The following is a 72,089-nucleotide window of genomic DNA, read 5'->3' on the forward strand; positions in this document are numbered from 1 at the left end:
TCTATGCCGAGTAGGGATGTCTACCCTGTAACAGAGCATGGACCAGTGTAGGCTTTCTCTCAACTTATTTCTGTTATCTCTGCTCCAAAATTTGGCGACTCTTACTAGATTCCCTGATCAAACACCTCTTGTGATTCTGAATTTTGTAGTAACCTTCCTATGGTGCCCCTTCATCTTCCTTGCCTTCTTAGATATATATTTGGGAGTTCGTGTGATATAGAGCTGAGATAGAAAAAGACAGTTTTTCTTTAAAGACTGTTGTTTCAGGTTGAAGGAGGTAAAAATTTAATTCTAGGGGTCACTAATATTTTAGAAACCATAAGAGAAGAATATTTCTGAAGCTAAATAAATCCCAGAAAAATTTTGATAGTAGACTCAAGAAAGAGGGATATAATGAAAATTAAAGGAGGAAAAGATTTCCACAAGAAGTTTCATAACCCATGAGGGATTAATATAGGTATAATTTAGTAAATGTGGGAAATGTTTTAAGTTGTGTGTGTTCAGTCTCCACTTTCCCTTTTAGGAACAGGAACGACTTCTCCAGGAGGGATTCCAAAAGGAGAGCATGAAACTTCATGTTGAGATTCTATACCTCAAGAAGAAACAGGAAGAACCACTACCGTGTAATATTCTCTAAGGACCATAATTTCCTAACCAGTTTCTATCTGTTAAGAACGAGTGAATGAGCAACTTCAAGATGTCAAATAATTGCCACTAAACTTGATGTCATAAGATGCATTTTCATTGAGGCTTAAAGTTTGCAAAGATGAAATAAAATGTGAAGATAGTATTTAACCATAGAAGAATTTAATTTATGATTAAATATAGTATAAATGACTAGTATGATACCTCACTAGAACCTGTGTTTGAAATCATGCATATTGACTCTAGAGAGACTTTTAATTGTGTAATTGGGATACATTTACATCCACTTTGGAGATATCAGAGGTGTTCTATTCAGTGTAGACTGTTTCCCCACACATAAACCACCCCTCTAAATATCCTCAGCCCCATGGTCTTACTCAAGGATTTACTTTTGTACTGGGATGGAGTTGGAGTGTTGTGTACACAGGAAAAGTCTGATGAGAGTGTTCAAAGTCATGGAGCACAGTTAAGCATTACTCCTGCTAAGCAGTCAATAGTCACATGACAGCTTCCAATAAGAGAGACTTGGAACAGTTAACTTCAGGGTGCAGACAGTGTTCAGTTCTCCATTGGGTGGAGGCCGCATTGCTGTGGTCACTGATGGGATTCCTCAACGCTGGTAGGGGAATTACTAGCACCTGTGTGAAATGGATATATGAGTGGATGTTCAACGTCCTTTGTCTAGAGAATCCCTCTAGATAATTACTGCCCCATTTCTAGGCCATATAACGTCTATTTTACTCTTCTTTTTTTAGTTCCCCTCACCCACAGTTCCAAGAACAACTTCTACAATCACAAAAAGGAAACTTTAGCCCAAAATTCCTTTCTATTCCTTTGAGAATCATAACCATAATTCTTCAAAACTTTACCTGACTCCATTTTTCTTTCTTCCTGTTTGCTATGACATCACAGCCTGGGAGCCACTCAAGGCAAATGTCTAGTGTGGAAGGACAAGAAACAAGAAAAATAAAAATAATTCATTAATACAAAAAAATATTAATCTACCACAATTGTCTTAGGACATGTATCACTTAAGGTTCTCACTGCAACAAACAGTATCTTCTCAGTAACTTAAAAGGAAAATGATTTTTAAGCCTAGTTGGCACCAGACAGATTCTCCAAGATGTTAAGGGAATCAAACTCTACTGATCTTTCACCAAGAATAATACCAACCACATGGGAAGGCATCTCAAGAGAAAACAGCACATCCATTATCATCTGGTACAGTGATCTCCAGATCACATGTCAGATGCTCTATCAATGTCAGCTCTAAGTATTGGATGCTTCCATCTTTATATCTGAAGTAAATAAACCCCCCAAGAAAAGTTGCATTGAGGGTTGCTATGTCTCCATCTTGGGCTTCCCTAGTGACTCAGCTGGTAAAGAATTCAGCTGCAATGCAGGACACCTGGGTTCAATCCCTAGGTTGGGAAGGTCCCTTGGAGAAGGGAATGTCTGCCCACTCCAGTATTCTTGCCTGGAAAATCCTATACAGTCCTTGGGGTCAAGGATATGGCAACTCACTCCAGTATTCTTGCCTGAAAAATCCTATACAGTCCTTGGGGTCAAGGATATGGCAACTCACTCAGTATTCTTGCCTGGAAAATCCTAAGGACGGAGGAGCCTGGCAGTCTACAGTTCATGGGGTGACAAAGAGTTGGACATGACTGAGTGACTTCACTTCACTTCATGTCTCCATCTCAATCTCACAAAAGCGTATCTTCCTGGCAGAATACAAATCACATGCCTCCCCATTGGAGATCTGGAAATGAGAGTTGTCTATCTTCCACTTTGGAAATTACAGTCTCATAATGAGAGCCATTTCCACCCACATTAGTGTCAACTGATTCTTCTAGGTAGATTTCTGGAGATAAACCTTATGTTAGAAATAGTGATAATAACCCAATAGTATTGTCATGTACATCACATACAATGTGATTAAAAATTTTTTTTTCTTTACCATGATCTCAATATTCTTTTTAACTTTTCCTCTGTTGTTTTGTACATAATGCCTTATATTTCACATACAAATCCCACTTGGTTGTATTATATATATTATTCTTTGTAGACATTACTGTATTCAATTTGCTAATATTTTGTTGAGAAATTTTGCATCTTTATTCCTGAGAAATGTTTCTGTGATTTTCTTTTCTTGTAATGCCTTTGCATGGCTTGGTATTAGGGTAATGTTGATCTGACAGAATGAGCCAGGCATATTTCTCTGCTTCTATTTTCTGAAAGGGACTGTGTACAATTCACATGATTTCTTCTTTAAGTGTTGGGTAGAATTCACCATTGAACTCATCTGAGCATGGAGCTTTTTGCTTTGAGAGATTATTAAGTATTGATCTAAATTATTTGATAAATTTATGTCTAACTAGATTGTCTGTTTCTTCTTAAATGAGTTTTGTCAGAAAGTGTCTTTCAAGGAATTGGTCCATTTCATTTAGGGTATCAATTTTGTGGATGCAAAGTTGTTCATACTATTTCTTGATTATCCTTTTAATGTCCATGATATCTGTACATTGTCCATGCTTAATTTCTGGTAAGAGTAATTTACATCATCTCTCTTTTTTCCTTGTTAGCCTGGCCATAGGCTTAATGATTTTGACTTTTTTGTATTTGTTGATTTTTAATTGATCTCTTGTTTTTCATATTTAGGAATTTCTACTTTAATTTTAATTTTTACTTTTCTTCTGCTTTGAGTTGAAATTGCTTTTCTCTTTCTAGTTTCCTATTGTGGAAGGTTGGGCTTTTTATTTTAAATTTTTCTTCTTTTTTTATATGTGCACTCAATGTTATAAATGTATCTTTAAGCTCTGCTTTCACAAAATTCTACAAATTTAGGGAGGTAGTATTTTCATTTTTATTTACCTCAACTATTTTAAAATTTCTCTTGAGATCCCTCCTTTAACCAATGTGTTATTAAGAAGTGTGCTACTCAATCTCCACATATTCAGGAATTTTCCAGCTTTTTCTTACAGACTTCCAGTTTATTCAATTGTGATCTGACAGGAAACATTGTATTACTTCTATTCTTTTAATTTGTTGAGGTGTAGTTTATGACCGAGAATGTGATCTATCTTGTCCCGTCCCGTATGAGCTTGGAAAGAATGTATATTCTGCTGATGTAGGATAGAGTAGTCTATAAATGTAAACTGCTTACAGCTGATTTGAGATCTCTTAAGGTCTACATTGTGTGGCTTCCCAGGTGGCTCAGTGGTAAAGAATCCATGAGAGAATGCAGGAGCCACAGGAGATGCAGATTTGATCCTTAGGTTGGGAAGATAACCAAGAGAAGGAAATGGCAACACCCTCCAGTATTCTTGCCAGGATAATCCCATGGACAGGGGAACCTGGTGGGCTACAGTTCATGGGGTTGCAAAGAGTCTGATACTTCATTAATGATTTTCCACCTACTATACAGGTCCATTTCTAACAGAGAGGTGTTGAAACCTTCAAGCCGTCAATGGATTCCTCTGTTTCTCCTCCCTGTTGTGTCAGTTTATGGGACACATATTTTGGCACTCTGTGGTTAGGCGCAAACACACTGAGGGATGTTATATCTTCCGGGAAATTTAACCCTTTTACTCCTATGCAACTGCCCTCTCTATCCATGATCATTTTCTTGTTCTGAAGTCTACTCTGTCTGTCTTCCACAGTTTTCTTTTGTTTAGTGTTAGTATGGTATAAAAACTGGGGATCTGGCAAAGGGACTGAGAACACCCAGGGAATTTGACTTTGGAGGCCAGTGGTGAAACCATTTTTCCACAGATTGGGACTGAAACCCATGTGCTGGGACTTGAACCCAGCAAAACCCTGCTTGGGACTTGAATCCCCATGGCTGGGACTCAAACCCAGCCAAAACCCACAGTACCTGGTTTTAGGACCTGGTGAAGCTCAGGTTCTTGATGTCTCATCACACAAAGAATTCAGTGAGAGACAAAGTGATAAGTAAGAAGTGGATTTATTCAGATACAGAGAGAAACACACTCCACAGACAAGAGTGTGGGCCTTTGCAGAGGGTGAACGAGACCACAAAATGTTGCATGATTAGTTTTTATAGGCCGGGTAATTTAACATGCTAGTGAGTCTGAGGATTATTCGAACTATTTTTGGGAAGGGGAAGACATTTCCAGGATTTGCGCCACTGCCCATTCCTTGATCTTCTAACAGTGCCTTGGAACTGTCATGCCACTTCTGGATGTGTCATTTCACCAGTGATTGAGGATCAAGATCTAGTATTGTCTGCCATCGTGGTCCCATTTGATTCTAATCAGTTTATGTTGTGTCCTTGGGTGATGTCATTCTTTCAAAAGTTGTGCCCTGCCCCTTTCCCTCCTGTTACAGTGGGATTTGATTATAGCACTTACACAATACTGGGGAAACAGACTCTTGGAGGGCACAAACAAAACCTTGTGTGCACCATGACCCAGGAGAAAGGAGCACTGACCCCACAAGAGACTGACCCAGACTTGCCTGTAAGTGTCCAGGGGTCTTTGGCAGAAGAGTAGGTTGAGAGTGGCCTGTTGCAGAGTCATAGACACTGAATAAAAAGTGCCTGCAGGGGACCTTTTGAAGGAGGTCATCATTATCTTCATTACCCCCACCATAGTTTGGTCTCTGGTCAAATAAGAGGGAGGGAACCCATCAACAGAAAATTGGATTAAAGATTTACTGAGCATGACCCCACCCATCAAATCACTGCAGATGGTGACTACAGCCATGAAATTAAAAGACGCTTAATCCTTGGAAGAAAAGTTATGACCAACCTAGATAGCATATTCAAAAGCAGAGACATTACTTTGCTGACTAAGGTCTGTTTAGTCTAGGCTATGGTCTTTCTAGTAGTCATGTATGGATATGAGAGTTGGAATGTGAAAAAGGCTGAGCACTGAAGAATTGATGCTTTTGAACTGTGGTGTTGGAGAAGACTCTTGAGAGTCCCTTGGACTGCAAGGAGATCCAACCAGTCCATTCTGAAGGAGATCAGCCCTGGGATTTCTTTGGAAGGTATGATGCTAAAGCTGAAACTCCAGTACTTTGGGCACCTCATGTGAAGAGTTGACTCATTGGAAAAGACTCTGATGCTGGGAGGGACTAAGGGCAGGAGGAGAAGGGGACGACAGAGGATGAGATGGCTGGATGGCATCACTGACTCGATGGGCATGAGTCTGAGAGAACTCCGGGAGTTGGTGATGGACAGGGAGGCCTGGCGTGCTGCGATTCATGGGGTCACAGAGTCGGACACGACTGAGCGACTGAACTGAAATCAACTGAACTGAATGAGTGTGAGGAATGTTCTAACTATTTTTGGGAAAGGGGAAGAGATTTCCAGGATTTGGGCCACTGCCCATTCGTTGATCTTCTAACACTGCCTTTCAACTGTCATGGCACTTCTGGATGTGTCATTTCACTTGTGATTCAGGATATAGACCTAGTTTTGTCTGCCATTTGGTCCCATTTGATTCTAATCAGTTTATGTTTTGTTCTTGGGTGATGTCATTCTTTCAAAAGTTGTGTCCTGCCCCTTTCCCTCCTGTTACAGTGGGATTTGATTACAGCACTTACAGGACACTGGGGAAACAGACTCTTGGAGGGCACAAACAAAACCTTGTGTGCACCACAACGCAGGAGAAAGGAGCACTGAATCCACAAGAGACTGACCCAGACTTGCCTGTAAGTGTCCAGGAGTCTCTGGCAGAAGAGTAGGTTGAGAGTGGCCTGTTGCAGAGTCATGGACACTGAATACAACAGTGCCTGCAGGGGACCTTTTGAAGGAGGTCATCATTATCTTCATTACCCCCACAATAGTTTGGTCTCTGGTCAAACAAGAGGGAGGGAAAACAGCCCCACCCATCAACAGAAAATTGGATTAAAGATTTACTGAGCATATTCCTATCCATCAGAACAACACTCAGTTTCCCCTTCAGTCAGTCTCTCCCATTAAAAAGCTTCCATAAGCCTCTTATCCTTATCAGTCAGAGGGTAGACAGAAAGAAACCACAGTTACAGAAAACTAATCAAACTGACCACATGGATCACAGTCTTATCTTCCTCAATGAAACTATGAGACATACCATGTAGGGCCACCCAAAATGGATTGGTTGGGTCATAGAGGAGAGTTCTGACAAAATGCAGTCCCCTGGAGAGTTCAGTTCAGTTCAGTCACTCAGTCGTGTCCGACTCTGCAACCCCATGAATCGCAGCACGTGAGGCCTCCCTGTTCATAACCATCTTCCAGAGTTCACTCAGACTCACGTCCATAGAGTCAGTGATGCCATCCAGCCATCTCATCCTCTGTCGTCCCCTTCTCCTCCTGCCCCCAATCCCTCCCAGCATCAGAGTCTTTTCCAATGAGTCAACTCTTCACATGAGGTGGCCAAAGTACTGGAGTTTCAGCTTCAGCATCATTCCTTCCAAAGAAATCCCAGGGTTGATCTCCTTCAGAATGGACTGGTTGGATCTCCTTGCAGTCCAAGAGACTCTCAAGAGTCTTCTCCAACACCACAGCTCAAAAGCATCAATTCTTTGGCGCTCAGCCTTCTTCACAGTCCAACTCTCACATCCATACATGACCACTGGAAAAACCATAGCCTTGATTAGAGGGACCTTAGTCGGCAAAGTAATGTCTCTGCTTTTGAATATGCTACCTAGGTTGGTCATAAGATTTCTTCCAAGGAGTAAGCGTCTTTTAATTTCATGGCTGCAGTCACCATCTGCAGTGATTCCGGAGCCCCAGAAAATAAAGTCTGACACTGTTTCCACTGTTTCCCCATCTATTTCCCATGAAGTGATGGGACTGGATGCCATGATCTTCGTTTTCTGAATGTTGAGCTTTAAGCCCACTTTTTTGCTCTCCTCTTTCACTTTCATCAAGAGGCTTTTTAGCTCCTCTTCACTTTGTGCCATAAGGGTGGTGTCATCTGCATATCTGAGGTGATTGATATTTCTCCCGGCAAACTTGATTCCAGCTTGTGTTTCTTCCAGTCCAGCGTTTCTCATGATGTACTCTGCATATAACTTAAATAAGCAGGGTGACAATATACAGCCTTGACGTACTCCTTTTCCTATTTGGAACCATGTTGTTCCATGTCCAGTTCTAACCATTTCTTCCTGACCTGCATACAGGTTTCTCAAGAAGCAGGTCAGGTGTTCTGGTATTCCAGTCTCTTTCAGAATTCCCCACAGTTTATTGTGATTCGCACAGTCAAAGGCTTTGGCATAGTTAATAAAGCAGAAATAGATGTTTTTCTGAAACTCTCTTGCTTTTTCCATGATCCAGCGGATGTTGGCAATTTCATCTCTGGTTCCTCTGCCTTTTCAAAAACCAGCTTGAACATCAGGAAGTTCACGGTTCACGTATTGCTGAAGCCTGGCTTGGAGAATTTTGAGCATTACTTTACTAGCATGTGAGATGAGTGCAATTGTGTGGTAGTTTGAGCATTCTTTGGCATTGCCTTTCTTTGGGATTGGAATGAAAACTGACCCTTTCCAGTCATGTGGCCACTGCTGAGTTTTCCAAATTTGCTGGCATATTGAGTGCAGCACTTTCACAGCATCATCTTTCAGGATTTGAAACAGCTCAACTGGAATTCCATCACCTCCACTAGCTTTGTTCGTAGTGATGCTTTCTAAGACCCACTTGACTTCACATTCCAAGATGTCTGGCTCTATATTAATGATCATATCATCATGATTATCTGGGTCGTGAAGATCTTTTTTGTATAGGTCTTCCATGTATTCTTGCCACCTCTTCTTAATATCTTCTGCTTCTGTTAGGTCCATACCATTTCTGTCCTTTATCAAGCCCATCTTTGCATGAAATGTTCCCTTGGTATCTCTAATTTTCTTGAAGAGATCTCTAGTCTTTCCCATTCTGTTGTTTTCCTCTATTTCTTTGCATTGATGGCTGAGGAAGGCTTTCTTATCTCTTCTTGCTATTCTTTGGAACTCTGCATTCAGATGCTTAATGTGGTCCACTGGAAAAGGGAATGGCAAGCCACTTCAGTATTCTTGCCTTGAGAACCCAATGAACAGTATGAAAAGGCAAAATGATAGGATACCAAAAAAGGAACTCCCCAGGTCAGTAGGTGCCCAATATGCTACTGGAGATCAGTGGAGAAATAACTCCAGAAGGAAGGAAGGGATGGAGCCAAAACAAAAACAATACACAGTTGTGCATGTGACTGGTGATAGAAGCAAGATCCAATGCTGTAAAGAGCAATATTGCATAGGAACCTGGAATGTCAGGTCCATGAATCAAGGCAAATTGGAAGTGCTCAAACAAGAGATGACAAGAGTGAACATCGACTTTCTAGGAATCAATGAACTAAAATGGACTGGAATGGATGAATTTAACTCAGATGACCATTATATCTACTACTGTGGGCAGGAATCCCTCAGAAGAAATGGAGTAGCCAACATGGTCAACAAAAGAGTCTGAAATGCAGTACTTGGATGCAATCTCAAACATGACAGAATGATCTCTGTTCGTCTCCAAGGCAAACCATTCAATATCACAGTTATCCAAGTCTATGCCCCAACCAGTAATGCTGAAGAAGCTGAAGTTGAACGGTTTTATGAAGACCTACAAGACCTTTTAGAACTAACACCCAAAAAAGATGTCCTTTTCATTATAGGGGACTGGAATGCAAAAGTAGGAAGTCAAGAAACACCTGGAGAAACAGGCAAATTTGGCCTTGGAATGCGGAATGAAGCAGGGCAAAGACTAATAGAGTTTTGCCAAGAAAATGCACTGATCATAGCAAACACCCTCTTCCAACAACACAAGAGAAGTCTCTACACATGGACATCACCAGATGGTCAACACTGAAATCAGATTGATTATATTCTTTGCAGCCAAAGATGGAGAAGCTGTACACAGTCAACAAAAACAAGAGCAGGAGCTGACTGTGGCTCAGATCATGAACTCCTTATTACCAAATTCAGACTCAGATTGAAGAAAGTAGGGAAAACTGCTAGACCATTCAGGTATGACCTAAATCAAATCCCTTATGATTATACAGTGGAATTGAGAAGTATATTTAAGGGCCTATATCTGATAGATAGAGTTCCTGATGAACTATGGAATGAGGTTCGTGACATTGTACAGGAGACAGGGATCAAGACCATCCCCATGGAAGAGAAATGCAAAAAAGCAAAATGGCTCTCTGGGGAAGCCTTACAAATAGCTGTGAAAAGGAGAGAGGCAAAAAGCAAAGGAGAAAAGGAAAGATATAAGCATCTAAATGCAGAGTCCCCTGGAGAAGGGAGTGGCAAACCACTTCAGTATTCTTGCCTGAGAACCCCATCAACAGAATGAAAAGGAAAAAATATATGACATTGAAGGATGAATTCCCCAGGTCAGTAGGTACTCAATATGCTACTGGACAAGAGTGGAGAAATAGCTCCACAAAGAATGAAGAGATGGAGCCAAAGTGAAAACAACACCCAGTTGTGGATGTGACTGTTGATTGAAGTAAAGACCAATGCTGCAAAGAGCAATATAACATAGGAACCTGGAATGTTAGGTTAGGAATGAAGGCAAATTGGAAGTGATCAAACAGGAGATGGCAAGAGTGAACATCAACATTTTAGGATTCAGTGAACTAAAATGGACTGGAATGGGCAAATTTAATTCAGATATATCTACTACTATGGGCAAGAATCCCTTAGAAGAAATGGAGTAGCCATCATAGTCAACAAGAGTCTGAAATGCAGTACTTGAGTGCAATCTCAAAAACAACAGAAAGATCTCTGTTCATATCCAAGGGAAACCATTCAATACCACATTAATCCAAGTCTATGCCCCACCACTAGTGCCAAAAAAGGTGAAGTTGAATGGTTCTGTGAAGACCTACAAGGCCTTCTAGAACTAACACCCACAAAGATGTCCTTTTCATCATAGGGGAATAGAATGCAAAAGTAGGAAGTCAAGAGATACCTGGATAACAGGCAAATTTGGCCTTAGAGTACAAAATGAAGCAGGAGAAAGGCTAACAGAGTTTAGCCAAGAGAAGGGACTGGTCATAACTAACACCTTCTTCCAACAAAAGAGACGACTCTACATCATCAGATGGACAACACTGAAATCAGATTGATTATATTCTTTGCAGTCAAAGATGGAGAAGCTCTATACAGTCAGCAAAAACAAGACCGGGAGCTGACTGTGGCTCAGATCATGAACTCCTTATTGCCAAATTCAGACTTAAATAGAAGAGAATAGGGAAAACCAATAGACTATTCAGCTATGACCTAAATCAAATCCCTCACAATTATACAGTGGAAGTGACAAATAGATTCAAGGGACTATATCTGATAGACAAAGTGCCTGGAGAACTATGGACAGAGGTTCATGACATTGTACAGGAGGCAGTGATCAATACAATCCCCAAGAAAAAGAAATGCAAAAAGGCAAAATGGTTGTCAGAGGAAGTCTTATAAATAGCTGAGAAAAGACAACAAGTGAAAGGCAAATGAGAAAAGGACAGATATACCCATTTGAATGCAGAGTTCCAAGGAATAGCAAGGAGAAATAAGAAAGCCTTCCTTGGTGATCAATGCAAAGAAATAGAGGAAAACAAAAGAACGGGAAAGACTAGATATCTCTTCAAGAAAATCAGAGCTATTAAGGGAATATTTCAAGCAAAGATAGGCAGAATGAAGGACAGAAATTTTATGGACTTAACAGAAGCTGAAGATATTAAGAAAAGGTGATAAGAATACACAGAAGAACTATGCAGAGAAAGATCTTCACGACACAGATAACCATGATATTGCGATCACTCACCTACAGCAAGACATCCTGAAGCCTGAAGCCAAGTGGGCCTTAGGAAGCATCACTACAAACAAAGCTAGTGGAGGTGATGGAATTCCAGTAGAGCGAGTTGAAATCCTGAAAGTTGATGCTGTGAAATTGCTGCACTCAATATACCAGCAAATTTGGATAACTCAGCAGTGGCCACAGGACTGGAAAAGGTCAGTTTTCATTCCAGTCTCAAAGAAAAGCAATGCCAAAGAATGCTCAAACTACTGCACAATTGCACTCATCTCACACACTAGCAAAGTAATGCTCAAAATTCTCCAAGCCAGGCTTCAACCCTCCATGAACCATGAACTTCCAGATATTCAAGCTGGTTTTAGAAAAGTCAGAGGAACTGGAGATCAAATTGCCAATATCCATTGAATCATCAAAAAAGCAATAGAGTTCCAGAAAAACATCTACTTCTGCTTTATTGACTATGCTAAAGCTTTTGACTGTATGCATCACCACAAACTGTGGAAAATTCTTCAAGAGATGGGAATACCAGGCCACTTGACCTCCCTTTGAGAAATATGTTTGCAGGTCAGGAAGCAGCAGTTAGAACTGGACATGGAACAACAGACTTGTTCCAAATCTGGAAAGGAGTACATCAAGGCTGTATATTATAAGCCTGCTTCTTTACCTTGTATGCAGAGTACATCATGCAAAATGCTGTGCTGGACAAAACACAAGCTGGAATGAAGATTGCTGGGGGACAGATCAGTAACCTCAGATATGCAGATGACACCACCCTTATGACAGAAAGTGAAGAGGAATTAAAGAGCCTCTTGATGAAAGTGAAAGAAGATGGTCAAAAAGTTGGCTTAAAACTCAACATTCAGAAAACTAAGATCATGGCAGGCTGTCCAATCACTTCTGGCAAATAGATGGGGAAACAATGCAAACAGTGACAGACTTTATTTTTGGAGGGGCTCCAAAATCACTGCAGATGGTGATCGCGGCCATGAAATTAAAAGACGCTTGCTCTTTGGAAGAAAAGCTGTGATCAACATAGACAGCACGTTAAAAAGCAGAGATATTACTTTGCCAACAAAACTCCATCTAGTCAAAGCTAAGGCTTTTCCATTAGTCATGTATAGATGTGAGAGTTGGACTCTAAAGAAAGCTGAGTGCCAAAGAATTGATGTTTTTGAACTGTGGTGTTAGAGGAGACTCTTGAGAATCCGTTGGAATGCAAGATCAAACCAGTCAATCTGAAAGGAAATCAGTCCTGAATATTCATTGGAAGGACTGATGCTGAAGCTGAAACTCCGATAGTTTGGCCACCTGATGTAAAGAACTGACTCATTGGAAAAGACCCTGATGCTGTAAAGATAGAGGGCAGGAGGAGAAGGTTGAGATGGTTGGATGGCATCACCCACTCGATGGACATGAAATTGAGCAAGCTCCAAGAGTTGGTGATGGACAAGGAAGCCTGGCATGCTGCAGTCCATGGTGTTGCAAAGAGTCGGACATGACTGAGGGACTGAACTGAACTAAACTAATGTTATCTACCATCATCTATATATACCATATATGACATATACTATAATCTATATATACCCTATATGATATGCCATAATCTCCATCCCTTTAGTCTACCTTTGTCTTTATATTTAAAGTGGTTTTCTTGTACACAACACATAATTGAGTTTGTGTTTTTAATCCACTCTGACAGTCTCTTTCTTTTAATTGGTGTATTTAAACCATTGATATTGAAATTGATTACTGATATAGTGGGATTAATATCTACCTTACTTTATACTTTTCGCTATTCATTGCCCATATCTTTGTGACTATTTTATCTTTCACTCCTTTTCTAACTTTTGGTTTTAATTATGCATTTCATATGATCCCATTTTCTATCCTTGCTTAGCATAGCAATTATACCTCTTTAAAAAATTTTTTTAAATTGTTTGCCTTAGAGATTGCAATATACATTTCTAACCAATCCATGTTCAGGGTCAAATAACACTATACCACATCACCACTAGCACAAGCAACTTAAAAATAACAAAATATTTCTTATTCTTCTCTCTGGTCTTTTGTATCATTGCTATAATTCAATTCACTCATACATACTCTTCAATCTTCAAATACATTGGTGCTATTATTGTTTTAATAAATTGTTGTATGTTAGATCAACTTAGAACAAGAGAAATATATTTTTATTTTCTTGCCATTTATTCCTCCTTCAGTGCTCTTCCAGTCTTTATGTAAATCCAAATTTTTGATATATCATTTTCCTCCTCTGAAGATCTTTAAACACTTCTTACAAATCAGGGTTCCTGGTGACAGATTCCCTCAATTTTTGCTTGTATGAGGAAGTGCTTATTTCTCTTTCACTCAGAAGAATAATTTCAGTAGATACAGAATTCTAATTTGGTGTTGCTATTTCTTTCAAGATTTTAATTATTTCACTCTATTCTCTTCTTGCTTGTATGCTTTCAAAGGAGACGTCTGATAAAATTCTTACCCTAGTGCTTCTATGAGTAAAATAAAATCTCTTTGGCTTATTTCGAGAGTTTCTCTTTGCCTTTGACTTTCTGTAGTTGAATATGATGTGCTTTTCAATTTGAGAAGTTTCTATTGACACACCTCCAAATTCACTGAGTCCGTCCCAGTCATGTTCAGTCTACTGATGAACCCACCAAAGACATTCTTCATTCTGTCCGCATGGTTTTCGTTTCTTGTATCTCCTTACAAGTGTGGGAGTTTCCATTTCTCTCCCTACATTACTCACTTGTTCATTCACGTTTTCCTCTTTCTCCATTAGATTTCTTACCATATTAATCACAGTAATTTTAAATTTAGCTGTCTGATAATTTGCAAATTTCTCCCATGTCTGAGTCTGGTTCTGATACTTGACTTGATGCTTCAGACTGCTTTGTGCCTTTTAGCATATCTAGTAATTTTTTCTTGAAAGCGGGCATAGTTTAATATTTTGAAGGACCTGAGGTAAATATGTCTATAGTGTGAGGTTTTATGTTCACTGTCTACAGGTTAGACTGTGTTTACCACTTGTTTTGGCTGCTGTGTCAGGAAATAACATTTCCTTACTGTTAATATTTCTGTCTCTCTGCTATTTTTGCTTTCCCTAGAAGAGTGGTTCCCAAACTTTTTGGAACCAGGGACTGGTCTTACGGAAGACAATGGGAGTGGAGGTAGAGGATAGTTCAAGTGGTGATACTAGTGATGAGGAGTGGCAATGAAGCTTCCCTTTCTTGCTCTGCAGCTCACCTCCTGCTGTGCAGCCAAGTTCCTAACAGGCCATGGACTAGAACCAGTCGGCAGCAGGGGGTGAGGGGTGTTGGGGACCCCTGCCTGCCCTACAGAACTTTTCTACTACCATCTAAATCAGCATGTCTCCCCAAATATCATATGTTGAAAAACTTATGCCCAATGTGCTGGTTTTGGTGGTGGGGCCTTTAGGAAGCGATTAGTTCATGAGCGCAGAACAATCATGAATGAGTGTAATGCTTACATAAACTCATAACATGTACCATGCCCACACCATACCCTTGCTATGGTAGTTATATTTTTAGTCTTTTGAGGAACTTTCATACTGTTTTCCATAGTGGCTCCATCAATTTACATTCCCACCAATAGGTACATACAAATGCTACATTTTAAAAACCTTTTGCATTCACTTTAAAGGCATTGTTAATCTGTAGATAATTCTGGGTGACATATTTCAAACACTTTAATAAAGATGTTATTCCACTTTTTCTTAGCTTGTATAATTCTTAGCAATGTTTCTTTCCAAGCCTAGTTCTGTTCTTCTGGATGAAATGTTTCTTTTTTTACTGCTTGTCTTTAAGATTTTCTGTTCATAATTGGCTTTTATTACTAGTCTGTGGGGTGCAAGGCCATATTTATCTTATATTTGTTTTGTTTGGGGTTCTGTGAACCTTTGATTGGTCATTTGTCTCTTTTATTAATTTTGGGAAATTTTCTCTTCAAGTATTTTTCCTGCCTCTTTCTTTACTTCTTCTATTTTTATTTTTCAAGTTATGTGCACAAGAAACATTTTGTCATTGTCCTGAGGGATATCCTAAACCATTGAAGCCTCAGAATATTTTTCTCTCTTTATTTCTGTGTTTCCATGTGGTTAATGACTATTGATCTATCTCTGATTGTATGGTTCTTTCCGCCAATTTGTGCACATATTTTCTGTTAATTCCTTTAAAAGAATTCTTAGTCACTGATATTGTGCTCTACTTTTATAGGATTTCCACTTAACTCTATTAATCACATGCAGTCTTTAAAAGATTTTAATGTGTTCATGCGTGTTATTCACCTTTCCAGTAGATCTTTCAGCATAGTAATAGTGATTTCAAAGGCCCTGATTGGTCCACATTAGGTTTATTTCTGATATTGTTTCTGTTCTTTGTCTTCTCTCATTATGATGCATAGTTTTAACTTGGGTTTTCTTGTTTGTTTGTGTTTGTTTGTTTCTTGTTTTTGCTTGACTCCATTTTGATTGTATGCTTACGACTGTAAAAAGAAAAAATAGTGGATACTGAGATAATAAGATTCATATTTGAAAAATAGCACAACCTCTCTTTTGGTTAGGATGGTTGTGGGGCATTTATTCAGTGTAGTAATTCACCTGTGCTGAGTTTTCTTGTTGCTACACTACATCAAGTCCACCACAAGCTTCACATTCCTCCAGTGGAATTCTACTATTTGTGGTGGAAGACCTGAAGCACCAGAAGATGCTTTTAGTTTTCCTGTTCCATCCTCAACCTTTAGCAGACCCTGCATACTTGTCTTGTGGGCAGTCTCTGTGCTCTTGACCTGTTCCAATGGTAGACAGCTGTTTTTGTTTCTTGTTTTCATTTACTCACTGCAAGGCTTTGTTGAATGCCTGCATACTCTTAGGTTTTCCAGGTAAATCTGTTGCACCTCAAATCTTGAAAAGCTCAGTCAGTCTGCCCAACAAAGGTTATTGCATATCTCCTGCCCTGCATTTACTATTTCTTATGATACTTGATGGAGGCCAATGGAAGATTTTATATGAGTATGTGTGAATTTCTCTGATGTCAAGGTTTATTGGGGATTCTGGCCATTGTGCAATATGCAGGAAGTTTATTAAAATTTTTGTTATTCTAATATCTATAATCAGATAAAAGATAACTTGTTTATGTGGCTCATCTTCTCAAAAGGGATTGCGACTCTTTGAAATTTTATCTTCTTGCTTTGAGACCTCACTTGAGATGGGTTTTTAAAAGCATGATTTTATATATTATTTGGGCCTTTTTTTCTTTTCAGATTGAAGCAATGTTCTCCTGAGTCATTTTGGATTCTTAGTAGTTTGAAACATGGATCTCATTTCTCTTGATTAGTCACTCTAGCTTTACCAATTTCATAAACTACCAATTTTACAACCAGTTTGGTTGCTTTGACTCTGCTATTGTATACTGGTTTTCTACTTCATTAAGTCTGTTTTGCTTTTATTTTGGTTTCTTCTACTTTTTCCTCATTTGGATCACTTGAAGAGACTGATATTTAGTTTGTTTTCTACTTTAACTCTTTACTAGTTTATGGCTTGAGTATATGAATTTCACTGAAATTAGTGATTTAACTGCATTTGAAGTCTGAAATATAGTATTATCAGTATTGCTCATTTAAAAAATATTTTATATTTTTCAAACTAAAATTCTTTGTGACCTATATAGTATTTAGAATTATAATATAAAAATATAAGAATCTTCAGTTGTCTTTTTGTCACTGTTTTATAACATTGAAAAGTGAAAGTGTTAGTTGCTCCATTGTGTCCAGCTCTTTGCAAACTCATGTACTATATAGCCTACCAGCCTCCTCTGTCCAAGGAATTCTCCAGTCAATAATAGTGGAATGGGCAGCCATTCCCTTCCCCAGGGGATCTTCCTAGCCCAGGAACTGAACCTGGGTCTCCTGCATTTTAGGCAGATTCTTTACCATCTGAGCCACCAGGGAATATTTTTTTAACATAGTATTATGGTAAATTGGTATACTCTGCTTGACTAATTTGTTAACCTGAAAAAATACGTTTTCTACAGTGTTTGATCACAATTATCAACATATTAAATATCTATTTGTTCAATTTGCTAATTATCCTCTTCAAATCTTTGGGCTTCTCTGGTGGCTCAGATGTTAAAGAATTTGCCTACAATGCAGGAGATATGGGTTTGACCTCTGGGTCAGGAAGATTCTCCTGGAGAAGAAAGTGGCAACCCACACCAGTATTCTTGCCTGGAGAATTCCACGGACAGAGGAGCCTGATGAGTTACAGTCCATGGAGTTGCAAAGAGTCAGACACGACTGAGCAACTAACACTTCACTTCACCTCATGACTTCAACACCATTACTGATTTTGTGTGTTGGTTCTATTAATTAATCTCTGAAGTGGGATAAGTGTGTTCTTAAAGTTGTGACTTTCCCTATTCTTTCAGTTCTGCCATTTCTCAATTTATTGGAAGCCATTTTATAAAGTGAAAGTCATTCAGTCATGTCCAACTCTTTGTGACCCCATGGACTGTATAGCCCATGGAATTCTCCAGGCCAGAATACTGGAGTGGGTAGCCTTTCCCTTCTCCAGTAGATCTTCCCAACCCAGGGATTGAACCCAGTTCTCCCACATTGGAGGATTCTTTACCAGCTGAGCCACAAGGTACCTACAAATACAACAATATTATGTCTTCTATAAAGCTGAAATTGTCTTCAATTTTCTGCATGCCTATAGACAGGCATTTTTGCTCTTAAAATCTATTTTTATATGCTGCTGTATATATTACTCACACACACTATAATCTGTTTTCATATAACACTTGTAGATACTTTGGAAATAGTATATATCATGTTCCAGAGCCAAACATATCTAAGTGGCCTTACAGTCTTCATCTAGAAACACAAATCTTTATACCCTCACTGACAACAACAAAAAGTTGATGAAAACAAGAGAGGAGATCCAGAGAGACAGAACAAGACCAAGAGCAAGAGAGAGAAAAAAAATTTCTTGGATCCAGGTAACTGAGAAATGATTGACTTTATCGGTTTTAGGTCATTTGCCTAACCTCCCCCTAAATCAATCTCGGTGGCTCAGGAATTACAGGGCCACAGTAATTTTCCCCGCTTGGGTTCAAGCCTTGAATCTACTCAGTGTACTCTCAGAATTCTAGAAAAATCTTTCCCTGATATTGTCACATGCACCTTTACAGTTACAATACGCTCTGCAGCTCCAAATATGGTATCATTTTATTTTACAAAATAAGCATATGGCAATCGGACTAAGGATTTTTATACTATTCTAGCTGATTTTGCACCTAGAAAAGTCTGCATAGGGAATAAGTGCCAAAGACTTGCTCCTGGGGAGTCTTGGCCATAGGGCTTTGAGACTACATTCTGCCTGTCCTTCCTTTCTCCTCATTGCCACCTGAAATACAGATGGGATAGCCAAACTCTGATTCACAGGGTTAAAAGCCTGTAACAGAAACTGGTGACTAACTGAAATTCTTCAGCTCCTTTTACAGAACAGCAGATAAGGGAACAGGTTGTTTGAAAACTCCTATTGTAACACAACAAAACTGGCTGATACTAGGTCAAGCCAATACAACTCATCAGAATCTGTGCAGAAGAGACCGGCTTGTCCCATAGGCGACCCACTGTCATCACAGCCCAAAATTCACCAACCTGTTTCACACCAAATCCTCTGTATTTGTACGTGTCCCATGAAGAAGCATGTAACCAAGAGAAACTTGCAAAGAACACCAATTATCTCACTTTTCCTTACCAGCAATCACCTTTCTCTAAGACCTGCGACCATTCTGCTTCTTGCTCCTGTTAATATTCTAAGCACCTGTCTTCCTGGGAGGCAGACCTGAGACTTGTTCTCTTGCCTCCTTACTGGGTTGCCTCTGCTGCAAACCTTGGTGTCTCAGTGTTTTGGCTAGTAGCTCCTTGGGATAAAGAACCTGGTTCCCTAACAGCAGCAGTCAAACTTTTCACTTGCAGGTTAGTACAACACATTAGGATACAGAAAAGAATGGAAGAAATCTGAATCAACCCCCAAACCCCAAAGGTGGATCCACCTTAGTAAAAGAACAGAAAAAAAGAAAAAAGTGAATATTTCTGGGCTATAAAATCAAGGATTAAATACACAGGTTCCTCTGTCCATGGAATTCTCCAGGCAAGAACACTGGAGTGGGTTGCCATTTCCTTCTCCAGTGAAGAAAGAAATCACAGAGTTAAAAAGAAAATAGTTTTTTAAAAAGGAAACGGAAAAACAAATGAATTAAAGACTTTTCAACTGAAGAAAAATTAATAAACAAACCCCTTCTTTCACAAACACACCCCTGAGAGACAGGCTGTTGAACTCTCATCCAACCATTATTTGGGTCCCATTCACTGTGGGGTCAGGAATGCCTGAGTCACATGTGGAGGAGGGATGAAGTTGGGTTTACCCAGCCAGGCAGGGAAGAACGTTTGTCTCTCTGGCTTTCCTGGAAGGCATCTAGGTTACTGCCTACAGGAAAGGAAAAAAAAAATACAAGTCCTGTCCTTTCAATTTCGATTCTCATAAACCCCACCCATACCGGATGACTTTTAATAACCAACTGGCTTTTCAGCTTCTGAATATAAGAGCAGTTTCCAGAGGAGCCAGAGGCAAGAGGAACCCTAGGGGTGATTCAGAGCAGCTGACTTGACTCCCGGCTGCAGCGTCTGCTCCATGTAAGTTTGCTCCTAAGCTTGACCTTCCAAGCACTCTTCTGTTAAATAACCACAATAAAATCCCCCAGTGCAGGCCCTATCCTGGGGGAGGGGAGGTGAGGATGGCCCCGTAGGGTCAGAGATTAGCTCAAGCAGCTCAGAGTTGGTTGGCTTTAAGGCATGTCACCCTGATGCTCTGCTCCTCCTGGAGCATGTAGCAGTTGCTGTTGTTCAGCTGCTAAGATGGTGTCTGACTCTTTGCGACCCCAAGGGCTGCAGCACCCCAGCCTCCACTACCTCCTGGAGTTTGCTCAAACTCATGTCCATTGAGTCCATGATGCCATCCAACCATTTCATCCTCTGTCACCCTGTCTGCTTCTGCCCTCAATCTTTCCCAGCATCAGGGTCTTTTCCAATATGTTGGTTCTTCACATCAGGTAGCCAAAATATTGGAGCTTTAACTTCAGCAATGAATATTCAGAATTGAATTCCTTTAGGATTGACTGGTTTGATCTCCTTGTTGTACAAGTGAACCCCTTAAGCAGGGCTGGAGCGAAAAATCCACATGGGACAAGGAGGAGAGTATGCTTCATCTTCTGAGAAAAAGGGGCTGAAGTCTATTTTAGGACTGAGGGCCCAAACTCCCAGCTCCCTCACAGAAGCCCTGGGTGCAGTCTTCTCCTCCAGCCCCCTCCATCGTGACAGCACCCCGCTGGGCACTGGTGGTCGTCCACAGATAATTTAAATCGTAACACATTAACAGTGGATTTTTTTTTCTTAACATTCAATATTCTGAATAATACAAAACTGTATTATTTGAAATAATTTAATCTCATTCTTAATAAAAAAAATACTGTAAGCCTATTCATGTTTATTTACCATGCATTTTTTTAAAATACCTGGCCCATGCAAATACTGCCTCTTATAACTTCTGATGCTTGCTGAAAATACAGAGTGTGGGGTACTTTTAACTATCACTTCAGCTAACTCTACTGAATAGTAACCATTGGAAACTGTTCATCATCTTCTGCCATCTAGTAACACTATTTCATTCTAGTTATTTCGTTTTGAGGTTTCTTGCTTGGAAACCTCAGAATATTTTTAATTAAAAAAAATACATGGTAAACTTATGAACTCCTACCAAAGCTTTATCAATATTCTGACTCAGAAGTGAATGCTACTATTCCTGTTGCTTAAAACTGTTCATCTTAAAAATAGTGATTTTTCAAGTAAAAATGGGTTTACTCGGGAATAGTAGAGGAATTGTCATTTGGGACTAGCAAGCTGTAGCAAAAGACATGTGGCAAATTCAACCAAGAAAAAGAGGAAGTTTCTCTGTCTTATTTTATAGAGAAAAGTAGCAAGTTGGGAAGGATTGTTTTATTTTATTTATTTATTTTTTTTTGTGATTCAAAGATTAACTTTATTTTTTTATTTATTTTTTTTTTCCCAGGTGTTCAAACTGGTTTTTTTTGTTTTGTTTTTTTTTAATTTTGGAAGGATTGTTTTAAAAGAAAGTGCATTGGAGAAAAGTGAGAGTTCAAGGTAATGACCCTTTTTCCTTGGCTGGGTTTGCTGGGGTACTCCTGGGTTCTTCTAGGAGATGTGAGGTATACTTTTTCCTCTTGGGATCTCTCACTGGAGAATCTCCTGTTGAAGATTTTTTCCTTGGGTTTGTGATTGTCAATTTTCATAACTGATCTCCAGTGGTACTGTGTGAGAGCTCTTCTTTCTGGCCTGCTGATTCCATTTGACTGAAGTTTCCTTTTATTAATTTTCACCTAACACAGCAGTAAAAGGTCATTTTACTGCTCTATCTCTGCTCCCAATCCACTGTAGAAAAAAAAAGAACAAGAGAGAGTGAGAGAAGGAGAAATTTTAGAGTGGAATTCCTTTGAGCAAATTCATGTTTTTTCCTGACTGAAAGATTTTAGATAACTTATATTTCTTGGCAAATTGCAACTTACAGAATCCACCAACACATTATAAAATATTGTCCAACTTATTTACTGTTAAAGCCATACATTAATGCAGGAAAAGTTTTAAAAACTTTCTGAGAACTTATATCTTACCATTTGTATAGTAATGAATCAGGCAGGAATTACTGTTTTTCCTATAACACTGGTAAGAAAATGGAGGCTTTGCACGTAAGTTCCTTTTTCAAGGTTTCAACAGACAATAAGTGACTTGAACCCTCAGGTTGGAACCCTGGCAGCCCAACTCCAGAACCTGTACTTGGACACCTCAGGGCAGCTTTCAGCTCCTCCAGCCTGACTCGTCCCCCGTGGTTGTGCTTCCTCTCAGTTGTTACTGCTTGGGCCTCCCAGCCTGCTCATCTTCCTCCTGGGCTGTGTCCTCCCACTGGTGCAACCAGGGAAGGAAGTGTCACTTTCTCAGGCCAAAGCCAACTCTCCCCTTTCATTCAGAAATTACCCTCTCAGTCTTCAGAGACACACAATTGTAAAATTATATATGATTGATTACATGCTTTTATAAGTTTAAGAGTATGGTAAGCATTATGAGATATGTAATCCTCCTAATGACCCCAATACCCTACATGGATCACAGCCTTGTCATGGTGAAGGGACATTCAGTTCATTTCAGTTCATTCACTCAGTCATGTCTGACTCTTTGTGACCCCATGAAATGCAGCACGCCAGGCTTCCCTGTCCATCACCAACTCCCAGAGTTCACTCCGACTCACGTCCATCGAGTCAGTGATACCATCCAGCCATCTCATCCTCTGTTGTCCCCTTTTCCTCCTGCCCCAAATCCCTCCCAGCATCGGAGTCTTTTCCAGTGAGTCAACTCTTCACATGAGATGGCCAAAGTACTAGAGTTTCAGCTTCAGCATCATTCCTTCCAAAGAAATCCCTGGACTGATCTCCTTTAGAATGGACTGGTTGGATCTCCTTGCAGTCCATGGGACTCTCAAAAGTCCCAAACTCACATCCATTGAGTCAGTGATGCCAGCCAACCATCTCACCCTCTGTCGTCCCCTTCTCCTCCTGCCCTCAATCTTTTCCAGCATCAGGGTCTTTTCAAATGAGTCAGCTCTTCACACTGAAATGTTGTTGAATCACGATGCAGGGATTCTTGGCCCCCAGAGGATAAGAATTCAATCTGGGGCCAGAGACGAGCCTTGATCATTCAGAGCTTTTGTGTAATAAAGTTTTATTAAAGTATAAAGGAGATAGAGAAAGCTTCTGACATAGGCATCAGATAATTCTGAACAGTCACCTTTGGAAACTTGTTGGTCATCTTCTGCCTTCTATTAGCACTGTTATTTTCTATTTGTTTAGTTTCATTTTTATGGCTTTCTGTTGTTTTATATTTATTTATTTATGAGGCCATGCCATGCAGCACGTGGGGATCTTAGTTCCTGGACCAAGGAACCCCTGTCTCTTGCATTGGGAACAGGGAGTCTTAACCACTGGACTGCTGGGAAAGTCCCTCCAAGTGCTTACTTTTGAAGTTAAAAGCTTCTTGGTTTTGGTCCCTCAGTATACTTTGAGTTAAAATACAAAATCTTTGTAGACTCATTGACTTACACAAAGCATTATTTGGTCTAAGATATAAACTCCACAATTTCTCTTGCTCATAGCTATTCACCTTAAAAATAAAAGTTATTCACGCTGTGGGGAGGGAGGGACGCTGTAAACAAATAACACTAGCACGTGCTCGCAGTGTCTCAGCCACTCTAGGCCTGCCCTGGCTCCAGGCGCAAGTGCCCTCCCTGCCCACACAGCTCAGGCTCTAGGTTGCTCTGTCAGGAATCATTGGAGGCCAGCCCTGGGCTGCATGCATCTCCCAGGTCTAAGCCACTCAGATTCAGGCACTTGGGTAGTCCTCAGAGGTGCAGACTCGGTTGGGCCCGCATTTTGTGCCCTTCCCAGGTCCAAGCAGCTTATGTGATGAGGTGTTTGGCGAGCATGGTCACTGTGACTTATCACCTCCCCCGTCCCTGCCACTCAGTTTCTGGGTGTACAACTGGCACACCTTCTCAGGTGGATGTTGACCGTCCAGAACCCAAAGAAGTCTTAGTTAGCAAAGAAGCCTGCTAGCAGTTTGGTAGATAATATCTCTCAGGCCCTGCAATTGCCCCATTCCGGCTCTGGCTGCCTGTCACTGGAGGGGGATGGTCTGCAGCCGGCTAGTTCTGTTCAGTCCTTTGTTCTGTGTGCAGGCCTGGCGGTGTCTTCAGTTCAGTTCAGTCACTCAGTCGTGTCCAACTCTTCGCAACCCCATGAATTGCAGCAGGCCAGGCCTCCCTGTCCGTCACCAACTCCCAGAGTTCTCTCAGACTCGCGTCCATCGAGTCAGTGATGCCATCCAGCCATCTCATCCTCTGTCATCCCCTTCTCCTCCTGCCCCCAATCCCTCCCAGCATCAGAGTATTTCCAATGAGTCAGCTCTTCACATGAGGTGGCCAAAGTACTGGAGTTTCAGCTTCAGCATCATTCCTTCCAAAGAAATCCCAGGGTTGATCTTCAGAATGGACTGGTTGGATCTCCTTGCAGTCCAAGGGACTCTCAAGAGTCTTCTCCAACACCACAGTTCAAAAGCATCAATTCTTCGGCACTCAGCTTTCTTCACAGTCCAACTCTCACATCCATACATGACCACTGAGAAAACCATAGCCTTGACTAGACAGACCTTAGTCGGCAAAGTAATGTGTCTGCTTTTGAATATGGTATCCAGGTTGGTCATAACTTTTCTTCCAAGGAGTAAGTGTCTTTAAATCTCATGGCTGCAGTCACCATCTGCAGTGATTTTGGAGCCCAAAAAAATAAAGTCTGACACTGTTTCCACTGTTCCCCCATCTATTTCCCATGAAGTGATGGGACCAGATGCCATGATCTTCGTTTTCTGAATGTTGAGTTTTAAGCCAGCTTCTTCACTCTCCTCTTTCACTTTCATCAAGAGGCTTTTTAGTTCCTCTTCATTTTCTGCCATAAGAATGGTGTCATCTCCATATCTGACGTTATTGATATTTCTCCCGCCAATCTTGATTCCAGCTTGTGTTTCTTCCAGTCCAGCATTTCTCATGATGTACTCTGCATAGAAGTTAAATAAGCAGGGTGACAATATACAGCCTTGACATACTCCTTTTCCTATTTGGAACCAGTCTGTTGTTCCATGTCCAGTTCTAACTGTTGCTTCCTGACCTGCATACAGATTTCTCAAGAGGCAGGTCAGGTGGTCTGGTATTCCCATCTCTTTCAGAATTTTCCACAGTTGATTGTGATCCACACAGTCAAAGGCTTTGGCATAGTCAAGAAAGCAGAAATAGATGTTTTTCTGGAATTCTCTTGCTTTTTCGATGATCCAGCGGATGTTGGCAATTTGATCTCTGGTTCCTCTGCCTTTTCTAAAACCAGCTTGAACATCAGGAAGTTCATGGTTCACGTATTGCTGAAGCCTGGCTTGGAGAATTTTGAGCATTACTTTATTAGCATGTGAGATGAGTGCAATTGTGTGGTAGTTTGAGCATTCTTTGGCATTGCCTTTCTTTGGGATTGGAATGAAAAGTGACCTTTTACTCTCCAATGAATCCAAAGATTGTCTGGAGGTTGTAAAGACCTCACCAGACCTACTCCCATAATTTACATTTTAAGATAATAGAATTAGCCAGAAGGTTTAATCCAGAGACTGTCTTCAGGCAGAATACATTATTGTTATATAATCCTTTAAAGAACAGGTCTACTCCCATAATTTACAGAATTAGCCAGAAGGTTTAATCCAGAGACTGTCCTCAGGCAGAAAACATTATAGTTATAATCCTTATAAAGAGCAGGTCTACTCCCATGATTTACAGAATTAGCCAGAAGGTTTAATCCAGAGACTGTCCTCAGGCAGAATACATTACATAATCCTAAGGAATGTAGAGAAGGAAAGAAGTTTGTCCTTTCCTCCTCCTTGAGAATTCAAGACCCCTCTCTCCTTGGGGACCCCTAGACTTCTTATCAATCTGCCTAGGAAATGACTCTCTCAACATCAGGTGGCCAAAGTCTTCCATTTAGGAACACATTTTAATCATTATTCAGTTCAGTGGCTCAGCTGTGTCCGACTCTTGGCGACCCCATGAACCGCAGCACACCAGACCTCCCTGTCCATCACCAACTACCGGAGTTCACTCAAATTCATGTCCATTGAGTTGGTGATGCCATTCTTACTTACTTAAGTAATTATTCTTACTTTTCCAAAATAGTATACTTTTGTCATATATACCTATGGGATATAATTTTAAAATGACTTTTCCTGAAACAGTGACAAACCATGGAAACTGAAAATAAAACTCCAAATATATTTGTAAGTAATAATATATATCATGTTTATAATATGTATAATATATATCATGTTTCAGAGGCAAACATATCTAAGTGGCCTTATGGTCTTCATTTTGAAACATATATCTTTATACTCACATTGACAAAAACAAAAAGTTCATGAAAACAGAAGAGAATAGATCAAGAGATCCAGAACAAGACCAACAGTGAGAGAGGAAAAGAGAGAAATATCTGGGATCTAGGTAATTGAGAAAAGATTAACTTTATTTGGCTTTAGGTTATGTGCTCAATTTCCCCCTAAATCCATCTCAGTGGCTCAGGGATTACAGAGCCACAGTAGTTTTCCCAGTTTGGGTTCAAGTTTTGAATCTACCAAGGGAAGTCTCAGAATTCTAGAAAAATCTGACCCTGATATTGTAGCATACACCTTCAGAGTTATATAACATGCTTTGCAGCTCCAAATATGGTCTTATTCTATTTTACAAAATAAGCATACGGCAATCTGGCTAAGGAGTTTTATACTTTTCTAGCTGCTTTTTCAGCTAAAGAAGACTGCATAGGGAATATGTGCGAAAGCACTTCCTCTTGGGAAAGTTTGGCCATAGAACTTTGAGATTATATTCTGCCTGTCCTTCCTTTCCCTCACTTCCATCTGAAATACAAATGGGATAGTGAAACCCTGCTTCATAGGGTAAAAACCTGAAACAGAAACTGCAGAGTAAGGGAAATTCTTGAGCTCATCTTACAGAATGAGTAGATAAGGGAAGAGCTTGTTTGAAAACCAATATAGCTGATCAGAGTCAGAATAGACCCGCCTGCCCCATAGGGGACCTAGTGTCATCACAGCCCCTTCAGCCTTACTGGGTTGCATCACAAATAAACTCTCTGCTGCAAATCTCCTGCTCTCAGTGTTTTTGTTTGCAGCTCCTTGGGCAAAAGAACCTGGTTCCCTAACAGCAGCAGTCAAGCTTTCAACTTACAGGTTAGTACAACGCCTTAAAGGATACAGAAAAGAATGGAAGGAATCTGAATCAACCCCTAACCTCCAAATCTGGCTCCACACTAGTAAAAGAAAAGAGGAAAACTCTAACAAAAGAATAGTGAAGCTCAAGAGGGAGGGGATATACATATAATTATGGCTGATTTGTTATTGCGTGGCAGAAACCAGCACAACAGTGTAAAGCAATTATTCTTCAATTTAAAAAAATAGTGAATATGTCTGGGCTATAAAATTGAGGATTTTATACACACATATTTATTTAGCTAATGAAGAAAAAGATCACCGAATTAAAACACTTTTTAAAAAGGAAAGAGAAAGGGGAAAAAATGAAACATTTTTCAAGTGAAGAAAAATTAATAAACTCCCTATCTCACAAAACACCCCAGAAAGACAGACTGCTGAACTCTCATCCTACCATTACTTGCGTCTCCTTCAAACCAGCTGTGGAGGAGGGACAAAGTTGTGCTTACCCAGCCAGGCGTGGAGGAACACTTGTCTCCCTGTCTTTCCTGGAATTCATCCAGATTCCTGCCTCCATTAAAAAAACAAACAAACAATTATCACTTTCGATTTTGATTTCGTTTCCCATAACCTCCACCACTTTTAATAACCAGCTGGCTTTTCAGCTGCTGATGCTTTTTTTTTTTTTTTTTCTCCAGCTTGTGAGCATAAGAGTCGGTTTCCAGAGGAGCCAGAAGCAAGAAGAGCCCTAGGGGCGAGCTGACTTGACCCCCGGCTGCAGCTCCAGGTAAGTCTGCTCCTAAACTTGACCTTCCAAGCACACTTCGGTTAAATAACAACAATAAATCCCCCAGCGCAGACCCCACACTGGGGGAGGAGAGGAGCAGATGGAGGCGCGGCGCCGGTGGGTGGCGGCCGGCTGGGCGCATTGTTCCGGCAGCTCGGAGTCTCCTTTGGGATCCCAGGCTGCTTTCAACCTTGTCGCCCGGATGCTCCGCTGCTCCTGGAGCATCTAAGCAGGGCTGCAGCCAAAAGCAGAAGAGCAGGTACGTCTTCTGAGGAAAGGAAGCTGAAGTCATTTTTGAGATTGAAGACGCAAACTCACTCTCACTCCCCAGCCCGCCCTTCGCAGAGGCGATGGGTGCCGTCTTTTCTAGCCCCCTCTTGTCCTCCTCAGACACATCCTGAGTGCACCTCGCTGGGCAGTTGTCAAACAAAAAAAGATGGTCCTAAACGTAGAGCTAATTTAAATCCTAAAAGATGGACTCGGGGTTATTTTTGTCTTAACATTTGATACTCTGAATACATACAGAACTGTTTTCTTTGGAATAATTCAATCTCACTCTTACTAAAAAAAAAACCCTATTAATAGTAAATGTAAAATCTAATCATGTTTGTTGATCATGCATGGTTTTTAATGAGTGGCACATACATTAACAGCCTCAGAACAACTTCTGGTACTTGCTGAAAATCTCCAGTGTGGGGTATTCTTGACTTCTGCCTTCTATTAGCACTGTTCTTTTCTATTTGTTTAGTTTCTTTTTTATGGCTTTTTGTTGTCTTATATTTATTAGGCCATGCTACGCAGCACGTGGGGATCTTAGTTCCTGGACCAGGGATCTAACCCCTGTCTCTTGCATTGGGAACAAGGAGTCTTAACCACTGGACTGCTGGGAAAGTCCCTCCAAGTGCTTACTTTTGAAGTTAAAAGCTTCTTGGTTTTGGTCCCTCAGTATACTTTGAGTTATAATACAAAATCTTTGTAGACTCATTGACTTACACAAAGCTTGATCAATATTTGGTCTAAGATATAAACTCCGCAATTTCTCTTGCTTATAGCTATTCACTTTAAAAATAAAAGTTATTTTACAAGCCAAAGTGAATTTATTTAGGAATAGTAGAGTTATTGCAATTTGGGACAAGCAAGCTATTTTTAAAAAGCCATGAGGAAGTCCAACAAAGAGAAAGAACATTATAGAGAAAAGTAAGGGACTGGGAAGGTTGGTTTGGAAAGAAAAGTCAGAGTTCAAGAGTGATGACCAGTTCTCACTGACTGAGTTGCTGGGGTGGTCAATTCTTGTAGGAGATGCAGTGTACACCTTTTCCTCTTGAGGGCTGTCATTGGTAACTCTTCCCTGTTGAAAATTTTTCCCTTGGGGTCTGTAATTGGCAATTCTTCCATAACTGACCTCCAGTCTGTAGTTCTGCAACAAGCCCCCTTCTGGCTTGCTGGGGGGCGGCGATAGAGGGGGCTGGGGTTGGGGAAACACGAAACCCAGTTGGCTCAGAATCTGCCTGCCAGTGCTGGATATGCAGGAGACACCAGAGAGGTGGGTTTGATCCCTGGGTCAGGATCCCTTGAAAGAGAAAATGGCAACAGGCTCCACTATTCTTCCCTGGAGCACACAGCACATACATGATGGGGGAGGGGACACAGGCCTTCAAGTGAGATCTTACTTTCCAGACCAGGGATGGAACCAGCACCCTTGTCAGTGAAAGCACAGAGTCCCAACTACTGTCAGGGAATTCTCCAGGTTTTCCTTTATTAATTTTGACATAACACAGCAGTAAAAGGAAGATCATGTTTTACTCTTCCATTTCTGCTCCAAATCCACTATAGAAAAAGAAAAGAAATTGTTCAGAAGAAATCTGTTAAATAAATAAATGTTTTTTCTGATAAAAAGATACCTTATAATTCTTGGCAATTTGCATCTTACAGAGTTCACTGACACATTATAACACACTGTCTAATTAAAATAGTACATGAATCAAAAAAATTTTTTTTCATGATTTAGAGCCTGTTATCAGCTGTACTGTAATGAATCAAGAATTATTGCTTTACATATAAAATGCTAAGAAAAAGAAGGTTTTGGAGTTAATGTTCCTTTTTCAAGGCATCAACAGATAATAAGCGCTGTGAACCTTCAGGTTTGAACCCTGGCAGCCCGATTCCAGAACGTGTACTTGGACATCCCAGGGCAGCTCTGAACTCCTCCAGCCTGACTCTTCCTACATCACTGCTATTCCCTCTCAGCTATTACCACTGGATCTCCCCAGCCTGCTCATCTTCCTCTTGGGCTGTGTCCTCCCACTTGCTTGCAACCAGGGAGGGAAGTGTCAGAGCCAATCCTCCACTTTCCTTCAGTAATTACTGTCCCTGTCTTCTGACATTCAGTTGTAAAGCAATACTTATATAGAATTTACTATCTACCAGCATAATTTTAAGACTACTGTAAGCATCATGAGATATTTAGTCCTCCAAATAACCCTAATGACAGATTGATTTTTATGTCTAATGCTGCCATTGTATAGAAGAAAAAACTGAGGCACAAAGAAATTAATCTTCTCAGTCGTCACATAGCCAGTAACATATGGAAACGTGGATTTTGCTTAGTATTGTTTTTGAGAAAATAAAGGAACAGTCAAAGCCTTCTGACTTCTATCTCCTATGATCATGAAACATCTAATCATGGTGATGAAATCATTTAAAGTAGAGCCTGGCCCAGATGTGAGACCCTGGCATATCTAGCCAGAACTTATAACACCCTATTGCTTGCATCTCTTCTCTAGCTGCTTAAATAATAAGAAATACCTTTAATTTGTTAGTAAATTAATTATTACATGTACAACTTTGTTAGGTACCTTAAAGATCTGTGCTGTTTTAAGAGAGAGCAGCATCTTTGTCTCAGCTTCTGTCTCTCACAATCACTCTTCCTCCAGCCTGTCCTACTCCACTGATTCCTTCATCTGATCTCCAGTTACATTCATTTTTCCTTTCCTGGCAAGGTTTTCCCTGATTAATCTCCATGTAATTTCAAATCCCATTCCCTGCTCATTTCCTTCTGAGCATTTACCACCCTCTAATATCTATATATGTGGATTTTTTTTCACTTTCTATATTATTTGTCTCCTTTACTAGAATAGAGATCCATGAAGCAAGAATTTGTATCCATCTTGTTCACTGTTTGATCCTAAGCTCCTAGAACAGTGTCCGGCACATGGAAGGTTCTCATTAAACATTTGTGCAATTAATGAGTGATCAAATCATTCTGGAACTCAAGAAATCATCTCTGGTCACCCCTCATCCCGTTCATGTCCCATCTGTCTCTACTTACCCCCAAAATGTTGGTGTTCTCAAAGCTCTATCATCAGTGCTTTGTGTTCTCAGTCTGTTCACTGTATGCCTCATGTGGGCAAGGTTGCATTAGGGTTCATTTAAGGATCAATAAGATAACATACATACTGCACCTATACAGGCCTTAGCACACTAGGCTAAGTACTTACCTTTTTGAAATATACAAAGCAAACAGAATTGATATCTAAGTTCCACAAGCAGAAGACTAATGTGCATCTGGCTTTGGTAATCATGAGGGATGACCTCAGGACCCTGTAGTGGTTTGGGTTTTTTTTTTTCACATTTTATTATTTTTTAATTGAAATATAATTTCTTTACAATGCTGTGTTAGTTTCTGCTGTACAACAATATGAGTCAGCTATATGTATACATATATCCTCTCCCTCTTGAGCCTCCCTCCTGCCCCCCAATCCCACCCCTCTGGGGACCTTGTGTTCTACTGAGTTGTTTCTCTGGGTTACAGCTTCCCATGGCATCTGGATCCACCATAATGGACCCCGTCTGTCTGGTAAGAAACCAGAACAATCAGCTGACAGTAAATCCTAGAGCATTAAAGACTCTCGAGCAGATATCTCAGCCTGTGGTGGTGGTGGCCATCGCAGGGCTGTATCGGACCGGAAAGTCCTACCTGATGAACCGCCTGGCAGGACAGAACCACGGTGAGTTTTGTTAAGTGTCATTCAGGACATTTGCTTGAAAGCATGGTAACACAGGCTGCTGATCCTCCTCCTCTAGGGTCATGTTAAGGAAGAGCCTACCGCCCCCACCCCCCCCCCGCCCCGTCACTGAAGAAAACTCCTAATTCTCACCACCGAGTTTATAACTTCAAACCCATCCCTCCACAGTGTTCTCTCTTCTGCCCAGTGATCGAGAGTTCCCAGTCCCATCAGAACATCTACCTCGTTCGTCCTGATTCCATCCTCTGCCGTCTTCTCAGGGGCTCATCTTCAACAATTACTGCCTTCCTTTCTCCTTCACCACATTTGTCCTAAACCAGAGTCATTCCAAGCAGCACACAAATATTTTTTAATATGTCTTATTTTTAGAAGACAATAGAAGGGAGCACCGACAGCAAAATCCCTATATCCTATACCTCAATGAGACTACCATGCATTCCTTTTGGTTTAATTTCACAGTAAAACTTTGATAACTGTACATATTCTCTTTCTCTAACTAGTCTTTTCTAATATGTGAACTCTAAGGCACATAGATGGGGCTTCCCTGGGAGCTCAGATGGTAAAGACTCTGCCTGCAATGCAGGAGACCTGGTTTCAATCCCTGGGTCAGGAAGATCCCCTGGAGAAGGGAACGGCAGCCCACTGCAGTATTCTTGCCTGGAGAATTCCATGGAGGGAGGATCCTGGCAGCTATGGGCTACTGTCATTGGGGTTGCAAAGAGTCAGACATGAATGAGCAACTAACATTTTCAGGTTTCCCTCGTGGTGCAGTGGTAAAGAATTTACCTACCAGCGCAGGAGATGCAGGAGACTTGGGTTTAATCTCTGGGTCAGGAAGATTCTGTGGAGAAGGAAATGACAAGCCACCCCAGTATTCTTGCCTGGAAAATTCCATGGACTGAGGAGCGTGGTGGACTATAGTCCATGGAGTCACAAAGAGTCAGCCAAGACTGAGCACACACATGTCACAACACATATGGAAGAATACATAAAAATATATATATATATACACACACACATTAAAAATTTGATAAGTATGAAGTGATCAACTGTTCAGTCACTGCCCAGAGCAAGAAATAAAACATCACCAACACCCAAAAGCCCAAATCACAACCTCTTACACCCTCACTGGAGCTCACCGATGTTTTGATTTTCATGGTGCCTTCTTTCATTCTTTATATTTAAATATTGTTTTACAATCTATGCAACTATTTCTTAAAAATAGCTTAAACTTTATAGAGGAAAGTACATTCTGGTATTCATTGGGATCTTGATTCATATTCTCAGTAAGAAGTTTATGAGGTTCATCTAGTTTGTCATGCTGCTGCTGCTGCTCCTAAGTCACTTCAGTCGTGTCCAACTCTGTGCGACCCCATAGATGGAAGCCCGCCAGGCTCCCCGGTCCCTGGGATTCTCCAGGCAAGAACACTGGAGTGGGTTGCCATTTCCTTCTCCAATGCATGAAAGTGAAAAGCGAAAGGGAAGTTGCTCAGTCGTGTCCGACTCTTAATGACCGCATGGACTGCAGCCCACGAGGCTCCTCCATCCATGGGATTCTCCAGGCAAGAGTTTGTCATAGGTATCTGTAATTACTTTCACTATTTTGTACTTTTAAACTGACAGAGGATACCACAATTTACTGATCCATTTGTTGCTGATGAACACTGGCATTATTTTCAACTTTTATCTTTTATGAATGGTTCTCTCATGATTATTCTTCATCTATATCCTGGTGTGTGTATATACTAACTTCCTTATGTTTTACCTAGAAGTGGAATTGCTGAATCAAGAATTGTTTGTCTTCAGCCTTTCAAGATAACATCAAACAGTCTTTTTAGCTTTATGTTCAGTTTATGGGCTTATTAGCAGCAATTTAAATTTTCCATATTGTCACAAAATTTCAGTAAAAACATTTTAAAATTTGTCGATCTGGTGTCTGTATGGTTGCTTGTTATTTGCCTCACTACTAATAGGTTTGAGGACTTTTTCATATATTTGCCTTTTGTCTTACCTATTTCAAGAGGTTTTTTTCTACCAAGTTGCCTGACTTGTTTCTAATTGATTTTTAGGATAATACACCCATGTCCTGTTGGGCATTTCTGAGAAAACCACACACCATTTCTTTCCTAATGCCTTCCTCTGTGGCCCAGCAGCTTAGCACAATTAGGGAGTACAACCTCAGTTCACTAAACTCTAAGGGTCCCTAGGAATATCTCAGTGTCTCACTCAAATTCTCTGTTTCTCTGTGTGTGTGTGTCTCTCTCTCTTCCCCCATCTCTCTTTGTTCTTCCTTTCTCCCACTCTCATTTTTCCTTTGCAATCTCGTACTGACTTAAAACAAGACATTTTATGTTTGTCTTTCTTTGAAAGGAAATTGATCACCGATCAGGGGAGGACGCTTTTGCTTGCCAGCGTAAATTAGTAAATAGGTCATTTTTGGAGAGATTTAAGATTTCAGAACTCTAAGAAAGAGATACATGCAAGGAGTTTGAGGAACATTCTTTCTTTTCCTACTTGAGATAACATCTGGTAATAAAGAGGTGATTTTCCTACTGAGGAAACCTTTAACCCAGTCATGTTTCAGGGCTTCCCTGGTGTCTCAGTTGGTAAAGAATCTGCCTGCAATGCGAGAAACCTGGCTTTGATCCTGGGTTGGGAAGATCCCTTGGAGGAGGGCATGGCCACCCACTCTAGTATTCTTGCCTGGACAATCCCCATGAACAGAGAAGCCTGGCGGGCTACTGCCTATGGGACCAGAGTCAGACGCAACTGAGCGACTAAGCAGTCATGTTTTAAAACATCTGAATTGTGACTTACCACATGAGTCATACCACAGGAAGAAGAAAGCACAAATTAGCACCCAGTCAGGGTTGACTAGCAGAAGCAAGTCAATATTTTCTCTCCTGTGGTAATACCATTGTCTGTTCTTGACATCTCATAACTGACCATGATGACCTCTACTTATAGCTTGTCTTTTCTCCCTGGAGGAACTGAGAGTTCACATTTCTTTGTATTAATCAGCACACAGTCAAATGCCATCATGATGTAGAAGAGTGAAGATCATCTCAGGTCCTATACCCACTTTGAGCAGAGCACACAAGATACTGCACTGAATGGCCTGAGCCATGTTGAACCATGCTCCCTCAGCTATTTCATCAGATCCATTTCTATTCTCAGTTGAAGGGGGCATTGGCATCTGACCAAGGTCAAAATCTTGGACTGTTGGGTGAGCAGCTTCTGTTACCTGCAGCTTCTTAGGCATGTACCTCACATCCTCTCCCATCTCTGGGCTTAAGCCTTGAGAAAGAAGGGCAAGCAAGTCTTACAGATCTGTTTTGCTTTCCCTTCTGTTATATCTCCGTGTGAGTCAGTAAACAAAGAATTGTTCATTTTTGAAGAGGAGAAGAGAAATGAGGAAAATACGAGGAGGAAGAAGAGGAATAAAAGTAACAAAAGTTGATGTATCAATGCAGGTTGTGAAAGGACACAGAATCCACTTAGAGGGTAACTGAAGATGTTTATTGGAGAGACGATTACAAGGGCATGAGCTGAGCAAAGGGAACCCATGAATTAATGCAGAAACACTCAGAGGGTGGCAGGAACAATGTCAAGTAGCTTTGATATCTCCTACAGCATGAAGAGACAAGCAGTGAGTGGATTCCAGATGTGGTAAAGATCAAGGTCTTGTGCTTAGTTGCTCAGGCGTGTCCGACTCTTTGCAATCCCACGGACTGTAACCCACCAGGCTCCTCTGTCCATGGGGTTCTCCAGGCAAGAATACTGGAGTGGATTGCCATGTCCTCCTCCAGGGGATCTTCCCAACTCAGGGATTGAACCTAGATCTCCCCCATTGTAGGTGGATTCTTTACCATCTGAGCCACCAGGGAAGCCCAAGCATTCTGGAGTAGGTAGCCTATCCCTTTACCAGGGGATCTTCCTGTCCCAGGAATCAAACAGGATCTCCTGCATTGTAGGCCAATTCTTTACCAAAAAGGAGATGTGACTAAATGTGGGAACAGAGGCACTGGGACACCATGGTTCATCAGGGTGGAAGCCAGGGCAACAGATGCCTGCCTTCTAATCTTCTACTGTTGTCTCTCACTGGTAAAAGTCCATCAGAAAGTGGAGGATAAGGGAGCTCTTCAGTGTCAGACAAATGTAGAGAGGTTAATAGAGCTAACATTTTAGAATGTGACAGGGTTTGAGCTATTAATGGTAAGAGATGAATAGGGGACACAAAGTGTTTCTTGAGAAGGTTCTGAATATGTGTAGAGGTTGGGTCTGCTGTACTTGTTAAAGTGAAAGCATCCTCCCCACAGGCAGGCACTCACATGCACACAAGTTCACCCAAAGTAATCCATGGGCAGCCTGGACTCTCTGCTCTTACTGTGCATTGCTTCCTCCTCTTTCTGTGCAGGTTTCCGTCTGGGCTCCACAGTGCGGTCTGAAACCAAGGGCATCTGGATGTGGTGTGTGCCCCACCCCTCCAAGGAGAACCACACCCTGGTCCTTCTGGACACTGAGGGTCTGGGTGATGTGGAGAAGGTAAGGCAGGGAATCTTCTTTACTCCTGACACTCCACTTACAATTCAATTTCTCACCTCAATTCAACTTTTACCCCATATTCCTGTAAACTGCAAATCTAGTTATAAATAATGAGGTTAAATTCTCTTTCCTTGAATTTTCTCTTTAATAAGATCAATACTTTGGTTACTAGGGACACATCTCCTTATTTTTAACACTGGGGTGAAAGATGGAAGTTAACAAATATGTATTGGGTTCAAATCTAAGGCTTTGTGTTAAGTGCAACAGTGAGTGAAGTATAAGCCAGAGCTGAGTTGGGGAGATAAAAAATAAGCAGTCTTGACCCATGAAAAAAAGAGTGAGGCCTTACCCCAGTTTTTTAGGTTTGGGAAGAAATCTTAGTGAAAGCTGTAACTCATGCAGTCAACTGGATCTGCAGGTTCAGATGTGTAGGGTTACTCAAGTTGGAAGTAGGAATCGTGAAAGTAGATTCAGCAAATAAACTATTTTTTAAATCTCCAGAAAAGCTTCCAACATACCAGGAGCATTTTATTCCATGTTTTGGATCTCTGAAGAGGAATTCTTCAATGAATTCTATAAAAAACTTGAGCTAGACTCATGAGGAAAATGTAAATTGGATAATATTAGGTATTTTGTCTTCACAGTGTTACTTGCAATCAATTTTTCTCCTTATTTATGTTAATCTGCTTCTAAATTAAAAGTAGTAACTTTGAATCTTTGATTTTCATCACTGCAGAAAAGGATTTGGGGCATTAATTCAGAAATTCTGAGTTTAAAAATCCAGATTTAAAGTACTCAATAATCATCTCAGTGTCAACCCAAGATGGTCTCCTGACTCCTGCTAGATTCTAGTTTGCATGACCTTCTTCTTTTTGTCTAATTGTATTTGTTAAGGAACCAAAGCACACCAGACTGCACACTGATAGCAGCAGAACTTGCTGCTCTCCCTACCTGTGGTATGTCTCGGCAATATATACTCTGTTCCAAAGTCGCTCATGACTTCTCCTGAATCTCATTTTCAGCCTCATCATCTATGACCACATGGGTAACCACTACTTCAATCAAATAAAAGGAGCATGTAATACGCTTTCTGATCATGCTCTCTGACAACTGTGATTGGTTTCTGTGGACCCTCCATGTGCATGGTCCCTGTAACTGCACAAGTCCATGTTCTGTCATTTCTTTAAAGCCCAGCTCTTTAACCTAATGCCATCATATCACTGTCAGACACATTCACGTCTGGCTCTGAATGCACAGAGTACATTTTCTGCTTCATGTGAAATCATCCCCTTTGTCTTTTACAGTATAGTATTAGGTTTCATGCCTGGCATCCTGGATGTATTTACATGTTGCCAGTTAATCTGCCCCTCCATCTCTCTAAGGAGGAACTGTAATAGGAAACTTTATATCCATATAAGGAGATGTTGTATCCACTGTTTTCTAAATGCACAATGAATAGTTGATGAATTAAATTGAATAACACTAGTTCCTAACATAGCCTATGATCAAGAAAAGAAGTGCAAAGGAATCATGGCCCATTTATTACTGCATAACTTATGTGTTCCAGGCACTGTATTAAACATTTGACATTAAAAAAAATAATTCTGTTAATTTATTTATTTTATTTTTCACTTCACTAGGTCTTTGTTGTTGTGCGGGCTTTTCTCTCATTGCAGACAGTGGGGGCCACTCTCTAGCTGCAGTGCTTAGGCTTCTCACTCCTGTGTCTTCTCCTGTTGCAGAGCACAGGCTCTAGGGTGCGTGGGCTTCAGCAGTTCCAGTGCATGGGCTCAGTAGTTGCAGCTCTCGGGCACTAGAGCACAGGCTCCATAGTTGTGGTGCACAGGCTGTTCCACCACAGCATGTGGGATCTTCCCAGTTTAGGGATCTAACCCACATCTCCTGCATTGGCAGGTGGGTTCTTTACCACTGAGCCACGAGAGAAGCCTGATGCACATTTATGATGTCATTCACTTCTGTTAATAACTAACCACACCAAAGTGCTTAGCAGGATCAGTGTAAACACCAAAAAGGTTTGCATTTAGCATTGTCTTGAAAATTTATGCTACTTGCCTTACTATTCAGTTACAACACAACTGTTATAGTAAATGAACAACCGTATGGGAGAATGAGGAGTAGCATCCTCACGCTGTAATGTACTTTTTAGGGGGACTCCAAGAATGACTCGTGGATCTTTGCCCTGGCCGTGCTCCTGAGCAGCACCTTTGTCTACAACAGCATGAGCACCATCAACCACCAGGCCCTGGAGCAGCTGCAGTATCCTTCCAGGAACTGAACCAGCACATTTCATTGAGTTTATGGGACTAGCGACGGATACTGTTTCTTCTTTCCCATGATTCCATTTTCATGGCTGATATAGAGGGAAAATGGGGCAAAAGAGAAGGTTAATATAACGTGTTTTGGGGCCAAATCTGGAAATCGTGTTGGAGGGTGCTTCTTATTCCTTAGCTAATCACAGCTATGTGACTGAACTAACAGAGTTAATCAGAACCAAATCATCTCCCAGCTCCGATGAAGAAGAGGACTCAGCCGAGTTTGCGACTTTCTTTCCAGACTTCATCTGGACTGTGCGGGATTTCATGTTGGAACTGGAGTTAGATGAATATCCCATCACTGAAGATGAGTACCTGGAGAATGCCTTGAAGTTGATTCCAGGTATCAGAGCAGGGCTGGAGTGTTGGATGGTTCAGTAGGAGGTGGGGTCAACAGAGCTCTGACATTCAGTACTTGATGTCAGTCTTGATTTGAGGTTGAGTTGAGGCCATGCTACTGGTGCCTGGTGAATGATAGATGGTGGCTTCCGTCATTATTGTTACTGGGAAAACTCTAGTGACCAGAGCTTAAGCTCACAGAGGAAATGTGGAATCCAATATTAGACCAAATTATTTTAGAGAAATGAATACCATGAAAAAAAAAGGCTCACATAAACTTACATTACATAGTAAATCTAAGTGCTTCTCCTTTTCTATTTGAGAAAGATAATCCATCAAGCCAGAATCAAAAGGTAAACAAAAGAACAAATTTTCAAAGTACCTTTAACACAGTGCATCTTACCAGCATAGGTAGCTACTTCTTCATATTGATAGATAGGCTATTTATACACTACAGAGTTCAGGAAAAAAGCATTGTCATGTCCTTCCAGTAAGACTGTCAGATCCTTTATATGCTCTTCCTCATAACATCACACTCTTAATCCTAGAACCTGACATAGTATATGTCAGCTAATGTAATAAGTTAGTTATTCAGATTATTTTAGCAGAGTGGTACCTGGAAGCAATATTCATTTTTGTTCACTTGATCATTTACTTCCCTGGTGGCTCTACTGGTAAAGAATCTGCCTGCAATGCAGGAGACCTGTGTTCAATCCCTGGGTTGGAAAGATCTCCCAGAGAAGAAAATGGCTACCCACTCCAGTATTCTTGCCTGGAGAATTCCATGGACAGAGGAGCCCGGCAAACTACAGTCCATGAGGTTGCAAAGAGTTGGACATAACTAAGTGACTAAGTTTCACTTTCAATAATTTATTCATTCTTTCAATAAATAAGTATTTGTTGAACTACTGGTAGATGCCCAGAATCCTTCTATATAGTAATCACATCCAGTGTAAAATTATGGAAAGAAGAGATGAGGTCTCCTGGTTTCAGTTCAGTTCAGTTCATTTCAGTCACTCAATAATGTCCAATTCTTTGTGACCCCATAGACTGCAGCATGTCAGGCTTCCCTGTCCATTTCCAACTCCCAGAGCTTGCTCAAACTAATGTCCATTGAGTCAGTGATGCCATCCAACCATTTCATCCTCTGTCGTCCCCTTCTCCTCCTGCCTTCGATCTTTCCCAGCATCAGGGACTTTTCAAATGAGTCCGTTCTTTGCATCAGGTGGCTAAAGTATTGGAGTTTCAGTTTCAGCATCAGTCTTTCCAATGAATATTCAGGACTGATTTCCTTTAGGTTGGACAGGTTGGATCTCCTTGCAGTCCAAAGAATTCTCAAGAGTCTTCTCCAAAACCACAGTTCAAAAGCATCAGTTCTTTGGTGCTCAGCTTTTTTTATAGTCCAACTCTCACATTCATACATGACTACTGGAAAAACCATAGCTTAGACTAGATGGACCTTTGTTGGCAAAGTAATGTCTCTGCTTTTCAATATGCTATCTAGGTTGGTCATAACTTTTCTTCCAGTTAGCAAGCATCTTTTAATTTCACGGCTTCTGTCACCATCTGCAGTGACTTCAGAGCTCCCAAAAGTAAAGTCTGTCACTGTTTCCATTGTTTCCCCATCTATTTGTATGAAGTAATGGGACCAGATGCCATGATCTTGATTTTGTGAATGTTGATCTTTAAGCCAACTTTTTCCACTCTCTTCTTTCACTTTCATCAAGAGGCTCTTTAGTTCCTCTTCACTTTCTGCTATAAGGGTGGTGTCATCTGCGTATCTGAGGTTATTGATATTTCTCCCGGCAATCTTGATTCCAGCTTGTGCTTCATCCAGCCCAGCATTTCTCATGATGTACTCTGCATAGAAGTTAAATAAGCAGGGTGACAATATACAGCCTTGACATACTCCTTTCCCAATTTGGAACCAGTCTGTTGTTCCATGTCCAGTTCTAAATGTTGCTTTGTGACCTGCATACAGATTTCTCAGAAGGCAGGTCAGGTGGCCTGGTATTCCCACCTCTTGAAGAATTTTCCACAGTTTGTGGTGATCCATACAGTCAAAGGCTTTAGCATAGTCAATAAAGCAGAAGTAGATGTTTTTCCATAACTCTGTTGCTTTTTTGATGATCCAATGGATGTTGGCAATTTCATCTCTTGTTCCTCTGTTTTTTCTAAATCCAGCTTGAATATCTGGAAGTTCATGGTTTATGTACTGTTGAAACCTGGGCTGGAGAATTTTGAGCATTACTTTGGTAGCATGTGAGATGGGTGCAATTGTGTGGTAGTTTGAACATTCTTTGGCATTGCCTTTCTTTGAGATTGGTTTCATTTAGGCTACACTAACATGAAATAGTGTATGCTACAGTAATTGCCAATCTATCTACAATGTGTGTACTTTTTTGCTCTGATTTATGAAGCGGTTCTTCACATCCTGAGTATCATTCGTCTTCCACAGGTTATTTTTCCAGCAATATCATAAATATATAATAAATATCTTTATTTCTACTATCACATTACTATAGAGCCCATACGTCAGTTCTCACATAGGAACTGTAATATCAGAAAAATATTTCTGACAATTTCTTGGATTAATCTATTACTCAGGAAACATCTAATAAGTAGTTGATCCACTGCACAGCATGGAAAGTTAAGGAAAAGAATCAGAAGTTTGTCACTAAGAATGGATTCCTCCCCCGCCTGCTCAGAAGTACTTTGCTCTTAGAGATATACAAAAAAAGGGGGCGAGGGGATTTTCCAGCTCTGGGTAGATTAGTGTAAGATTGATTTGCACGATTCAATAATAGGAGATATACGAGCACAAGAGTTATAGTGATGCAAAGATCCTTGGAACTGAAAGTCCTCAGTCCCCTATTCCTTTCATGATTGCTCTTTTTCCAATTCTGCAGGCAAGGATCCCAAAATCCAAAATTCCAACATGCCCAGAGAGTGTATCAGGAAATTTTTTCCGAAAAGAAAGTGCTTTGTCTTTGACCGGCCTACAAATGACAGAAAGCTATTACTCCGTGTTGAGGAACTATCAGATAACCAATTGGATGTGAATTTCCAGAAGCAATCAAAAGATTTTTGCTCATATATCTTTACCCATGCAAAGCCCAAGACCCTAAGAGAAGGAATCACTGTCACTGGGGGAGGTGAGTCTCCTTCGCTACCTCATGTCTCTCTGTGCTTCAGTGTGTGGTAAACTTGTGATTACACTCTGGATTTCTCTTGGTTTCTCTGCAGTTGTGTTTCCTTCTCCATATGACTTGGAAAATGGATGTTCACACCACTCATGAAAATGCATGTTTCTTCATTTAAAGAAGCATATATAAGTGCTTGTTGCAGTCTACCAAATCTCATGAAACTATTACATTAATCATATAAATTAAAGATAGAAATCTTCATGGTGATGAGATGTCTGAAGGGATAAGTGTTTCGAGTGAGAATAGGCAAGATATTTTGTGAATTTATATGAATCAGAAAGTAAATAGTAGTTATGAATCTGTGTAAGTTCATTGAGAGTCTGAGAAAAAATGTAAATACAATCTTATGTACAGGGCTGGCTTCACAGACATGCCTCCTGGGCAGTCATGCTGAGATGAGCCCTGCTTGGTTTCATGTTTGTTTCAACTGTCCTGAAATTCTTGATGACATTTCAATAAGACATTTTCATTTACAAATAATGCCCACAAGCTATGTAACTTACTTATATCTATAATAAGTTCTTTTTATTTTATTACAATGGGAAAAGTGATCTAGGAAAATCTTGGGCATATTGTTTGAGATCATTTGTTCAATGCTGTAATATGATGAATTTGAGAATCATAAAAGATAGAGTGAATAGTAGACATAGTGATGTTATTGTAAAGAAGTAGATCCATAGATCAAACAGGAGAAGGATCCAAGAATGAGTAAGTAGAATGAGGAGAAGAATAAATAGAGGAAAAGGGAACTTCCACTTCCATAAAATTTAGGTGCTAAATTTAGGTGATTTTTTTAAGGTGCTAAATTTAGGTGATTTTTTTAAGGTGCTAATCTCTAAACCTATAAAACAGGCAAGAATTCTCTCTCCACTTAATAAATACTATGTATCTTTCAGGGTTGGGGATTCTGGTGGAGGCCTATGTAAATGCCATCAACAGTGGAGGAGTTCCCTGTTTGGAGAACGCAGTAATAACTCTGGCTGAGCGTGAGAACTCAGCAGCCATGCAGAAGGCGGCTGATCACTACAATGAGCAGATGACCCAGCGACTGAACCTTCCCACAGACACACTCCAGGAGCTGCTGGAGGTGCACACAGCCTGTGAGAAGGAAGCCATTGCCATCTTCATGGAGCGCTCCTTCAAGGATGACAAGCTGATGTTCCAGAAGAAGCTCGTGGTAATGTGTCCTAGAATATATGCTTCCTGATTCCTTTCTTCCGGAGTGATGCTGAGACTCCCCCTTTTTGACAAAATGGTTCCTGTGCTTCTTGTCATGAAAGGAGTTTAGATTCTAATGATTGATAGGGCTCTACAGGCTACAGGTTATCAATTTTCTAAAAATTGGGCTTCTTATTTTCTGTTGTGGCAAAACAAATTACTCTGCTCTTAGCAGCTTGAAACAACACACATCTATTAGGTTATCATTCCTCAGGTCAGATCCCACCCAGGGTCTGTGGGTATTCTGCTTGGTGTACCATAGCTAAAAACAAGGTTCACATTGACTTGGTATCCACATGGACATTCTGGGGAACTCCCCTCCATCTCCAGTGCAGCAATGGTGCACTGTTTTCTTCTTCTATTTCTAATCTCTTGGACTACCACTTCATCCACCAACTGGAGAAGAATAACATGTAAAGTGCAAGTGTGACCAGGTAATACCACCTGGGTAATCTCCATTTTGTAAAGTCAACATGTTCCATGCAATATAGTCTGTACACAGAATAATTGTTCATCATATTCGCAAGTCCAGGGATTAGGTGGAGTGTGGACCCTGGGAAAGAGAACTCTTGGAGATCACAATTCTGCTTACCATTAGCACCTTCACTGAAAGTCTGACTTTCAGTCTTGCTTGACCATTATAAGTTACAAAAATCTCTTCTTTGTATTGAGAAATCAAGCCTGATTGAAATTTATAAGTACAAGCAAAAAATTTCTTTTCCTATATTTTCACACACACAAATTCTCAATAAGATGAGAATATAAGAAAAATTGAAAACTCTAATTGGTATGGTGTTGTTTCACTAAGTCACGTCTCACTCTGAGATCCCATGGATTATAGCCCCCCAGGCTCCTCTGTCCACAGAATTTTCCAGGCAAGAATACTGGAGTGAGCTGCCATTTCCTACAGGGGATCTTCCCAACCCAAGGATTGAACCAGCATCTGTTGCATGTCCTGCACTGGCATGCAGATTCTTTACCACTGTGTCACCTGGGAAGCCCTGCTCAGTGTATAGTTAATTCATTAGTAGGAACTTGATTTCCTATGTATGTATGTATGTTTTATCCTTACCATCCAAGTTGGCAGAAGAAGCCCTACTTTCAGTCATAATTGTCTTTTCGTTGTTCATTGGTGATGGATGGATAGATCACTATTAATGCTAATCTGTTAAAGTAGTACTGTGCTTCTGCCAACCCATTCATTGCACAGATGTTGACACTGAGCCCAGGGAATTTAGGGGACTTCATACAAGTCACACAAAGAGTTGGTCAGAACTGGGACTACAACTGACGCCTGACTCCATGTCTATTATTCTGAGTCTCATGTGCCTTGATGCTGTCAGACTGCTTCTTCCAAGGGGGCACAGCTGGACCATCCTGTCTAACAACTTCTTTCTATTAAAATTTCCCTTATTTCCTTGGCAGGACATCATGGAGAAAAAGAAGGACAGTTTCATGATCCAGAATGAAGAGGCTTCTGTCAAATATTGTGAGGCTGAGCTTAAGCAGGTTTCAGAATCCTTGGTGAAAAGTATTTCAGGAGGCACATTCTTTGTCCCTGGAGGACACAGTCTCTATTTAGAAGCAAGGAACAAGTTTGAACAAGACTATAAACTGGTTCCCAGAAAAGGAGTTAAGGTGAGGAGCAATAGGATTGGGAAAGAGCAGCAGATTAGAGTCAAAGGGTCTTTGTTGGTTCATTTGGTTGCCAGATCCTGATTTGCACAGAGACAGCTGGTCATGAGGAGGCTGACTTGGAACCCCAGGAGGGTTCTGAGTCTAGTGCTGTTTTTCTGATGAGTTGAGTAACAGTCCAGGAGATCCCAGGTCTGTTGGCTGCCCACTGGTGGGTGAGCCAGGTCCTAGATCTAGTAACACCCTGCTAGAGGAGAGAGCCATGTCCTGGGGTCTGGGTGCAGGGTCCAGGAGTTCCAGAGCATGTGTTGACCAGGGTAGAGCCATTAGGCTCCTGGATCTGAGGGATTTTGAATATTGTGTTGGCCTGATATTGGTCCAGGTGGTCTTGAACCCAGCTGGTCCCAGGAATAACATGGCCTGCTAGTGAGTGGACTGGCCCTGCAGACTGAGAAACTGAGGTCTTTTGTACCTGGTATCTTCCCCTGATGTCTCGCAGGGTCTCTGGCTGGAGAGTTTCAGGTCTCAGTCCCCCTGGTGAATGGGACTGGGTCCCTGGCCCTCTGGTAGGCACAGCCATGTCCAGAGGCAGCTGTGGGCTCAGGAGATCTGCTGGTGGATGGGGCTGCATGCATGTCTAGTCAGTTGCTTGGCCTGAGGCATCCCAGGACTGGCATCTGCAGACCATTGCATTAGGGCAGGGCTGGGTCTTAGGGCTAATAAGATAGGGGGAAGGTTCCAAAACGGCGCTCACCAGCACCAGTGTCCAAGTAGTGGAAGGAGCTCCCCAGAATGTCTTCTGCCAGTGTCTATGTCCCCAAGTGAAGCTCCAGTTGCCTCCAGCCAATCTGGGAGACTCTCTAGGGTCAGCAGGTAGGTCTGACTCAGGCTTCTATCAAGTTACTACTTATTCTCTGGGTCCTGGGACATGTGAGATCAACCCACTCCAGTGTTCTTGCCTGGAGAATCCCAGGCAGAGCCTGGTGGGCTGCCGTCTATGGGGTCGCACAGAGTCGGACACGACTGAAGCGACTTAGCAGCAGCAGCACTGTAAGGGCTAAGACTCTTATTTACCCAGGCTCTCTGGGACTCCTGAAAATCAGCTCCGGTGGCCTTCCAAGCAAATGCCCCATGCGTGTTTGTAGACATGCACATAATTCTCAGGTCTGTAACCATTTGGGGAGCCTACAAAGGATGGAGAATTTACAGGATGCAGTCTATAGTTTACTGAACAATAATCTCCAAAGCAAGACACTACGTCTTTTCTATCTGACAAGTTTTTGCTCCTTCTTGATTCCTCAGGCCAACCAGGTTCTCCAGAGCTACCTGCAGTCACAGGCAGGAGTAGAGGAAGCCATCCTGCAGGCAGACCAGGCCCTCACTGCTGGGGACAAGGCCATGGCAGGTACAGGGGAGGACTGAGCTCTCAGAGGGGAAGGTGGCCCCTGTTGTCTTTTGGCAGGTGTGGGAGCAAACATTTCCTGACACTAGAGCTTCCTCTTCTTCCATAGAACCCCTCTGCTATATATGGAAGTAAATGGGGGAGTTTGGGTTATATGTACATCCAATCAGTGCTTTACATCATATGCTGAAAGATGTTGTCTGATGTGGTAGCAGGAACAGTCAGACTCCATTCCACAATATTAAAGCCACTTTATCTCTGAGCAAAGGAGGTGACAACTCAACATGTCATGTTCTCCCCTCTTTAAAATTCTTGTGAAACAGCTGAGTGTGCCAAGAAGGATGCAGCTGAGAGGGAACAGGAGCTGCTAAGAGAGAAACAGAATGAAGAAGAACAAAAAATGGAGGCACAAGAGAGAAGCCTCAAAGAAAACCTGGCCCAACTGCAAGAGAAGATGGAAAGGGAAAGAGAAAACCTTCTGAGAGAGCAGGAAACGATGCTGGAGCACAAGCTGAAGGTAAGTCTAGATGGGCCTGGGCGGGGTCTAATGGGGAGACCATAACTCCTCAGGAATAAAGGGACAGGAATTTGACCTTAAGTCAGATCCCAGAAGGAAATACAAAAACATAGGATTCACTGTAACATCAGAGATGTGAATCGGTTTATGTCTGTAAGACTCAGCACCTTCTGTAGTGTTAGGGTTTCAGTGGGACAAATAACATGGCCCAGGCTCCTGGACTGCTGTTCATGGTGATTATAGCATCACATTTGTTCCCAAGTGAATAGCACCTCAGTCTTAGAGTCCTTAGAATTTGGGATACAACCGTCAGAGACCTGGAATAGTTCCATCTGCTCCTGAAAATATCAGATTGTGCCTGGTATAAAATACTGGATGCTGAAAGCTATAAACTTTGCTACATTTGTTTCTTGATCAGATCTCCTGATTCCTTTTATACCCCTAAAATAAATACATTCTTTGTCCCTGCCTGGAGTTTGATAGCTAGAGTTCTGAAGTGAGTCAGCAGTGCCATTTTGGTCACATGTGTCTGGTCATTCTACTTCAGTGAAACTGACAAATATTTAGAACTCACCTACATGTTCTCCCAAAGTGTATTTATAAGGCTGGAACCTCTCCCTGAGGTAGTTTTCAGACCTGACCTATACCCAACTTCTCTGTACCCAAGACGATGGTGCTGAAGGAACATGGGAAACTCTAAACCCTGGATGCTCTCCCTTCTGTGTTGCAAATGTTTGCAAATATTAGAATAATATAAAAAAATCTAAAGTGTTAGAGACATAGACACACATGCATATCAACTGTAGTTGTTTGACGCAAAATGCTGATTTGGGATATTTTCAAAAAGGGGCTCTCCTTTTTACAGATGCAAAAAGAGTTACTCACAGATGGATTCAAAAAGGAAGCTGAGGCGTTAGATAAAGAGATAGATCAACTAAAAGAAGGTATTCGAACAACTGAAAAGTTCTTCAGTATTTCAGATGTCCTCGATATGGCGAGCATGACTTTAGTTGCAGTACTCCCTGGGCCTTATAAAGTAGTTGGTATGGGACTGAAATTTCTCGGTGATCATATGAAAGGGGCTGAGAAACCCTCCTAAGTATATTTTGAAAGGCTTCTGATGTTTTAGTAGTGTAACACTACAGTTCATTTTTAAAATATACATGTAATGATAGTTTTGTTGAAGAGGAGCGTAAAAACTGATTACCAAAGAATTACTAAAGTTATTACAAAAGTGATTACCAGTGCTTGATATGCAAAAAATAAATAAATTAATTAATTAAAAACCCACACAATTTTGAATGAAAATTCTAGCAATCAGAATCCAACAACCCAAAAAGATCATACACCGTGACCAAGTGGGCTTTATCCCAGGGATGCAAGGATTCTTCAATATCTGCAAATAAATCAATGTAATACACCACATTAACAAATTGAAAAATAAAAGCCATATGATTATCTCAGTAGATGCAGAGAAAGCCTTTGACAAAATTCAACATCCATTTATGATAAAAACTCTCCAGAAAGCAGGAACAGAAGGAACATACCTCAACATAATAAAAGCTATATATGACAAACCCACAGCAAACATTATCCTCAATGGTGAAAAGTTGAAAGCATTTCCCCTAAAGTCAGGAACAAGACAAGGGTGCCCACTTACACCATTACTATTCAACATAGTTTTAGAAGGTTTGGCCACAGCAATCAGAGCAGAAAAAGAAATAAAAGGAATCCAAATTGGAAAAGAAGAAATAAAACTCTCACTGTCTGCAGATGACATGATCCTCTACATGGAAAACCCTAAAGACTCCACCAGAAAATTACTAGAGCTAATCGATGAATACAGTAAAGTTGCAGGATATAAAATCAACACACAGAAATCCCTTGCATTCCTATACACTAATAATGAGAAAATAGAAAGAGAAATTAAGGAAACAATTCCATTCACCATTGCAATGAAAAGAATAAAATACTTAGGAATATATCTACCTAAAGGAACTAAAGACCTATATATAGAAAACTATAAAAAACTGGTGAAAGAAATCAAAGAGGACACTAATACATGGAGAAATATACCATGTAAGTGGACCAGAAGAATCAAATTAGTGAAAATGAGTATACTACACAAAGCCATCTACAGATTCAATGCAATCCCTATCAAGCTATCAATGGTATTTTTCACAGAACTAGAACAAATAATTTCAGAATTTGTATGGAAATACAAAAAAACCCTCAAATAGCCGAAGCAATCTTGAGAAAGAAGAATGGAACTGGAGGAATCAAGCTGCCTGACTTCAGGCTCTGCTACAAAGCCACAGTCATCAAGACAGTATGGTACTGGCATAAAGACAGAAATATAGATCAATGGAACAAAATAGAAAGCCCAGAGATAAATCCACACACATATGGACACCTTATCTTTGACAAAGGAGGCAAGAGTATACGATGGAGAAAAGACAATCTCTTTAACAAGTGGTGCTGGGAAAACTGGTCAACCACTTGTAAAAGAATGAAACTAGATCACTTTCTAACACGGTACACAAAAATAAACTCAAAATGGATTAAAGATCTAAATGTAAGACTAGAAACTATAAAACTCCTAGAGGAGAACATAGGCAAAACACTCTCCGACATAAATCACAGCAGGATCCTCTATGATCCACCTCCCAGAATATTGGAAATAAAAGCAAAAATAAACAAATGAGACCTAATTAAACTTAAAAGCTTCTGCACAACAAAGGAAACTATAAGCAAGGTGGAAAGACAGCCTTCAGAAAGGGAGAAAATAATAGCAAATGAAGCAACTGACAAACAACTAATCTCAAAAATATACAAACAACTCCTGCAGCTCAATTCCAGAAAAATAAACGACCCAATCAAAAAATGGGCCAAAGAACTAAACAGACATTTCTGCAAAGAAGACATACAGATGGCTAACAAACACATGAAAAGATGCTCAACATCACTCATTATCAGAGAAATGCAAATGAAAACCACAATGAGGTACCATTTCATGCCAGTCAGAATGGCTGATATCCAAAAGTCTACAAGCAGTAAATGCTGGAGACGGTGTGTAGAAAAGGGAACCCTCTTACACTATTGGTAGGAATGCAAACTAGTACTGCCACTATGGAGAACAGTGTGGAGATTCCTTAAAAAACTGGAAATAGAACTGTCTTATGACCCAGCAATCCCACTGCTGGGCATACACACCGAGGACACCAGAATTGAAAGAGACACGTGTACCCCAGTGTTCATCGCAGCCCTGTTTATAATAGCCAGGACATGGAAACAACCTAGATGTCCATCAGCAGATGAATGGATAAGAAAGCTGTGGTACATATACACAATGGAGTATTACTCAGCCATTAAAAAGAATACCTTTGAATCAGTTCTAATGAGGTGGATGAAACTGGAGCCTATTATCCAGAGTGAAGTAAGCCAGAAAGAAAAGTGACAATATAGTATACTAATGCATATATATGGAATTTAGAAAGATGGTAATGATAACCCTGTATGCAAGACAGCAAAAGAGACACAGATGTAGTGAACAGTCTTTTGGACTCTGTGGGAGAGGGAGAGGGTGGGATGATTTGGGAGAATGGCATTGAAACATGTATAATATCATATATGAAACAAATCACCAGTTCAGGTTCAATGCATGATACTGGACTCTTGGGGCTGGTGCACTGAGATGACCCAGATGGATGGTACGGGGAGGGAGGAGGGAGGGAGGGAGTTCAGGATGGGGAACAGGTGTATACCTGTGGTGGATTCATGTTGATGTATGGCAAAACCAATACAATATTGTAAAGTAAGTAACCTCCAATTAAAATAAATAAATTTATATTTTTTAAAAAATGGAAACAAGTTGGAAGATAATGACTAATTATAGATAAGTGTTAGGAAAAACAAGAAACAAATGAGAAGAGGAAGAACATTCACAGTCTATAATAAAGTCTTGGAGATCAATTCTTTAAGTTATAATGAGCCCTTATAAATCAATGAGAAAAAAACCAACACATTTTTAAATGGGCAAAAATATACGAACAGAATAAATATGTGTAACTTTACTGATTATAAATGATGTACAAGGTAAAATTAGAAGGGACATGTGTCACCTCCCTGATGGGCCAGAAAGAAGAGTTTGGAAAGGACACTGGCTGGCAAGGGTACCAGGAAATTGGGGGTCTCTAATAAATGCTAGAGATAGTGCAAACTGGTACAAATATGTATCAAAGATTTAAATGCAAGTACTGCTGATACAGAAGTCCATGTTTAGCCATTTATCTTACAGATTTTTTACCCAAGTTGCAAATGACATATATAGTAGTTTATTTGTCACAAAATTGTTGCAATTCCAGAAGACTGGAAACTTCAAAGTCCCTCTGTCACATACTAGTGAGATAAATCCTGAGACACACTTAAACACAGGAAAACTCTACAGTCACTGAAATGAAAAGTGAAACTCTATTTGTGCTAACGTGGAAAAATCTCAAGGTGCAGAAAGTGTGTATAGTTGTACTACTGATTGAAAAAATAATGAATATATGCACATATTATCATCTGTCTTGGAAAATAAAGAAATTGGTATCTGTGGGCACAATGAGATAAATATGATAATATGAGAGGATAACTAACTTCATGGCATATTCCTCTGTGACTTTTATACTTTGTAAGAATTCTTACTTATTGAAACATAAACGCAGTTATTAAAATTAAAAACAGAAGCAGTAATGCACAGATTGGAAAAAAGACTTCTCTTCAAGAATATGGGAAATAGTTTCTTAAGGAAGCAGGACTAGCAAAGTGTCGTGAGCTCCTTTGATCTCTTGAGGTTCAGATTATATTCTGCTAGTTGTGTGAACATTGAGTGTAACACAGGCAAGAACATTTAAACAACTAATCTGCAGTCTGGGGAAGTCCTGCTCTGAAGCAAAGGCCTGGTCCATGGTGAGCAGCTGTGGCAAGTCCTCTGGGCTTGAAGTTCTCTCAGGGCCTGGGCTCCCTCTGGGGTGGGGAGAAGTGGGGCAACAGGAGTGAACCTTGGAACATGCAAGCTAGCAGAGCCATGGCCCCTCCCTCCTTATGTCCTGTTCGTGCAAGGAAGTTGGGATCTGTTCAGTTCTCCGGACATATCACATGTTTTAAGCCACACTGACTTCATTGCTAATTCTTATGCCACTTAACAAACTCCTTGCTGTTAATTCAGATAAGAAGACCTCCTGTACAAAATCACCTTAAAATGTTTCATTCTAGATTTGGTCAATTCACATTCTATTAATCACCCTATGGGCACTAATTGGAGTCAGCATCTAAACATAAAGAGCACACTTATTATTCTGAAGTATTTTAATGTTAATTACCACTTGGAAAAAATAACTTTTTCCAGTTCCAACCTGCCAGTTTTCTGAATCTTGGTTTCCTATTTGCTCGCTAGAATAAAACACCTTTATTGCACCCAGAAACTAAATCAATTACTGCTGATTTCTGTCTAAACCAAGAGGACTAGTAAAATCTCTTCTTGCAGCCTCATTTCTATGTAAGCAACTCTATTAAGATAATTCATCTGTGTACATCAAACACTCTGTATGACAGATATTGTATAACGTTATTCATTGCTTAATACTCACCCAACAAATGTATGACAATAGATTTCAATACCCATCACCTAGCAGGAAATTTTCTCTTGAAACTAAATCTTTCTCTTTTTCAAAGGAAAAGTATTTTCCTGTTGTGCATGTGTTATTCTATGATTATAAAAGAATTCAAAATCATTTTAAAAAATTCACTATTCACAGAAAAGTATAAAAGTAATAACCTACAATCCTAACAATGAGATGGAAATGGTGTTTATAGTGGATATAATGTTCAAGGTTCTGGTGTATTTATTATTGCTGTACAAATGCTTTTATAAAGAGAACAGTTATGTACCTATTATGAATTGATTTATTCACAACAAACATATCCAAATTTATCTACAGACAGTAACTTTGGTCATCTGGAGAGAGGTGTGAAATGTAAGCAAAAATTCAATCCTTCATATTATTGGTAAATTAAAAGTCTTAAAGAAATTCCTCTTCTTAATGATGTATAAAGAGGATATTTTTTACATTATTCAATAAACTATACCTAGCACGTACCTATTGGAGAAGGCAATGGCACCCGACTCCAGTACTCTTTTCTGGAAAATCCCATGGATGGAGGAGCCTGGTAGGCTGCAGTCCATGGGGTCACAAAGAGTCAGACATGAGTGAGCGACTTCACTTTCACTTTTCACTTTCATGCACTGGAGAAGGAAATGGCAACCCACTCCAATGTTCTTGCCTGGAGAATCCCAGGGATGGCGGAGCCTGGTGGGCTGCCGTCTATGGGGTTGCACAGAGTCAGACATGACAAGCGACTTAGCAGCAGCAGCAGCACGTGCCTATGGGGCTTCCCTGGTGGCTCAGAGGTAAAGAATCCGCCTGCAATGCAGGAGACGCAGGTTCGATCCCTCAGTCAGGAAGATACCCTGGAGGAGGAAATGGCAAGCCACTCCAGTATTCTTGCCTGGACAATCCCTAAACAGAGGAGCCTAGCAGGTTACAGTCCATGGGATTGCAGAGTCAGACACAGCTGAGCACACATGCATGACAGTACATGCATATAGGTAGACTATAATGACTAGAAAGGATAACATCATGTCATTTATAAATCTAAGCAAATGAGCCCTTTCTATGGCAGTTTTTAGCCAATATAGAGGAGGACTTGGGTGGAAAGCACGTGCACACCCATCTGAACCTGCTGTTTTTCTCTGGAAGGGACTGGATACCCCCACGTGCTCTGGGTTCCTCGAGTTTCTATGTCAGAAAACTATACAGCAATGAAGTAACCACCTTTGGCCCACAGAACAATGATACTGTTTAAAATAGTGAAGAAACAGCCTGTGATTGGCAACACTTCGGTTGTCACCATAATTGTCAGTTGCCTAAGGAGCTTCTGTTGAAATAAAGCTGTGCTTTTGATATGGAGATCCATTTCTCACTGAACATGACAGTCACAGGCTGACAGACTGTGGCATCTACAGCATGACTCTGCTTTCTTAAGGGTTGTGAGTTAAGGTTCAGTTGCCACTTCTCTGACCAAAGTCAGCTGGTCCATTCCCCAAAGACCCTCTGGTGTCACTAGAGGAATGCTCTGACTACCGGAAGTCTGGAAGGTGGGGGGGCAGTGAGGAGCTCTGCTTCCCCATCAAGTCTCTCCAACACACATAGCAAGTAATGCAAACAAGAAACGGGCACACCCATTTGTGCCAGGAAGTGATCATGGTTTAGAGAAATGAAGTGGTTAAGAGTGAGGGACTGGACAGTTACAGCAGAGTGAAAGGAATCTGCCCAACTCTGATGTGGTTGTCTGTTGTAGTAAAGTTATACATATCTCAAGACAAAGCTCCAGGTGAAAGGCCTCTTCTGTACTTCATAATTAATAAACATATGTTAAATTACTGATGGAATCAAAGATCTATACAAGTACTTGTTGAGCAATTCTGTAGGAAGGCAACATCATAATCATTCTTTCAACACAACATTTGGTAGAAGTGAGCTTCCCAATGTTCTACCAACATTGGGAAGAAGTGGGCTACTCTGGACATTTCTACATTCCTTACCCCTTCTCCTCAGACTTGTGTATGGCCTGCCTCACAAAGGTCTCTCATCTGTTGACTGGGTATTACATAGTCCTCACAGGATGTATTTATTAAGGCAATTCTTCAGTGCTACAGATGGGTTGCAGGAACTCATTAGAATTGCAAACAACACAAGAGATTTCTCTTCAAGAATACAAGATATGAATTTTTACAGAAGCAGGACTGAAAAGACAGTGTCAAGGGGTCTCCTTTGGTCTCCTCGGGCTCATGTTCAATTCTGCTAGTTGTGTGAACATTGAGTATAACACAGGCAAGAACATTTAAGCAATCAGTCTGCAGCCTGGGAAAGTCCTGCTCCATGAAGCAAAGGCCTGGTCCATGGTGAGCAAATGTGGCAGGTCCTCTGGACTTGAAGTTCTCTCAGGGCCTGGTCCTCCCTGGGGTGGGGAGAGGCAGGGCAACAGGGGCGAACCTTGGAACACACAAAGCTGGCAGAAGCCACAGTGTCCTACCTTACTTCCTATTCAGAAAAGGGGGCTGGGACTCACTCAGTTCTCCTAACATGTTTTAAGCCACATGGATGTCATTGTCATTATTATTGTTGACTCATACCATTTCACATCTCCAGGGGATCTCCCCCACCCAGGAATTGAACCCAGGTCTCCTGCATTGCAGGTGGATTATTTACCAGTTGAGCCACAAGGGAAGCCCAAGAACACTGGAGTAGGTAGCCTATCCCATCTCCAGGGGATCTTCCCCACCCAGAAATAGAACCAGGGCCTCCTGCAGTATAGGCCCATTCTTTACCAACTGAGCTATCAGGAAAACCCATCACCAACTCGATGGACATCAGTTTGATGGCATCACCGACTTGATGGACATGAGTTTGAGCAAGCTCCAGGAGTTAGTGATGAACAAGGAAGCCTGGCCTGCTTCAGTCCATGGAGTCACAAAGAGTCAGATATGACTGACCACGGAACTGAACTGACTGAACTGATGCCACTAAGCAAATTCCATGTTGTTAATTCAGAGGACTTCCTGTACAAAACCAACTTATCTTAAAATGTTTTACTGTAGATTTGTTAAGTCACATTCTGTTAACCACCCTATGAGAATAAATTGGAGTCTACATTTAAACATACACAACACACTATTATTCTGAAATATTTTGATGTTAATTGCCACATGAAAAAATAATTTTTTACAGCCCAACCTACTATTGTTCTGAATCTTTGTCTCCTACTTACACATGGACAGAGGAGCCTGGTGGGATATAGTCCATGGGGTCACAGAGAGTCAGAAACAACTTAGTGACTAAGCATGCACACGTGAACTTACTAGGATAAACACCTTCACTGTGCCCTGCAACTTCATCAGTTGCTTCTGCTTTCAAGCCAAACCAAGAGGAGTAAAATCCCTCATGGTGACCACATTTCCTATGTAACCTACCTAAGATAATTCATCTGTTTACACTGAACACCATATAAGACTGACTTTGCACAATGTCACTGATTATTTATTAAATACTTGTATATAAAAAATGACAGATGAATTTCAATACCTAACACTTAGCAGAAATTTTCTTCTTAAAATAAAAGATTTTTTTCAAAAGATGATTACTTTACTATTATGTATATGTTCTTCCATGACTGTAAAATAATTCAGTCATTTAAAAAATTCATTAGTCACAGAAAGAATAAAAATAATAAACTAAAATCCCAACCATGAACTAGAAATTCTAAGAATGACACATATAGTAATCAAGGTTTTTATTATTAGTTTATAAATGTTTCCATAAATAGAATAATTTTGTACCTATTTTGAATTGAATATTCACAACCAACATGCCCAAATTTATCTATAGACAATAACTTTGGTCATCTGGAAAGGGATATGTAGTGTAGGCAGGAAATTAATTCTTTCATATTATTGGTGAATTAAAAGTCTTAACAAACAAAATTCTCTCCATAACCAATAAAACAGAAAGAAATCTGTTACTTTACTGAATAAGCAGTACGTAGTACATGCACAGGTGTCCCGGGTCACACTAGTGGTAAAGAACCTGCCTGCCAGTGCAAGAGATATAGAAGACTCAGGTTCGATCCCTGGACTGGGAAGATCCCCTGGAGAAGGGTATGGCAACCCACTCCAGGATTCTTACCTGGAGCATCCCATGGACAGAGGAGCCTAGCAGGCTACATTCCAGGGGGTCACAAAGAGTCGTACATGACTGAAACAGCTTAGCACACATGCATGCACATAGTACATGCATATAGATAGACTGAAATGACTAGAAGGAATAAAACCATGTTCCTTATATATGCAAGCAGTTGAATCTTTGTGCATTGCACAACTTTTAGTATATAACATATTTTCTTAGAGTCAATTGTATCGCGTTTTCCCATTAGTAGACTGCACAGCACATTTTGCTGTCATATGCTGAACTCTCTGTATCTTCCTTTATAGAGTTCAACCTATGCTCATGTGGGAACTGAGGTATTCATTGTTTGGTTAATTGCCCTCATCTAAAAGAATATTCTAACTTCTCTCATCTCCCTGAAGAGAAAAGTTTACAGCCAGGATTGAGCCTAGTTTAAACTCTCAAGGTGTCAGGGAGCCTGGGGCTCTAACTTTCTAGCTATTCACATTTCAGAAGGAACAGAGCTGAAGCACTTGGAGACCTCTCAAGGTTATAAAGCAGCCAGTCCCTGGGAAGTTTTATCAGCATTCAAAATTTTAGAGAAAATATAGAGATTGGTCCAGCAACTATGGAAAATAGTATAACGTTTCCTCCAAAAAAAACTGGAACTACAATATGACCCAGCTGTTCCAATTCTGAGTATTTACCCAAAGAACACAAAAACTAATTTGAAAGGATATATGCGTAGCCATGGGCTTCCGTAGTAGCTGCAGGCAATGAATTTGCCTGCAATGCAGGAGACCAGGGTTTGATCCCTGGGTCAAGAAGATTCCCTGGAGGAGGAAATGGCAACCCACTCCAGTATTCTTGCCTGGGAAATTCATGGATATCACAGCCTGGTGGGATATAGTCCATGAGGTAGAGAAGAGTCAGGCACGACTAAGCAACTAAGCATACACACACACATGACACCTATGTTTATAGCATTATGTGCAATAGCTAAGATATGGAAACAACACAAGTGCCTGTCAACAGATGAATGGATAAAGAAGATGAATGGTTTACACATAAAATAAATACTACTCGGCCATTAAATGGAATGAAATTCTGCCATTTGCAACAACATAGATGGACCTTCTGCGGAGGTCCATCTCAAGCGGAGAAAAGCAAATACCATACTATATCACTCGTATGTGGAATCTTAAAAAAAGCAGATGAGCAAACAAAATAGAACAAAAGACACTCATAGATACAGCAAACAACTGGCGATTACCAAAGAGGAAGGGGGAGTGAGGGGTAGACAAAATTGGTGAAGAGAGTCAACTGCAGTGTGATTGATGGCAATTGAACTTGTGGTTGTGATCACTTTGCTGTGCATACCAATGTCAAATTATAATGCAGTACACATGAAACTTACATTTAAAAAACTGACTCTTGCCCAATTATCTCCCAAGAAACATTCTAAAAAGGAGATGCGTAAACTGTCTTTACTTCAGGATATAAAGAATTCATATTTTCCTTTACATTATACACAACTCACAAAAAGTTTCCATCTTCCCTGAAATCAACTTTCATTTCCCTGATATAAACAATAGATTTTATAGGTCAGGAGAATGAACAGCTGTTTTCTTAGTCTTATTTCAAGTAACCCTGCTTTATCTTCATTTTCCATCTCGCTTTTTTAACCATAAACGAGGTTTCAAACTTTGTCACCAGAACTTTCAAGTTTTGTCATCAGCACTTTCAAACGGACACCAGCACTTTATATTCACAAAAAAAGGTGGGGTGGATGTTAGGCCTCATCATGTACCAAACCTTAACCACAGATCTTATAGGTGAAGTGAATAAACAGCAGGTTTCTCAGAAGTAGTCTTATTTCAAGTAACCCTGCCTTATTTTCATTTTCCATCTCACTTTTATAACCACAAATGAGATTTCAAACTTTGTCACCAGCAGTTTAGAATTTTGTTATCAGTACTTTCAAATTGACACCGGCACTTTATATTCACAAAGAAAAGTGTGGGATGGACTTTAGACTATCATGTACAAATCATTAACCAGACAAAACAAAAAAGGAAAGGCAAGGGGAAAGACAGGCAGAATTTGTGCATCGTAGCCCAGTTTTTCTCAGATGAGAGTCAAATATAGTCTTAAACACATCAACACAATGATTTTGTCATTTGAGGATCTGACACTATTTTCTTGACAGCTTTGGTAAGAAATTACCTTTAGGTCAAGGTGATACTGTCTAGTGATTCTGCAAAAGAGTCTAAATTCTTGACCTGACTGTGACATAGAAAAACAAGCAGTTCAGGGATGTTTTAATTGTCCTCTGTTTTTGATAAAAAAAAACACTGATAATTGGAGGCCTCAACTGATCTTTTTCTTAGTGTTAAAAACTTCTTTCAAAAGATTAAACATTGTAAATTAACACGTGACAAAAGAACACAAAAATGCTCAGTTCAAAAGTGTATAATAGGTGAAATATTACAAAATGAACACATGCCAGTAATTATTTCTGAGGTCAAAAATAAGAACACTCCTGAACCCAGATGTTTTCTTGTACCTCTTTTAAACGTTAACCTGACCCCCACCACTCCAATGCATAGCTACTAGGTTGGTGCAAAAGTAATGGTGGTTTGGCATTGTAGAAATTTGCCATTTAATATTGGAATACATCCTCAAATAAATGTAGTTATGTTATACATAGTTTTAATGTGCATTTCTTGCTTTATGTGTTTTTGCTAATGACTTATTACTTGCTGCTTATTTTATATTTATTTTAGACTATGACATATTGTTAGATGAAAAGCAAATTTGAGCAATTTCCTTATTTGAGTTCAAAATGGGTTGTAAATCAGCAGAGATAACTTGCAATATCAACAACACATTTGGCTGAGGAACTGCTAGTGAAAGTACAGTACAGTGGTGGTTCAAGAAGTTTTGCAAAGGAGACTAGAGCCTGAAGATGAGGAGTGTTTCAGCTGGTCATTGAAAGTTGACAATGACCAACTGAGAGCAATCATTGAAGTCGATCCTCTTACAACTACACGAGAAGTTGTTGAACTCAATGTTGACCATTCAATGGTTGTTCAGCCTTTGAAGCAAATTGGAAAGGTGAAAAAGCTTGATAAGTGGGTGCCTGGTAAGCTGATCGCAAATCACAAAAAAGTCATCATCTTGAAATGTCTTATCTTACTGCATGCAACAACAACCAACCAGTTCTCAATTGGATTGTGACATGTGATGAAAAGTGGCTTTTATACAACAGCCAGCAATGACGAGCTCAGTGGTTGGACCGAGAAGAAGCTCCAGAGCACTTTCCAAAGCAAAACTTGCATCAAAAAAGGTCATGACCTTTTGGTGGTCTGCTGCTGGTCTGATCCACTACAGCTTTCTGAATCCTGGCAAAACCATTACATCTGAGAAGTATGCTCAGCAAATTGATGAGGTGCGCTGAAAACTGCAGTGCCTGCAGTCAGCATTGGTCAGTAGGAAAGGTCCAGTTCCGCTCCATGACAGTGCCTGACCTGCCTGACCACACAAGGTTGCATAACCAGTGCTTTGAAAATTGAGCAAATTGGGCTATGAACTTTTGCCTCATCTGCCATATTGCCAACTGACCACTTCTTCAAGTATCTTGACAACTTTTTGCAGTGAAAATGCTTCCACAAGCAGCAGGAGGCAGAAAATGCTTTCCAACAGTTCATTGAATCCTAAAGCACAGATTTTTATGCTACAGGAATAAGCAAACTTATTTCTTGTTGGTAAAAAATGTGTTGATTGTTATGGTTCCTATATTGATTAATAAAGATGTGTTTGAGCCTAGTTATAATGATTTAAAATTCACAGTCCAAAACCACAATTACATTTGTACCAATCTAAACCTAAGATCATGGCATCAAGTCCCATCTCTTCATGGGAAATAGATGGGGAAACAGTGGAAACAGTGTCAGACTTTATTTTGGGGGGCTCCCAAATCACTGCAGATGGTGATTGCAGCCATGAAATTAAAAGACACTTACTCCTTGGAAGGAAAGTTATGACCAACCTAGATAGCATATTAAAAAGCAGACATTACTTTGCCAACAAAGGTCCATCTAGTCAAGGCTATTGTTTTTCCAGTAGTCATGTATGGATGTGAGAGTTGGACTGTGAAGAAAGCTAAGCACTGAAGAATTGATGCTTTTGAACTGTGTTGTTGGAAAAGACTCTTGAGAGTCCCTTGGACTGCAAGGAGATCCACCCAGTCCATTCTAAAGGAGATCAGTCCTGGGTATTCTTTGGAAGGAATGATGCTAAAGCTGAAACTCCAGTACTTTGGGCATCTCATGTGAAGAGTTGACTCATTGGAAAAGACTCTGATGCTGGGAGGGATCGGGGGCAGGAGGAGAAGGGGACGACAGAGGATGAGATGGCAGGATGGCATCCCCGACTCAATGGACGTGAGTTTGAGTGAACTCCAGGAGCTGGTGATGGGCAGGGAGGCCTGGCGTGCTGCAATTCATGGGGTTGCAAAGAGTCGGACACAACTGAGCAACTGAACTGAACTGAACTGAATAGCTACTACCTGACTTTTAACACCGAGATTAGATCTGCTTGCATGTCAACTTTACATAGATGGAATCAAACAATATGGATTCCACTGTGTCTGGCTCCTTTCATTCAACATTACCACTAAGAGATTCATCCATGTTGTTAGATTTAACTGTAATTTTGTCATTCTCAAGCTTTAAGTCTTTTCATAGTAATTATTAGAAGTTATGTTATACAGTGCAAATATACTACAAGGTACTTATCCATTTACTGTTTGTGAACAATTTGTCTATTTTCACTGCTGAAGTATTACAGATATTGCTGATATTATCGTTATATGTATTTCCTTGGTGTGCATGTGCATACATTTCTGATAGCAATATATTTAAGAGTGAAATGCCCAAGTCCTTGGGGATTTATGTTAAACTTTAGTATATAATGCCAAAGAGCTTTACCAACTGGTGAACTCTATTGTCTGTTGCTACATAAGAGACACCACAAACCTATTGAATAAAAGCAAAAATTATTTTATCTCTCACAATATGAGAAATATTATGAGAGTTGAGTGGGTAGTTCTTTTCCTGGACTCACCTGGTCTCAGTCACATGGCTGTATTCTATGTGTGAAACTTTAGGAGGTGGAGGACCTTGCACTGCCTCGTCCACAAGTCTGGCCTGAGTAGGATGGCCAGAAGACTGGGACCTCTCTCTTCACATGGACTTTCATCATCAAGTTGTCTACCCTTCACTGAGTCAGCCACTGATTGATTTCCATTTTATCATGTTATGCTTATGCTATAAAGTTGAACAGACTATCACCCTATCCAACAAATCTTGTAGGCCTGTTGTAAGAGGAAATGGGTCCTGATCATAGAAAAAAATGTGTGTGTGTGTGTGTGTGTGTTTAACTATTTTCCTCTGCACAGGTGGTAAACTAGATAGGGGACAGGATTCACCTCCTATTAGAAATAAGCCCTCAGTGTGAGCAGGTCAGAAACAATCAACTCTACAGTGGAAGCAAATCATTCATTGTAGGATAAGACTGAAGACAAGGGGGTTATACTCTATGTTTATTTGTATCTCAAAGAGCTAACAAATGTTAGGTCAAGATCACCTCAAGTTGTCAAGATTGAGACATTGAAATTAAAAAGACACAGAAAAGACTACTAACAGAAGGCTTTTGCTGCTTTTAACTCAACAAAATTATCAAATCATCCAGGTCTAGTTAAAGAGGCCATGCCTACAATTGTATACATAAATACACTACGTAGAGTAGAATTCAGAGGAAAAAACAAGCCATGATTCATCAAAGACTGCTTCATAATGGTAGCTTCATTACCTGAATGAATTTTAAGCAATATGCAAGCTAATACCTATGGAAGTGATAAAGAATAAATTAAAAATAAAATTTAAAAAAACAGAGTTCAAAATCTGAAAACTCAATTGAGTAAACAACCAACAGAGTAAAAGTCACATTGAGGTATCAGGCCTGGTGAGAAACATGTGAATGCAGACACGAAGATTAAGAACCAGTGAATGGAAGACAAGACAGGCCCTGGCAGCTCCAGGGGCCATGCTGAACAGTAAGAGGAGGAAGCCACTGGGGAGTCTGAATCACTCCATCTGACCCAGGCTCTGCTCAGAGACAGACTTAAGAGAAATCAGGACCAAAGCTAGATGAGGACACTGTCTGTGTTCAAAGTACAGAGGTATATTTGACACATTTCTCTAGATGTAAGCTACCTGCTATTGATGTTATACACCTGACCTGAGAAAGCTCAGCTTTCTTCAACCCAGTGACCTAAATATGAAGAAGCGGAACTTGCAAAGCAAATTTTGTGATGAAGTCAAGAGATGAGATACCAAGGGAAAAGTTCATTTCTTGGAGAATAAAGTGAAAAAAAAAAAAAGAAGAAGAAAAGGAGGGGGTGAAATAGAGTGTAGCATACCCTTCTGGAGAGGACTTTGTCCACATTTAACAAAACCATATGCTCTTACCTTTGACTCCACAATCTCACGTCTAATAATCTATCCTGAAGAAATAGCAAAACACACACACACACACACACACACACACACATATATATATATATATGAAAAGAAAAAATATTAACAAGTGGTGCTGGGAAAACTGCTCAACTACTTGTAAAACAATGAAACTAGAACTCTTTCTAACACCGTACAGAAAAATAAACTCAAAATGGATTAAAGATCTAAATGTAAGACTAGAAATTATAAAACTTTTAGAGGAGAACATAGGCAAAACACTCTCAGACATAAACCACAGCAGGATTCTCTATGACCCACCTCCCACAATATTGGAAATAAAAGCAAAAATAAACAAATGAGACCTAATTAAACTTAAAAGCTTCTGCACAAAAAAGGAAACTACAAGCAAGGTGAAAAGACAGTCTTCAGAAAGGGAGAAAATAATAGCAAATGAAGCAACTGACAAACAACTAATCTCAAAAATATACAAGGAACTTCTGCAGCTCAATTCCAGAAAAATAAACGACCCAATCAAAGAATGGGCCAAAGAACTAAACAGACATTTCTCCAAAGAAGACAAACAGATGGATAACAAACACATGAAAAGATGCTCAACATCACTCATTATCAGAGAAATGCACATGAAAACCACAATGAGGTACCATTTCATGCCAGTCAGAATGGCTGATATCCAAAAGTCTACAAGCAATAAATGCTGGAGACGGTGTGAAGAAAAGGGAACCCTCTTACACTATTGGTGGGAATGCAAACTAGTACTGCCACTATGGAGAACAGTGTGGAGATTCCTTAAAAAACTGGAAATAGAAATGCAATACGACCCAGCAATCCCACTGCTGGGCATACACACCGAGGAAACCAGAGTTGAAAGAGACACGTGTACCCCAGTGTTCATCGCAGCACTGTTTAAAATAGCCAGGACATGGAAGCAACCTAGAGGTCCATCAGCAGATGAATGGATAAGAAAGCTGTGGTACATATACACAATGGAGTATTACTCAGCCATTAAAAAGAATACATTTGAATCAGTTCTAATAAGGTGAATGAAACTGGAGCCTATTATCCAGAGTGAAGTAAGCCAGAAAGAAAAACACCAATACAGTATACTAACGCATACATATGGAATTTAGAAAGAAGGTAATGATAACCCTGAATGCAAGACAGCAAAAGAGATACAGATGTAGTGAACAGTCTTTTGGACTCTGTGGGAGAGGGAGAGGGTGGGATGATTTGGGAGAATGGCATTGAAACATGTATAATATCATATATTAAATGAATTGCCAGTCCAGGTTCAATGCATGATACAGGTGCTTGGGGCCGGTGCACTGGGATGACCCAGAGGGATGGTACAGGGAGAGAGGAGGGAGAGGGGTTGAGGATGGGGAACAGGTGTATACCTGTGGTGGATTCATGTTGATGTTTGGCAAAACCAATACAGTATTTTAAAGCAATTAGCCTCCAATTAAAATAAATAAATTTATATTTAAAAAAGAAAAATATGAGAAGGTTTGTAGGTCTGTTCATTTCAGCATTGTTTGTAATTGCAAAATACTGAAAGCAATCTAAATGGCCATACATAGAAAAGTGGTTAAACTCTGGCATATTGCAGCATTACACAAGAACCAGTTTGAAGAAGCTCTTAATGAGCAAATATAGTACATATTCAGCAAAAAAAAAAAAAAAAAAGTGATAATATGGCATCACCAACTCAATGGACATGAGTCTGAGAAAAACTCCAGGAGATGGTGAAGAACAGGAAGAAGGAAGCATGGTGAAGTGTTGCAGTCCACAAGGTCACAAAGAATAGGACACAATTTAGCCACTGAACAAGAGAATTTAACGTCATTATCCAACATATGAGTTTACAGTTCACAAGAGTATGTCACAAAAGTTGAATTAAGACAACAAATTAAAAGACCAGGGAAAGATTTTTGCTATGATCCTCATTGTCCAAGCTCTGTGCACAGAAGAACCAGTGTTTGTAGGAAGACAGGACATAACACATTTAGATGACCTTGGATTCAGATCACACTGTGGATCTCAGATGGAAACCAGCAAGGGAAGAGAAGTTCACAAAATACAGTGAGTGACAGCAGATAGTCCAGGTTGCCCAGAACCTAAAGGGGTTAAACCTGCAAGAAATTAAGGGCCCAACGGGAAGAGATATTACTTTCATTTCAACAGACAATCCAAACTTTATACATATAAAATACTGTCTCAAGAAACATTCTCTGTCTGTTATTTACCACATATCTTTATAAGCTAAATTCCATATGTTATAGAATTGATGTAACTCCTATTAACCTATATATTTTTATCAGTCTCCCAAGAGGAAAAGTATGCATTCATAAGCAGAATTTGTGAGAAGGCTGAGATGAGAACTCTACATTCCTATTCACAAACATGTAGCACTTCCTTTTCTTACTTCTGTCCATGTGAAGAGGAGGAAAATGAAATGGAGAAGATATCACCATAGGTATCATACCATCATTGAACTGCCACCTGATTTAAATTCTGAAAAAGATTCCCAGTACCAGGGTAGAGAGGACTGAGTCTTGAAACATAGTTTCTGAATCCATAATGAGACCTTGAATGCCCAGAGAAGTAGGCAGGATTTGTTAGACAAGAAAGTTATTTATGTTTTAATGATGCCCATATGAGGCATGAGAGAAGCTACCCCATGTTCTATGAAGATCTACAAGACCTTTTAGAACTAACACCCAAAAAAGATGTCCTTTCCATTATAGGGGACTGGAATGCAAAAGTAGGAAGTCAAGAAACACCTGGGGTAACAGGCAAATTTGGCCTTGGAGTACAGAATGAAGCAGGGCAAAGTCTAATAGAGTTTTGCCAAGAGAACACACTGGTCATAGCAACACCCTCTTCCAACAACACAAGAGAAGACTCTACACATGAACATCACCAGATAGTCAACACCTAAATCAGACTGATTATATTCTTTGCAGCCAAAGATGGAGAAGTTCTATAAAGTCAGGAAAAACAAGACTGGGAGGTGACTGTGGCTCAGATCATGAACTCTTTATTGCCAAATTCAGACTTAAATTGAAGAAAGTAGGAAAAACCACTACACCATTCAGGTATGTCCAAAATAAAATCCCTGTGAAAAGAAGAGAAGCGAAAAGCAAAGAAGAAAAGGAAAGATATTCCCATTTGAATGCAGAGTTCCAAAGAATAGCAAGGAGACATAAGAAAGCCTTCTTCAGTGATCAATGCAAAGAAATAGAGGAAAACAACAGAATGGGAAAGACGATACCAAGGGAACATTTCATGCAAAGATGGGCTCAATAAAGGACAGAAATGGTATGGACCTAACAGAAGCAGAAGATATTAAGAAGAGGTGGCAAGAATACACAGAAGAACTGTACAAAAAAGATCTTCATGACCCAGATAATCATGATGGTGTGATCACTCGCCTAGAGCCAGAATCCTGGAATGTGAAGTTAAGTGGGCCTTAGAAAGCATCACTACGAACAAAGCTAGTGGAGGTGATGGAATTCCAGTTGAGCTATTTCAAATCCTGAAAGATGATGCTGTGAAAGTGCTGCACTCAATATGCCAGCAAATTTGGAAAACTTAGCAGTGGCCACAGAACTGGAAAAGGTCAGTCAGTTTTCATTCCAATCCCAAAGAAAGACAAGGCCAAAGAATGCTCAAACTACCGCACAATTGCACTCATCTCACACTCTAGTAAAGTAATACTCAAAATTCTCCAACCAGGCTTCAGCAGTACATGAACTGTGAACTTCTAGGTGTCCAAGCCGGTTTTAGAAAAGGCAGAGGAACCAGAAATGAAATTGCCAACATCTGCTGGGTCATCGAGAAAAAGCAAGAGAGTTCCAGAAAAACATCTATTTCTGCTTAATGGACTATGCAAAAGCCTTTGATTTTGTGGATCACAATAAACTGTGGAAAATTCTGAAAGAGATGGGAATACCAGACCACCTGACCTGCTTCCTGAGAAATCTGTATGCAGGTCAGAAAGCAACAGTTAGAACTGGACAGTTAGAACTGGACATGGAACAACAGACTGGTTTCAAATAGGAAAAGGAATACGTCAAAGCTGTATATTGCCACCCTGCTTATTTAACTTCTATGCAGAGTACATCATGAGAAATGCTGAGCTGAAAGAAGCACAAGCTGGAATCAAGAATGCCAGTAGAAATATCAATAACCTCAGATATGAGGATGACACCATCCTCATGGCAGAAAGTGAAGAGGAACTAAAAAGCCTCTTGATGAAAGTGAAAGAGGAGAGTGAAAAAGTTGGCTTAAAGTTCAACATTCAGAAAACTAAGATCATGGCATCTGGTCCCATCACTTCATGACAAATAGATGGGGAAACAATAGAAACAGCAAGAGACTTTATTTTGGGGGGCTCCAAAATCACTGCAGATGGTGACTGCAGCCATGAAATTAAAAGACTCTTACTCCTTGCAAGAAAAGCTATGACGAACCTAGACAGCATATTAAAAAGCAGAGACATTACTTTGCCAACAAAATCTGTCTAGTCAAAGCTATGGCTTTTCCAGTAGTCATGTATGGATGTGAGAGTTGGTCTATAAAGAAAGCTGAGCACTGAAGAATTGATGCCTTTGCACTCTGTGTTGGAGAAGACTCTTGAGAGTCCTTTGGACTGCAAGGAGATCCAAACAGTCCATCCTAAACGAAATCAGTCCTGAGTGTTCATTGAAAGGACTGATCCTGAAGCTGAAACTCCAATACTTTGGTCACCTGATGTGAAGAACTGACTCAGCAGTATCTTGGTATAAAGTTGACTCTTTGACAATGCCATAATATGAACTAACAGTTAAATATTAGAGATTCATTTTTTATAAAACTGTCAAAAATAGAGTCTTAAAATGACAGATGAATCAAGAATGATTTTGACCTATAGCCAATTCATATTGATGTTTGGTGGAAACCCACAAAATTTCTGTAAAGCAAGTATCCTTCAATTAAAAAATAATTAAAGGAATAAAAAAAATCTTGACATGGAGAAAATTCCGGAAATAAATTTCTAATTTAAAAAATTAAATATACCCATTTCCTTTGGCATGTGATGACATGCAACCAACTACATTTTTTATGGAAAATCTGTCTTAATATGAGTTCATATCTTCTCCTTCCTAATTTGAAGTATTAAAAACTATTCTTCTTTTAAGATATCATGGTGAAATTTGAGGATCCGTTTTTCAAACAGTCCATCTTTGGGGGCATTCAAGGTGGGACATGCGATGGCTTTCCTGAAACACTGGGGTATGTTTTACTGGGATCTGTAAACCAAGGGAGTAGGAGAGGAATAAGCAAATAGGCAGAGGTGGGATTCTAGGGGTCAGCCTTAATCTGCTGTAGTCATGTAGCAGCTTGTGGAGAAAGAGTTTGAAAGATGTGTTGGGACATGAGTCATGGACTTCAAGACAGGTAGAGTCTTAAAGGTTATTATTAGGCTTGCCCAGAGCTGTGCTAGAGGACCATCTCTCTGATGGCAGGAGGAGAGAATAAAGTGGATATTGGAGATAGAGATCAAAAGGCTGTTGCTATGGGTTAGCAGGCATGATTGATATAGTTCTAACATTGAAGGCTTATGTGAAAGGGTCATTCAGGAATTCAATTTTCTTTCAGTTTGATGTTCTGTACCCACTAAGATATTTTGCTTACCTACAAGGTCAGAACTTGACTACTGTGAAATCTGTAATTCAGACAATAAGAAGGGAAACACAGGTTGGCCAGGTATAGGCCCAGCATTCTACAGCTCCATTCCACAGAGACACACATGTGCTTCTGCTCATATTCCACTTTCAAACTTAATCATGTGTCCAGACTTAGCTGTGAAGTGCTGGAAAAATATAATCTCTGCCATTTTTCCATTAGCTCACTTGTAGAACAGAATCACACAATGTTTAGAGCTGAAAGGTATACAACAATGCATGTGTGTGCTCAGTTGCTCAGTTGTGTCCAGCTCTTGGCCACCCCATGGACTGTAGCTCACCAGGCTCCTCCATCCTTGGAATTTTCCAGGCAAGAATTTTGGAGTAGAGTGCTGTTTCCTCCTCCAGGGGATCTTCTCAACCCAGGGATCAAACCTGCATCTCTTGCATCTCCTCTGTTGGCAGTCAGATTCCTTACTACTAGCACCACCTGGGAAGCCCCATTTATGAGCATGGCCACTATTAAAAACTAGGAAATAACAAATATTGATGATCATATGAAGAAATTGGAGCTCTTGTGAATTGTGAGTGGAAATGAAAAATTATACAGCTCCTATGGAAAACTGTACAGTGAGTCCTCAAACAATTAAAGTAGAGTTATCGTAAGAGCCAGAAATTCCTCTACTGGGTACATGTCCAAAAGAATTAAAAGCAGTATCTCAAAAAGAAGTATTCACACTGAGCATTTTTCACAATAGTCAAGAGATGAAAATAAACCATATGCCTGTATCAACAGATGAACGTATAAAAAAATGCTATAGATACACACAAGGAAAATATTAGCTTTAAAAAAGAAAAATGTTGCCACATGCTATAACATGGGTTAACCATGAAACCATTATTTTAATTAAAATAGCCCAGCTACAAAAGCGAGCAATACTTTCTGATTCCACTTACATAAAATATGTAAGGTAGTTCAAACTCATATAAACAGAAGGTGGGATGGTGGTTGTGAAGGGCTAGGGTAAGAGGGTAATGGGAAGTTGTTCAGTAGGTATACAGTTTTGGTTTTGGAGGATAAATAAGCTCTGGAGATCTGTTCCACAATGATGTGAATATAATTAACATTTAAATATATTTAATTTGTACAAAAAATAGTGTAAAATTTGTTATTTTTTAATTACAAATAAACAGGAAAAATAATAAGGCAAATTCAAATTTGACTTTGAAAAGAATGATAGAAAACTACACAATAATACTGAAAAATACTAATACTAAAATAATACTAAAAAATGGTTTTAAATAAAGTAGCAATCCATACTCAAATATAAAAACAATTAACTAAAAATAGTATCTATAAGTCATTTATATTTTCCTGTTATATGTGACATAATCCCAATTATGGAGGAATTTCACAAAATGATCCTAATTTTCACTAAGAATTTGTGGGTAAGAAGAACCAAAACATATATTCCAAAGAATTCACTAAATTATTGAAACAACATATAAATGATAGTTATTTGAAGTGTTTTACTGAGTTTACTTGGATGAACAGACAGGACAGAATAGATGGTTGAGAAATAAAGCTAAATATTAATTAGAACTGTCAGGCTATTTTAAAAAATACTTAAAATTCAATCTATTTCCTATAACTAACATAAGTTCCTCATGGGGTAAAGCTTTAAATGTTCTAATCTGAGATTTTGAGTACAAGTCAATCTCACCCACTAGATTAAGCTGTATTTAGGGCTACGACTATGTCTAACTGATCTTTACACACCCTTCTGCACCTAGCACAGGTGCACACAAGTACATATGTTTCCTATACATACACATATATTGCAGATTATTTTCTCATGTGCTGTCTTGATTCCTGTGTATATGAGACTTAGTGCCTCCAGCTGAATAACATCCCTGGTATTGAGTACACTAGAACAGGCTGCATGAAGTTTTTCACATGTCAAGCCATTTAATATAAAGACATTCCAAACCTAAAATTCAGAGTCTGTTTTATGGAAACTAAAATTTGGACAGCATTTGAAAACATTAAGCATTTATACACATACAACGGTTTAATGCAATAATACTAACCTGCAAATTAACTTCATCTGTGGCTATTTTTAGAATAATGTAAATGTTCTAGAGACTACAACTCCATATATACAGGAAAATGAGGAATTACAGCTTCCTCCTAGCCAGGATTTAGAAAAAAATGTCCCTAGCAAATATTTCAAGCAGCTTGAGAGACACACACGCACACACACACACAAAAAAACAAACACAAAACTGCACATAACCCATTGTACTAATCAGGAAGGAGCTGGTTTCCTAACATCTAGTCCATTTCTGAGAAACAGCTTGCTTTCGCTTTTGACTGGCATGTGTTCAATAGAACAGCTGCAAGCTGTCCTTAATTGACAGAACAAAGTGCTGTCTCATAGGAAAAAGTAGAGGAGAGTCAGAGACTTTTTACTTTATAACATGACTAATTGGAATGTCACAGTTAGTATAGTGAGTAAGGCCACAGCACCACAGTGTTTCAGTACACTTTTGCAAATACAGAGCCATGGCAGGCAAAAGGGTGAAGGGGATTGAGTTATAAACCTCTGTTTATATAATGCATAAACCACAGTAATGTAATATACTGAATAAGCTATATGGTCAATGATACTTCAGTAACTTTGCAAGGGCACTGATGGTTACAGATTTATTG

At 40.1% G+C, this 72,089-nt stretch overlaps 2 protein-coding genes across 2 annotated transcripts in view; both read left to right on the forward strand.

Moving 5' to 3' along the window:
- The window catches only part of LOC138073610 (guanylate-binding protein 2-like), a 21,242-nt gene extending 20,506 nt beyond the window's left edge, over window positions 1-736 (forward strand). Inside the window, exon 11 of the mRNA XM_068965444.1 lies at window positions 524-736. Coding sequence (XP_068821545.1) covers window positions 524-637 — 114 coding nt within the window. The 3' untranslated portion in view covers window positions 638-736. The remainder of the gene's footprint in view (window positions 1-523) is intronic.
- Window positions 737-21,645: 20,909 nt separating this feature from the next.
- LOC138072612 (guanylate-binding protein 4-like) lies at window positions 21,646-48,571 on the forward strand. The gene is made up of 12 exons (XM_068963665.1): window positions 21,646-21,685; window positions 28,090-28,178; window positions 31,990-32,185; window positions 36,621-36,748; window positions 38,916-39,025; window positions 39,228-39,424; window positions 42,330-42,575; window positions 43,523-43,803; window positions 45,270-45,482; window positions 46,782-46,884; window positions 47,205-47,398; window positions 48,264-48,571. Exons 3-12 carry the CDS (start codon window positions 31,996-31,998, stop codon window positions 48,495-48,497), a joined length of 1,896 nt encoding a protein of 631 aa, XP_068819766.1. The 5' UTR covers window positions 21,646-21,685; window positions 28,090-28,178; window positions 31,990-31,995; the 3' UTR covers window positions 48,498-48,571.
- The last annotated feature ends 23,518 nt before the right edge of the window (window positions 48,572-72,089 follow it).

The sequence above is a fragment of the Capricornis sumatraensis genome, chromosome 2 (assembly GCF_032405125.1).
Source record: "Capricornis sumatraensis isolate serow.1 chromosome 2, serow.2, whole genome shotgun sequence".
NCBI lineage: Eukaryota > Metazoa > Chordata > Mammalia > Artiodactyla > Bovidae > Capricornis > Capricornis sumatraensis.

Excerpts from the sequence above, each read along its gene's own strand:
- LOC138072612 (XM_068963665.1), top strand. The coding sequence starts at position 31,996 with ATGGCATCTGGATCCACCATAATGGACCCCGTCTGTCTGGTAAGAAAC. Across the intron at positions 36,749-38,915 it reads GTCTGGGTGATGTGGAGAAG|GGGGACTCCAAGAATGACTC; the intron begins GTAAGGCAGGGA and ends TGTACTTTTTAG. Across the intron at positions 46,885-47,204 it reads TGGGGACAAGGCCATGGCAG|CTGAGTGTGCCAAGAAGGAT; the intron begins GTACAGGGGAGG and ends CTTGTGAAACAG.